The sequence below is a fragment of the Rhipicephalus sanguineus genome, chromosome 8, assembly GCF_013339695.2.
Source record: "Rhipicephalus sanguineus isolate Rsan-2018 chromosome 8, BIME_Rsan_1.4, whole genome shotgun sequence".
NCBI lineage: Eukaryota > Metazoa > Arthropoda > Arachnida > Ixodida > Ixodidae > Rhipicephalus > Rhipicephalus sanguineus.
The window spans coordinates 86773310-86836614 of NC_051183.1; the positions used below are offsets into that span (position 1 = coordinate 86773310).

At 45.0% G+C, this 63305-nt stretch overlaps 1 protein-coding gene across 1 annotated transcript; it reads left to right on the forward strand.

Annotated features, from left to right (window-relative positions):
- The first annotated feature begins 29191 nt into the window (after positions 1 to 29191).
- LOC119402192 (venom metalloproteinase antarease-like TtrivMP_A) lies at positions 29192 to 55819 on the forward strand. The gene is made up of 13 exons (XM_037669307.2): positions 29192 to 29287; positions 29933 to 30099; positions 30678 to 30770; positions 37630 to 37753; positions 40794 to 40945; positions 45402 to 45473; positions 48542 to 48669; positions 49018 to 49067; positions 51636 to 51744; positions 51820 to 51951; positions 52091 to 52241; positions 54189 to 54302; positions 55629 to 55819. Exons 1-13 carry the CDS (start codon positions 29239 to 29241, stop codon positions 55668 to 55670), a joined length of 1383 nt encoding a protein of 460 aa, XP_037525235.1. The 5' UTR covers positions 29192 to 29238; the 3' UTR covers positions 55671 to 55819.
- The last annotated feature ends 7486 nt before the right edge of the window (positions 55820 to 63305 follow it).

A 63305-nucleotide genomic window follows, 5' to 3' on the forward strand; every position in this document is an offset into this window, starting at 1 on the left:
GTTCTTTCTCTCTTTCCTTCTTCTTTCTTTTTTTCTTTCTTTCTTTCTCTCTTTCCTTCTTTCTTTATTTCTATCTGTGTTTCTTTCTTTCTTTCTTTATTTCCTTCTTTCGTTATTTCTTTCTGTCTTTCTTTCTTTCTTTCGTTCTTTCTCTCTCTCTTTCTTTCTGTCTTTCTTTCTTTCGTTCTTTCTCTCTTTCCTTCTTTATTTCTTTCTGTCTTTCTTTCGTTCTTTTATCTTTCCTTTTTTCTTTCTTTCTGTCTTTCTTTCTTTCGTTCTTTCTCTCTTTCCTTCTTTCTTTCTGTCTTCCTTTCTTTCCTTCTTTCTCTCTTTCCTTCTTTCTCTCTTTCTTTCTTTATTTCCTTCCTTCTTTCTTTTCTTCTTTCATTCGTTCTTTCTTTCTTTTCGTCTTGCTTCCGTTCTTTCTTTCTTTCTCTCTTCGTTTCTTTCTTTCTTTCTTTCGTCTTTCTCTCTTTCTTTCTCTCTTTCTTTCTTTCCTTCCTTTCTTTTCTTTCATTCGTTCTTTCTTTCTTTCTTTTCTTCTTTCATAAGTTCTTTATTTCTTTCTCTCTTTGTTTCATTCATTCTTTCTTTCTTTCTGTGTGTCCATAGCATTGAGCAATGCTCCATCGTAACTGTTTTCTTCGCCCCATACTGGGAATTTCCCCTTCATCCATGTGCTTAGCAGCACGACACTTCAGTTGGTACAGCTCACAACGACGGGCATGCGTTGATATCCAGGCAACAATGAAATGTGTGAACTTGAAATTACAAGTCGATAAGAAATCAGCATAAGAAATCATATCAGAGACGGCTCATCGCCGGCAAGCCCAAATTCGGAAGAGCATGCCTTATTGGAGAACGGGGCATATAATTACGAATGTGACCGGCGCCCATTCGAGAGCGACCCTATATCTGTACACTCGTCGGCGCTGGGTTTCTCGCGCGCGGCGTGGCCACCGAAAGTCCTGAGTCATAAGATGCCTCACTTGAAAAGGCGATTTAAGTACGTCAGCTCTTTCCGGAAATCTTACTTGAGGAGTCGCTTGGACTGTACAGCTGTGAATATGTGGCAACCTTTAAGGTGAAACTTGAGCGTTTCTTCTTCGCAGCAATTGTTGTGCGATGCATTTGATTGACGTGTTTTGCTCAATATTATGACGTCTCTTGACATAAAGATTGATTAAGGTGACCTAGAGTTTGCGTTGTGCTGTTGTCTCTTTGTGAGCGCCTGTCTGTTTCACTGCACTGCTTGTTTTATGTTTGCAACCATATGCATTCTCCATTTGTAGAAGTAAAAGTCATGAACGTAAGAATGTGCAGTATTGCTCAGTTGGTTGATTGATGTACTGGAACCTTTATTGGAGCATAAGAAAGACTAACACAAATCGGCATAAAGTCATATACACCGCGCAATACTTAACTGCACAGTTCGGTAATCTTCATATTTACCCATAGCTTAAAAGAAACAACATGAACGCCACAGGATCTGTTTTACCTGTTTGTTGGTTTTCGCAACGTGGTTGATATTAAAGGGCAAAAGTGCTGGTGTAAGCCTGCGTGAATTTCTCTATTTCGTTTCTCCGTGAATAAAACGTCAGTATTGAGTCAGCGCTCGTTTCTGTCGTCCTTCTTCGGGTGTCTGTTTTGTTTCGTTCACGCTATGGGCAAAGATGGTGGTTATGATCACTATTCTTCGTTTCCCAACGTAATATTGTCATCCTATAGTCGTCAACGGCCAGCGTTTACTGCATGACCAACATTTTTCTCCTTGACACCTTTACCTACTATTATAAAAAGAAATGTGCATTGTGCCAGACGAAACAGCCATGGATTTGGGAAAAATTAATGCTAGTATGTTTTCCAAATTATGATAGCAGATATTACGCGAGCGATATTTCTTCCATGGACATGATAAATAAAAAATGTTTTAATCTTTTGTCGCAGCGCTAATATATCGTTGATCGCTCCTCATTTTGGGAACGTTTTTATTGTTCAGTAAGAGTGACGATAGCTTAGGGGTTATTGTAATGTACAATATTTATTTCAGCTCAAGTGGGTGAGATTTTCGTCAGGGGTAAATTTGTAAACGACCGTTCTTGAGTAGTTGTGTGACTTGTGTTGTTCCGGCATTCCAAAATATTCTCTTTTACAGCGAAAGCTGTTATGAGATCACAACAAGGGCCGTTTTTGACGCTGCAGTTGTCCGCCGCCGGTGTCTGTAACCACTATAGCTCAAAATAAGAAAAAAAAACGAAATAAGAAATAATTTTCAGAATGGAACGAGGTTCGATCCTGGGCCCTCTGCGTGGGAGCCCAGTGTTCCACCTCAGAGCCATTCCAGTGCTTGAAACTGCTTTGCAATAAGACCACATACAGGCTTCATATCGGGAAGGAACCACATTAACATATGTAATGTAGAGTGGTAGACGAGTAAAATAATAACCAAGAGTCACACAACGCGAATTCTGTAACCAGGCGTCAAACAATGCGACTTGTGCAACGAGTTGGTTGTTGAATGCCTCCAAACCATTACAAAAGACTCTGCCATAATTCTCCATCGTCATCAGTCACAGCATCAACAAAGAACACATAATGCCTTACCGGTGTTTAGCAGGTACTACGGTTCTGCGCAGAACGACGAAAAATTGCATAGTGGCTGCTTCCCTACTTCAAAAAAATTATTATTTATAGCGTAGTGGGTTCCTCGCAAGTGCACTTCTATTGGTTGCCAAGGAAGCCCATAAGGTTCCCATGATCCATTTCATGGGGGTCTCTCTATCTCTCTCTATCTCTTTCTCATGTCAGCGTATGTTATAAAGCCTGGTGGCAGAGTGAAATAACGACTGGGCGTCACACAATGCGAATTACGTAACTAGTGGGTCCTTTAAAGCTTCCAACCCATTACAAAATGCTCAGTCAGAATTCTTCATCATCATCAGCCGTCGCATCAAGAAACTGCACATAATGCCTTACAAATGGTACCTCGCTTCTCCGCAGAATGGCGAGTAATGTCGTGGCGGGTGCTTCCCAACTTCACAAAAATTATGATTTGTGGCGTAGTGTGTACGTTGTTAGTGTAGTTGTATTAGTAGCCACAAGAGAGTTTATAACGGGCTCTAGAAATGCCGCTCTTCGAGCTTTCGCTCTGACTGTGCTGCGCTTTCCGCGCAGGCCTGGTATTTTTTTGCACAAAACGAGCGAGCGATGTCTTGTCTGGTTTAGAAACGCCAAAAGTGATGCCTCCAACTGTGATCACAGGCGCTTACACAGCTAACCCATGCAAAGTGCGTTCTTTTGAAATTCCAGATATCGCACTTGAGTTAGCTTGACGATATTAGCATCAATAGTCAATATTGGCAAGGGCTAGTAGTATGCATCTATATACGATAGACGACAATGCTGTCCGGATGAGGGCATATTTATTTTCGACGAGAGAATGAAGTACTGGGATTTGAGTCAAATACGTGTGGCAGCTTCGCTGTGTTTTTACAATGGTGCTGCTGCTGGAGTTATTGGTTATGCACCTTAGTCGAGACTATTCTGGGCTAGATGACTGATAGTGCATTCACATGTACACATATGGCGGATGGCGTGCCAGACGTGGATGTAAAAAAAGGGGTCGGCGGTATCCTGGCTGAAGAATGGGAACTATATACTCTAAGTCTATAAGCACAATAACTGTCTTCTTGTCAATGGCCCGCAGTCATGCCTTTCATGCGTTCTCCCTTGTACAAGTGCAAAAAGGCGGCGTCATTTTCTACTGAGTAGCGAATCAACCATTTTTTTTGCTATTTCGCTTCGCTGCACTGTTGCTTTTGTGGTATTGCGCGATCAACAGTCGAAAACTATCTGAATCCACATACAATGTCGGTGAAGTTAAGAGCAGTGCCTCCATTAGGTAAAAGTGTTCCATGGTCGCTTTAATCGGTGCTTCCACCAGAAGAAGATAGCGCGAGTGTAAAGCTCTAAATTCAGTTCTTTCGCAACCACGTAGCCATTTCATATAGCGCAGAGGCGAACAATATCTATATCTATGTGCCACGCTTGTTCATTTGCGATTCCGGAACACAGTGAAGAACATTTTAAAGACAGGTTACCTTTTATTCTTGCCGTGTCGACTGCAAGACTGTTGTTTGGAAACAAGCGCGGATTTCACTAAACACCCATAGAAAGCTTCATGCGCAAAATTCTTTAGGCGACATTGTTGCAGGAGAGATGTTCGCACGCACGCCTGTGCCCACATGTCTGGTTTCATCTACTTACTATTAAACGGCACAACGGAAACACCCTGCTCTTTCCTCAGCCCTCTGTAGCGTGTTTTCTTCCAATGTCTGCAAAATATTTATTTAGACGCTCACTATCTACGTATATCAAGAGTGTGTGACGCAGTTCTAGCGAAGTCGCCAGTAGAGATGTCATGTGTGAGTTCAACAGTGCCGTGGAAGAATACAGTAATTGTTCTCGTCAGCTTAACTGAACAGATGGACAGGCAGGGCAACGTAAACTTGAGCAGCCGCATATTGTCGCACTATTGAAGTATTGCTCGAGTAAAATGAGTTAGTACTAAAAAGTACCAATAATGCTCGTAAATAAAACATCACTCTTTTCAAATAAAACGCATCAGCACTCTGTAAATAATAAATATCCTAAAACAGAATGAACGAAATAGAAATTTACACGATAGCTATCACATGTATCACTTATGAACACCTACAGAAATATAAGGCTTTGCCATGTTTACCCTTTCGAAAATGCGTTATATGGACCTATATAAAAATTCCCATATATGGCTATATTGCTACGCTAATGCGACAGGCAGGACGAAAAGAAGAGGAGGACGAAGAGCGCTGGTCTTGCGAGTGTATCGGTGCCAGGCGGCAGCCATTCAGCCCCTTTTGCCCATCAGCCCATCTTCAAATAAACATCTTTCATCATAACAGTTTGGTGAGAGGTGCTGGGTACGATAACGGCGCTCCCTACGAACGACGACGCACCGACTGAAGAGACGCAGTACGTCGTGATTCGCCGAAGTAGACGAATTGCTGGTCTGCCGCCAGAGATGGATTCCGAAACGGACAACGAGCATCTGGCACCCGCTTCCGGTCTCCCGACACCGGCCGCCTCAGGTCACCCATGGCAACCCTACATCGAGCCACGAACCTTCGCAGGAAAAGCCGGTGAGGATGTGGACGCTTGGCTGAGCTTCTACCAACGGGCAAGTCGGTTCAATGGTTGGAATGCCACCGGTCAGCTTACCAATGTCGGCCTCTTCCTTAAGGGAACCGCGTCTGTGTGGTATGAAAACCACGAGGAGAGCTTGACAACGTGGCCGAAGTTCGTCGACGAGATTAGGAAGTGCTTCGGAGATCCAGCGGCCAAAAAGAAGCGTGCCGAGCAAACGCTGATGCAACGCGCTCAGGTTCCTGGGGAAACCTGCACAACGTACATTGAGGAAGTGTTCAAGTTGAGCAAGGTCCTAGACCCTCGGATGACCGAAGAGGACAAAGTGGGTCATCTTCTGAAAGGAATTGCAGAGGACGTCTATCACTACCTCATCGCGAAGGAGAATCTAGAGTCCGTGAGTGACGTCATCCTTCACTGCCGCACATTTGAAGCATTGAGAGCTCGGCGCATCACACCGAAGTTCGGCCGCTTGGCCAACGTAACGACTGTCGCCAGCGTTGACGTCGCTCCAGCCCCGTCTGACCTCGCGTCAATTATCCGCCAAGTGGTGCGGGAAGAGCTCGACCGACGTGAAGCGGCGTCTGTTCCATCTCCTCGGGCTCGGGAGCCTCTTCCTTCGTGCGATCCGAGTGTGACGTCCATCAACGCTGCTTCCGTTGATGCATACAACTTCGCACCGCGTCCAATGGTACCAAGCCCTGCAGTGAACGCCCATCTCGGTTACGAGGGCCACGACGGCTTCGTACGCGGCCAATCTGCAGTTTCTCAAACGTGGGACGGCCGCGCCATGTATCCTCCCGCTGGCAATTTCAGCATGTCTCGTAGCGCCCCATTTGCTTCCAATGTGGCGTCCGCGGCCACGTCGCCCGATTTTGTCCCCAGCGACGTCGCATGTCAGCCCCATCAACTGAGCGACCACGCACTTTCTATCGGCGCAACAATCACCCTGGTGACAGAGCCAACTGGCCTCCCGGCCCTGATAGCAGGACGCCCTATCGGCTGAATTACCGCAGCGACTCGCCAGCTTCCGTGCGGAGCTTGACGCCACCGCCTGGACGGCAACACAGGTCTCCATCTCCTCTACGACGTCTCACGTCCCCACCGCCGGGAAACTAGGCGGCGCGACCGATGGAGGTGAGGTCGCCGGTCATCTTCAGCCACATTCCCCTATGCCTCCGCCAGTCACCATGCATCACAACAAGATTAGTGTTTTAGTGGACAATGTTGCTACGTCAGCCTTAGTAGATACGGGAGCGAGTGTATCTGTCATCAGTCTGGATTTCAAAACCAAACTCGGTCGTAAAGTAATGTTTCACTGGGACAACGCTAACACATTTCGTGCTGTAAGTGGACAATTGCTCCGACCCCTTGGTGTGTGCACAGTGAACGTTTATTTCTCCGACAAGTTATATCAAGCCGAATTTGCAGTTCTTGCTCAGTCTACACATGATGTAATTCTTGGCCTCGACTTCTTACAGCAGTGCGGTGCCACGCTTGACTGTGGGACCGGCGAGCTTTTCCTGCCCCCTCTTGCCGACCGACCTTCTACCTGTTCGCGCACCCTCGCCGTCCTTGAAGATGTCGTCCTCCCGGCACATTCCGTATCCAGAGTTCGAGTAGCTGCTGATAGTGTTGACATTGATGCACTTGCTGCTATTGCCGAACCGGTATCTTCGATCATAACGAAGAAAAGTGCGTTGATACCTCGATGCGTCATCTCTTTGGCCCGCGGAACAACCACACTTTGGGTGTCAAATGTATCTGACGAGTCTGTTGTGCTACCCAAGGGTATGAGGCTTGCATCGTTTGAAATGGATACCAGCATCGATATAGCAGCTTTAAATAATGACACATCGCACGAAGAAGCCCGAGCAACTGATATTAGCCCTGGTGTTCCTCAAGACTCATCACTTTTCCTGAATATGGTTAACAAGTCACTGACCTCCGAGAAGCGTCAAGTGCTGGTCAGTGTCCTCAGGAAGCATGCGTCGCTGTTTGATTTCAGCCAGGAAGCTAAGGAAGTGCGCATTCCCAACACACGGGCTCGTCACAGGATCGACACCGGGTTAGCGCATCCAATAAGGCAGAAGCCTTACCGCGTGTCCGCGTCGGAGCGTAAGGTTATCGCTGACCAGGTGGATGACATGCTGGCCAAGGGCGTCATTCAAGATTCTTCTAGCCCTTGGGCTGCACCGGTCATACTTGTGAGAAAGAAAGACGGATCCTGGAGGTTTTGCGTCGACTACCGGCGCCTCAATTCCGTGACGAAAAAGGATGTGTATCCGCTTCCCCGTATCGACGACGTCACTGACTGTCTCCACTCGGCGTCCTACTTTTCATCTGTGGACCTCCGATCGGGCTATTGGCAAATACCGATGCATTCCACTGACAAAGAGAAAACAGCTTTTGTGACACCAGACGGCTTGTTTGAATTCAACGTTATGCCGTTTGGTTTGTGCAACGCGCCCGCGACGTTCGAAAGGTTCATGGACACGGTTCTGCGCGGCCTAAAATGGGAGATTTGTTTATGCTATCTAGATGACGTCGTAATTTTCGGTCGCACTTTTGCAGAACACAACCAGCGACTTGACGTTGTTTTGACGTGCCTCGAACAGGCTGCCCTTACCCTCAACTCAAAGAAATGCCAGTTTGGCCAACGAGAGGCGCTAGTACTCGGACATCTAGTGGACAAGCACGGCGTACGGCCAGACCCACAGAAGGTTGCCGCAGTGAGCAATTTTAAGCAACCGCAGTCGCAACGCGAGTTAAGAAGTTTCTTAGGTCTTTGCTCGTACTTTCGATGTTTTGTGCCCAATTTTGCCGAAACTGCGTACCCTCTGACCTCATTGCTACGCAAGGACACGCCTTTCACCTGGACAACGGATTGCGACTCTTCGTTTCGGCAGCTAAAGTTCCTGCTCTCTTCCGGACCCATACTCCACCATTTTGACCCTTCTGCCACAACGGAAGTGCACACCGACGCAAGTGGAATTGGCCTCGGTGCCGTCCTCATCCAGCGTTTTGGTGACGCCGAGCATGCCATTGCTTACGCCAGCCGTTCGTTGAGCAAGGCCGAACAGAATTACACCGTAACGGAGCAAGAGTGTCTCGCTGTAGTTTTTGCTGTCCAGAAGTTCCGCCCGTATCTCTACGGCCATCACTTCACGATTGTTACCGATCATCATTCGCTATGTTGGTTAGTTGGTCTCCGTGACCCGTCTAGTCGCCTTGCTCGGTGGGCGCTACGCTTGCAGGAATTTGACTTTACGGTCCGTTACAAGAGTGGCCGCCAGCATGCCGACGCCGACTGTCTTTCGCGGCTCCCGCTACCCACAACTGCTTGTGACGCCGACAATTTTGATGAATTTCTAGCCGCCATTGACGATACACGTTTTCCCGACCTCGCCACCTTCAGGAAAGAACAACGTGACGACCGGCACTTGGATGCCCTTTTCGACTCAGCTGCTCAGCCGACAAACAACAATGGCTTTGTTATGCAAGATGACCTGCTCTATAAAAAGAATTACGCGGCTGATGGTGCACGCTTACTATTAGTGGTCCCCACAAAGTTGCGACGAGACGTGCTCCGCGCTATGCACGATGACGGGACCGCTGGCCACATGGGTTTCGCCAAAACGTATCACCGCGTTCAAGGTAGATTCTACTGGCCTAGAATGAGAAGGACTATAGAAAAGTATGTGGCCAGTTGTGACAAATGCCAACAATTCAAGCGCCCGAACACTGCCCCGGTCGGACTCCTTCACCCTTTGACACCACCCTCAACACCTTTCGAAATGGTCGGAGTGGATCTTGTCGGCCCTTTCCCGCGCTCATCAAACAACAACCGTTGGGTAATCGTTTGTGTTGACCACCTGACGCGTTATGCGGAGACCGCAGCAATACCAACAGCCACGGCAATCGATGTTTCGAGTTTCCTCCTGTCTACAGTCATACTTCGCCATGGACCACCTCGCATTATTGTGAGTGATCGTGGACGCCAGTTCGTTGCCGACGTGGTCGAAGAACTCTTGCGTCTCTGTGATTGTCGATTTCGCCACGCGACCCCTTATCACCCGCAGACAAATGGTCTCGTCGAGCGCACGAACAGAACGCTCACCAATATGATTTCTATGTGTCAATTCAAGGCATAAGAATTGGGATGACATCCTCCCCTTTATTACGTACGCCTACAACACGGCGAGGCATGAAGCCACTGCCTACAGCCCCTTCTATCTTCTTTACGTTCGACCACCTCGACTCTTCCTTGACACCATTCTGCCATTTCATACTCATGTGGACCTTTCTATTGCCCAGACTCTCTGCCGCGCAGAGGAGGCACGGCGTGTAGCTCAGCTTCGTACGCTGGCATCCCAGGACCGTTCCAAGATCGCCTACGATTCACGGCACAAGGACGTATCTTACGACAAAGGCGACATAGTTTGGCTCTGGACGCCGCTTCGCAAGCGTGGCCTGTGTCAAAAGTTTCTGGCACGTTACACCGGCCCCTTCGTCATCGTCGATCGCCTCAGTGACCTCACGTACTCGATAGCTCGTCTCCTAAACCACGGCTACCGTTCTCGGCAGACGCAACTTGTTCACGTCGCGCGCCTAAAGCGCTGTCGCCCGCGCGACTCCGCGTTCACGTAGCCGTTACTCGCCCGGCGGGCTTCGTCTGTGGAGGGAGGAGTGCTACGCTAATGCGACAGGCAGGACGAAAAGAAGAGGAGGACGAAGAGCGCTGGTCTTGCGAGTGTATCGGTGCCAGGCGGCAGCCATTCAGCCCCTTTTGCCCATCAGCCCATCTTCAAATAAACATCTTTCATCATAACAATATCATGAATTGGGCTTATCAGGCCATATATAAATGCTCCCCATATATGTGCCATATATGACCTGATATGTCATCTATGAATGATCCCAATATATGTGTCATATATGGCCTGCTATGCCCGATTCCTGATGTACCCATATATGAATGGGGCTTATATATGGATGCAAGCCATATATGGCTTTATATGGATAGTTTCATATATAGCCAAATATAGATGATTGCTATGTATGAATTCAGCTTGTGTGGCCGGCATAAAGTATAGCTGCACCAATTATTGTACGACTATAAATTTTGCAGACTGATATTTAATGATGCCCCCAAAGGTCTGCCGTGGCTGTCGTGTTTCCAACACAAAGGTTGTGTCCTTAAGATATTATTTCTCAAAATTATTACTTCGACTGGGTAGCGCAAAAACACAGAACAAAAGATAGAGACGTACACAGCACAAGCGCTTGTGCTGTCTACGTCTCTATCTTTTGTTCCGTGTTTTTGCGCTACCCAGTCGAAGTAATGCAACTTTACCAACGTGCCCAACTTGCCGCGCTTATCACTCAAAATTATGCTGACGACTGCTCAAGTTATCCCCAAAACATTGTTAGAAATGCAATGTCGCTGTGTATTAAAAGTTAGTGGTCAGCACGTGTCCCTGTTAGTCAAATTTTCCTGAAGAGATACATTGTGCTTAAATTGAATGCTTATCGACATTTTCTGTTCAGTTTCATAAACAGATTGTCCAGCGTATTTTTATTTAAAATCTTTTTTTTTGCTTGTCAGTTGAGCGTCTTTTGTGAGTCAAATGGAATTATCGACGTGTTATTGACCATGTGGACTGCGCGTGCATTAAATAATTTAGAGGGTTGATATTCAACATTTATCGACTTGGTTCAAAAGCGATTGATATGCAAGCTAGCGATGCGCAGGTATAGTGGCTAGAAAGCAATTATGGCGTAACTGCTAAAAATGGTGGCTTATAAGTCTCTCCGCGCATATGCGAACGGAGGCTATTAGCGATATTTCTTGCACAGCATACACTAAAAATTATGTTTTTAAAACGTTACCGGCCGCTTTCTATACCGCTACTAATGCACTATTTTAGGCAATTGCAAGCCCTAATGCAGATCAGTGGAGTTTAATTTGTCGACTTTTATTAATTTTGTACAGAACTCACGGATTCAAACGCGACATCACATTTTTTTTTTGTGTGTAACGACTGGTATGCGCAATTGCTCGAGATAACTACGCCATGTCGCGAGGAATCTGGTCTCAAATATATTGGCTCTGATGTACGCGTTCGAGTTGAAATTAAGCAGAAATATGATCCGAACTGTAGAAGATAGAAACTAAATTATGTGAGTGACTTAAGCTCAGATTATCCCATTTCAAGCCGTGAGTACTGCATGCCACCTTCAAGAAGTGCCCTAGCAAAAATTTTTCGCCGCGTGCCCTTAACGTCAAGGCATGCGTAATTCTAAAAACAATGTAAAAATTGGAATAAAACACAACAATTAGGATACAGACACACAAATCACATGACACACATCGGGGGTGCAGGTTGCCAACTGTTTTTAATTTGCTAATTGCGCAAGTTCTAATTTATCTTTGGTGTTGCCTCAAGTCTCAAGGCAAAGTACATGCAAATCTATTTTTTTTAACGAAAACTACCACAGCAAGAAAGTCATACTTTAGCTGTGGCGCTTATTTCCGATTAAATAGGGTGAGTCATGTCTGGAAGAAATAGAAAAAAGAAAGTACTTTCGTAAAAATAAAATCCGTAGAACACGACGGCCTAATCACGTAGCTACAGTAATTATGAATCATTCTCTCACAAAACATGCAATGCGCTATGCTTTCTGAGTTTGCATAATTTCCGAGTACAACGTGCGACTAAGGGAATGAAAATGATAAACTTACCCTAAAATTTAGCAGAGGCTTGTGCTTCACGGAGCCAGAAGCTCTCGAGAAACTTATACACACCTTAAGGCACGGTAATCACACGTTAATTTGTACTGCTTTTCAGAAGGGAACTTGCGAGGGAAAGCTTACACGCATGCTTAAGTGTCAATTTTTTTTCCGCGTGAAAAGTCAACGATCGTCAATCCAACGGCCTCCGCACACACACAAACACTTCAATGTGCGTCAACAAGTGCGCCACGTGCAGCGAAGTAGATTCCTCGGAGCTGCGTTAATATCCTGTGTAAATCGCAGCAGTAGCTCAGTAGGAAAGAAGAGCAACAGAGACCACAAGTGACGAACACTGCACTGAGCGAAGTAGCAACAATGGCGTGGATGGATACAGACTCAGCGCAACAACATCCGTGAGATCACCAATTTACGCGCTTTTCACTGCAAGTAAGTTTTGTGGAGCTTACTAGTGAACTAAGTTTCAACTCTTCACAATTGACGCAATATTAATACCTTACGGATTAATGTTTTCGCGCACTATTTTCTTTATCGCAACTGTAAATCGGCCGACGCGCCTTCTTGTCGCCAGCGTTGAACGGGTGCTTTGTACAGAGAACGTTTCCATTATGTCTTCGCCGAATTTCTCACCTCTCAGACCTAGCCCTTCTGCCTCCTTTCTAGTCGGGAGAGTTTCGAGGCAATACGGCTCAAGTTGTCCCCGCTGGCAGCTGTGAGCGACAGGTGCATGAGCTTTGAGAGAGGCATTCGCCGAATCTGCAATCGCTACTACGCATACGCTGACTACAACGAGGCGTTCGAGCCGGATTTGTTCTCGGGCATTTATAATAATAATAATAATAATAATAATAATAATAATAATAATAATAATAATAATAATAATAATAATAATAATAATAATAATAATAATAATAATAATAATGAATGCAATGGTGCTACATGCACGAAATGAACATTGAATCTATGATATTACTCTCGCATGCAGAAATTCTTTGGCCCCATTGAAGCAAATGCGCGTGCCCGGGTGCCTATGAACCGCTGCGCGCGAATTTGTAATTATGCATGTGCGTGCATATATATGTACAGGTATCCGTGTATAGTTCACAAAGATATGCGCCACACTGTTAGTGTTGAAAGGATATCCTTCTATGTAGTTTTATTTAATACGTGGTTGCTCCACGGAGTGCTGTAAAACATAATGTGGAGTTTAGTTTATGCTTCATGCAAGTCGCTTATTCGCAAAAACGTCTCATGATAATTGCATTCGCAAGGCAATATTTAAGCCAATCCTGATGGGGCACGTATTACCGACCCCGACCAAGAAATGACGCACAAAAGGTAGAAGTAGGTATTGTGAATGCGGCCGCTTACATCGCCGTTCTTGGGTTGATACAAACTGTGAGGCTCATAACCGCATTCCATGGGCCGTGGTATACAGGTATGTGCCACACGGGACTGAAGGAAAGGGTTTCATGATATACGTGACAAGTATCTCATGCTATTCATGCAATGGCCTGTTCATTGTGCTTGTCATACGCTAATGCCCTCCCATTTCAGTGTGTGTCAATTAAAGGAGACGACCTCGAGAGCGGCCAGACGTAGGCGGCTGCATAGATAGATCGATACGTAGATAGAAACGACCAAGGTGCCTTTGGTTCACTAAGAAATAATTGGCATTTAAAAAGAGGGGGGTTCCGTACGATTTCGTGCAGATTATCGGCGGCTCATTACGATCACTCGCAATGACTTTTATCCCCTACCCCGAATGGATGACGCAGTTGACAGCCTGCAAGGAGATGAATCCTTTTTTTGTTTTTATACAAGCGTCATGTCGGACCAGGTATCGCGTTAATGTAATGTAAAGGGGTAGAAATGTGAAATAACAACCAGGCGTCACACAATGAAAATCGCGTAACCAGGAGGTGGGGGGGGCGGTTAAAGCTTCTGATCTATTACAAATAGGTCAGCTATAATTCCTTACAGTTTTCAGCCACAGCATCGAAAAAGTGACATAATGCCACACAGACGTGCAGCGGTTACGTTGCATCATTGCAGAGAGATGAATAATGCCATAGTCGCTACTTGCCTGATTGGCGAAATTACGATGGTTTATGACGTAGTTTGAAGCTTGAAACTGTATTGTAGTAGTCAACGGCCACCCAAAAGTACAACGGGCTCTAAGACGGCCGCTCCACCAGTGTTTGCTCTGACTGTGCTGTGTGTACCGCGCTGGAATGGCATTTCTTGCTCTACATTTACTCTTTGTATCAAGTTACCTGATTACTACAGTCGCTTTAATACTTTCGTGAACTATATGAATGAAACGTGGATGCCTGCGTGAGTGCTGTCTTTACATTTCTTCTCTATATTTTGTAGTTCTTGCTACAGAGCCTAACTCTAGGAAGCTTCCCCCGGGCTTCTCACCATTTTAAAAAAAGGTGGCAGAATAACTTCAAAGCGAGTTCTAGGAAGCCATCGAGACCGAGAAAGAGGGGACACGTGCATCAGTACCGCATGACTGGTTCTCACAGGAAATTAAATCTCATATCTCTCTGGTTGATATATCCGTTCGTGGAAACTAGGCGTGGCGCAAAGAAATCTTGTGAGTCTTTTTATATCTGTGCTTGTTTGGGTACATATATATGAAACCGCGCGCAACGAAATAAAATGCAGTTGTTGGTACAGCGATGTCCTTGACTGCGCTCTCTTTACCTCTTGTCATTTTTATTAAGTTCCACTGCTCGAACCAATACTTCCTATGGGCCAACTACCTTAGTTGAATACTCTTTTGACGTTTCATTGTTTTTTTTTTCAAACGCGTCTAAAATGTGCAAAAATAAAAAAAGAATTAGAAATATTCAAGGCTTCTTTTCCCCAAGCCTAAGTGATGTGGCTGCAAAATTTTGCGTTTATTCAAATGGGCCACCAAAGAGCATTTTTGTGACGATACAGTTCGCATTGCCTTAAATTCACTTTAACTAAAGCTGATAAAAAAATATGTCAAGGTTGTCAGTGTCAAACATTAATATTTTTGTCAGCATTATGTTTCAGTTCACGCTGATGATCTCGACATAATCTTTCCTTTTACGTCAGACATCGCGAAAGCAGCTTGGGAGCTGTAATTTTTCAAAATTACGTGGACATTGTTATTACTATGTAATACGTCAAAATGCGAACAAAACATGCAAGTTTAGCCTTCAGGAAAACTAATTTCTGCCCCTTTCGGCATTACAATATCACACGCTGCCAGTCTGCATATTGCTATGCTTCAGACGTGTTTCACAAATGTTTCTCTCAAAAGTGAGCCCCTTATACTGGCTCTTCCGCACAAAGCGCCCGAAGACTCTCACATTGCAATACAATTTACAGGCAAGTAAGAAAGCTTTATTTTGGTCACGCCTATTGTGGCTCTATTTTGAACTAATTGGTTGTTACCAGCAATTCCAATGTGGTGAATTATAACTAATACAGGATATCATCCTGGCCTTTGAAAGTTTCCACGGGCTGTCTCATTATTATATTTCTGGTCGTAAAACAAAAAAAAGGACAAGCCCAATGAATACATTCTGTTCGTCGTTTTGTTCATGTGATGCTAACCGACGGCAACCATGAACTATCCAATGACCTATGTGTTCGTAGCGATGCATACGCCATTTTGATCCCCTGATTCGCGCAGTTTGGGCGGTATCCGTTAAGAGGTGGTCGCTCAACTGTCGGTGTAAAGCGCAGCAGACATGTTCATTTTTTGTAAAGTACATTGGAATCCACCATGACAACGACCGTTTAGTTATATCTTCGTTGCCATATTCATCATCATTAGCAGTCTGACTACGCCCACAACATGGCAAATGCCCCTCCTATGTTCCCTAATTGATGCGGTCTTGTGCTTACTGTGGCCACGCAAGCTTCACAAAGTGATCTACCTAACTCTCCCACTCCCACTTGTGCCATGCAGTCGCTCATAAAATACATTTTACAATTTTGCTGAAATAACTGCAAATGCGAGGCATGACAGAGAGAGAGAGAAATGTTTTAATGAAAAGCTGGAGATGTTTGCCTGGCTATTCGCATGAGCATAGCAAGAGGCACGAGCACCGAACATCGATGGAGGTCTTACGGAAGATCCAGAGCGTGCCTGCCATGCATCAACAGAAATACAAATGCACGATCTCAAACTGCTACAATATGCTATTTTTAGGCGACAGCCTTTAGATGCCTCATGTAACGCAAAATTTGATCGTCGGTGTCGGTGTTGAGCGGCGTCGGGACTGTGATGCAAAATACCATCACCTGATGATGCCACAATGTAACGTCACAATGACGTCACAGATCGCAAAAATTTGGGACATCATTATATCATCATGACGGCACTGTGCCGTCGAGTGACGTAACGTCGCATGATGACGTCATCACGTGGCATCGTGTCATGTGATGATGGTGCCTCCGATCTTGGTGGTAGTGCAAAACCACGTTAGGTGCAGCAAGCTTTGGAAGAGTGGTAGGGCAAGATCAATACATCGAGTGAGAAGAAAAAGATGGCTTTCGCCTTCAAGTCGTCCTACGTGAATGCATAAGTGACCCTGTGAGTTTTTTATGTGTGTATTTGATTGCCTTCGAAACAGTGGCGTATGCAACTTTAGGCACGAACGCTTGAGAGTTCTCGATGCCAATAAACCATCTATGGTGCGATGGATTGTTGCATTTCCACGGAATGATAAACAGCAACTGTTCTTTTCTGTTCAAATATCAATCTCGTAGCAATTAGATTACACTGAATCAGTCAGAGAATACTCACACATACTCGCAAAGTGGACATGCATTCACGCTTTTCATCGGACACTACTATCTGTCATGAGTGGGTGTTTGTTATAGTGTGTATATTATGCATGATTCATCGGTAAAGTGTCATTAGAACTGTTCCAATTATATACTTAAGATGAGCGTTTTCACGGTGCTCTCTTTCTCGGAAAAAATTACGCTACCTGAGCATCTACAACAAGCAGCAAGCTGATAAGCTGTCTCATACGCCGTATAGCTATTAACAGGACATCGTTAAGCAGCACAGAGCAAGGGATGGACGTAGTCCTCGAACTTGCTATCTTGTAGGCACATCGAAGCTCCAACCCCTTTCATCATTGGCAAGGAATACAATGCAAAGGCTCGACCAGTGCACGCAAATCACTAAACTACCTTAAGATACGTGTCCTGACGCGCTGGCGTGACATCCCTGTTATCAAGCTCAACCTTGGGCACATACGCAGATATTTGTGTGGCGATGAGTGAGCGCAAGGACGCTTATGTTATCAACAAGACTTAGATCATAAACGTGCTTCTGTGGCCAATGTCTGCCGATTGTTCTGGTGTACCCCCTTCTCCCTTTGATATTAACGGCGCCCTCAAAACACTTTCCCAAGCAATCATCAAAAGATCTAACTATGCGTGTTCATTGCATTCCGAATCCACTGCCACAATCTCTTTTTGAGTCTGTCAAGCACACGCGGAGCTCCCTGGTTACGAGGCTGTTCACACAGTGGCTCGAGAACTCACAGACCGAGCCAGTGAGCAGGCTCAGCCAGAGATGAGAGAGGAGCGCGTGGTCAGTTACAATGAAATCACTGAGTGTTATAGATTGGTGGGGGCTCGCTATCCCCCTGCCCGCCCGAGACTCAATAAGACACAGACGGCGGTCTGGCGCCTTCTCGAAACTTAGACTTACCGAAATTCGGTGGCCTACAGTTGTTATTACACCGACCAATACGATGGCAAATGCCAGCTATGCTGGGAACGGGCGAATCTGCGACACATTCTGTGGGCTTGCCCTCAGGCGTCCCTACAGGGTCGCACTATAAATAATGATGAGCAGTGGGAGACCTTACTGCTAAGCGCGGATCCGGAAGAGCACCTCTGGGCCGTCCAGCTGGCCTAAAACGCCGCCAGGACCCAGGGGCTACAGGCGCTGGACCCAATAAAGTTATATCTCTCTCTCTCTCTCCCGGGATTCTTCGCATGCCTAAGGCGCATTTCTTCATTTGTCACGGCGGACGCTTTGGATGAAACATAGAGGAAGGGATGCAAAATGCTCAAGAAACCGCATTGGCCTGCGTCATGAACACGAGCACAATAATGCGATCACTGAATCAGCCAACGGCCACGTACTGTCCATCGACTACTGGCGGTCCTTTAAATCTAATTGCAAGTCTGCTACCGCGTGAATTGCTGCAGTGTTAGGTTTACAGGGCCAAAGGGGCCTGGTCTACCGATCGGTTGAGTTTCTTGACCATGTTAGAAAGTGTTTCGGGACTCCTTTAATGATTCAAATGAAAGCACTATTTCGAGCATAAAAGCACGATATTTTAAGGCTAAGTCAAGCAAGTACTTTCATTTCGATGTTCTAAAGTACATGTTATACGGGCGCAATTTTCACTATAACACTTACATCCCAGTCAGCATTACCTTTAGGTCCAAATCTCTAGCGACATGACCCGGTAGCCACAAGAACTTCCTCACAATAGTCGTTATATTCAACAAACGATGTTGCGTTTCAATCCGTGAGTGTTGTACAGAAAAGGAAATTTCGAAGTGGACCCTAGGGTCTACTTATAGCCACACGAGAACATGGAGCATAAAAGTGAAACTTAAGCCGAAGGCACGGTGACTGACTAATGACCACTCTTGTCAACTGAAGCAAAGCGGCACGCCAGCTGGCGACGTTTTTCAGAATACAGCAAAGCTTGCATGTATCAAATAACTTCTGTTAGGATCAGTCATTAAGGCTGAATGTTACGGTGTCTGGGCGAAGGATAAAGTATTTAAAGAATGCAAAATGGTAATAAGCCGACTGTAGCTTCCGTAGCGGCATCGTAGGTAGGCATCACGAATACAAAAACGAAATGATTACGAATAGTTCATTTTTGGAAGGATGGGATACCGCTTACATTGCGAGCATTTAAAAAAAAGTTATGCTGAAAATATAGAACAATCATTTAATATTTCCACCTCTCTGGCGATTCCCCATACACATTGTCTTGTCGAAATTGTTACCCGTATCATGACATAAAGAATTCAACACACACTGCAATTCCATCGTTTTTCTGTGAGCTTGAATTCTTACCAATTGTACGCTTAGTCAAGGCCATGCGTGCTCTCGACAGACTCCTCTTTTGCATGTCTGCAATATATAAAAACGGGTTTTTGCAAAGAACATGAAAGAAACAGGGAGTCGTCACACAATTATATGAATAGTTTCGCACGACCCTGAACAAGGAGCGAGCGCTAGCTAGTGTGAATATCACAAATCAAAAATGTTTGCAGGCGATTTATTGTTACTGAGCTCCTATAAGGACATTTTTTTGTTTCGTGTATGATAAGTTCAGGTTCTAGCCGGATTAGCGTATACTATATGAAATGGATGCCGCAGAATATTCCGCGGCCAACACTACAGAGTCACTTCGTATCTTAGCATGGTAGGGCAACTTACACAGCCATTCCAACCATGATCTCGGCATACCAAGGTGAAATTCGCCTCTTCGTACTTTTAGGCACTTCAGTTCCAGGTGGCCTTTATTTGGGCTTATTTCGACAATATTTAACTCCACGTGCAGGCATCCGCAGCGCGCTGCGCTAATATTCTGTACTTACAAATTTCGAAAACGATTGAGCATTTCGTCTGCCTAAGCTTGGTGGAATGCGCGTTTATTTAAGCAAGCAGCTGTCTTTTCGAAGCCTAGGGGTATCCCGGGAAGCGCTGAGATAGATGGCGCGAGTAAATGATAAACAAGCCATTAAAAAAACGCTGGATACTTGCTGGATGTACACTTTTCACCAGTTTATGCGATGGTCGTTTGGGGAGGTGGGATAGAAATACTCAGGCCATATCATTGCAATAATTATTAATTCATATGAACACGCCATATGTATCAGCTGAAGTGGCTCAACTGCGAAACGAGGATAGTGTTAATAAAGTAGTTCTAGACTTTCACGCGTTCTGTACCTCAACGCACAGAATACCCACGTCCGCTGAAGCCATCTGGGGTCTGGGGGGACGACCAGTGGATTTTCATGCTGTGAGGTTACTCCTCCAGACAATAAGTGACACAGCTTTCAGCGCTGAAACTCGCTTTATACTACGCGATTGAAACCCGGCCGCGGGGGCTCCATTTTCGATGGAGGCGAAGATGTTTGAGGCCCGTGTACTTAGGTTTAAGTGCACGTAAAAGAACCCCAGGTGGTCGAAATTTCCGGCGTTTCCCATAATCGTATCGTGATTTGGGGACGTTAAACCCAGGATATTATTATTATTATTATTATTATTATTATTATTATTATTATTATTATTATTATTATTATTATTATTATTATTATTATTATTATTATCACTTTATACTACGTCGCGATATATAAAGAAATGGAAGGGGTTGTCCTTATCGAAGGTAAGCATTCAGCGATAGGATGTATCATGGATTCAAATACGCTGACGTCGGGTTCCTACCGGGATGCTTGCATTGAGAAGGATGCGCTACGATGTAGCCCTCGTAGAACACCAACTGGCTCGAACAACCACTCTTCATGGCACGTCCATAAAAGATGGCTGGATCCTCTATGCACTGGTACTCGTTTCATTTTCCAGCTGTTAACATTATGTTTGCAAATTTCGAAGGAAACCGTGCGAAAGCGGAGGATACAAACCTTTCCTCCAGCGCACTCCATTCCGTCCAGTATGGTACACTCAAGGCAATTTTTCCTGTTAGGTGGTACAGGAAAGCAACAGTTCATTTTGCATTTCTTGCTTACGTCCTCAGGCTGAAAAAAAGAACGGAAGTTTTTTTGTCAATTGCTGTCGATCTACGTCAGCGCGCAAATGAAGCCTAAACTATATATTGTTCACCGAACTGTGAAAAATAAAACGAAAAAATTCACCGACGATTACGGTACTCCCTAATGGGAATTCTGAGCGCAGCATTATGTTGGAGCAACACCAACTGGGTTTGAAGTTTTGGCTATCCGCACTTGTAGGAATGTAACATTAGTTACATATTGCCACAGAAACTACCGGCGCTCGATTGGTACGCACACCACTCTATGCATTGCAGGCGTCTCGAACCAAGCGAAACGCCGACAGCCCCGTTGGCACAAGCGGAGCCAGCCGCAGTATACACGTGCCAGCAGTATACACGAGCTCCGATCGAGGGGTAAGTGTTCATAACTGTTTAAGGAAACGAAGTTAGAGGCCAGTGGCTTGTGATACCGACCGACTGCTCGTTCGCTCTCTTTCATCTTTTTTCACTCTATCGGTTACGCCGGCGGCGACGCCACTCAACGCAGAAACGAGTGCCTAAGAGCTGCGCTCTAAATATTAAAGCAGGTTCGCACTAGAGGTACCAAGCCATTGAAGGAAGTGCGGAGCTAGGCGGCCTTGATTCTTCTGTATTTATCTTTTTCTTTCGTGCTCTCTTTCTTTTTCTCTCTTTCCGATCTGTCCCCTATCAGAAAAAACAGCGTTTCCGGGTTCTCCCAGTGCCTTTCAGCGCACTGGGTGGCACTGGAAACGCTGTACAGTGTGTCCCAGAGTACTACAGCGCGCTGGGAGGCACTGGGACACACTGTACAGTGTGGCCAGTGTCGCCCAGTGCGCTGAAAGACGCTGGGAATGCTGTACAGTGTGGCCCAGTGTCTTACAACGCACTGGGAGGCACTGGGCACGCTGTACAGTGTCGGCCCGCGCACTGGGAACACTGGCAGCACATTGGAAACAAACTGGGCGCGCTGGGTGGAATTCGTACAAAATTTGGTATTGAGTCGTGATAAGTCGAAAGAAAAACTTATCGAATATTTTCGAAATATTATTCTATTCTCTGTCCCACGCATATCTAGCTTTAGCTCTAATTAAGCGACAGACGTACGTATACGCTAAAGCAATCTGTCGAACGCGCGCGCTTTCGCTGAAGTTTGTGAACGAGTGTCGTGAATGTAGTTCATATAACTGCATGGAAAGAACTTATCATTCGCAACACAATATATGACATTAGTATTAGTATGATAATAACATCAACCTACCTTACCAGTCAGTCTTTCCATGTAGGCTCGAACCGCTGAAAGCCGCACCATCGCCGCACGTCACCGGCAACAGTGAACCAATGTAACGCTCAATCTCGGCGTTTTTAGCTTCTCATTTGTGTAATCGAAGGTGCAAATATGGCCTCGCTTCAGTCAGGTATGATCGAAACTACATTTGAACGGTTATTAGACTCTTCGTAGTTGACAGCGATCGCGGCGCACGGAGTACAGCTCTAAGCCTAACGGTTGGTTCGGCTAGCGTGAACTACTGCGGCTGTATATTACGCGGAAAGTAAACAAAGAGGACGGAAAATATGTTCAAACGGGTGACGAAAACTAAAGTGTTCAGTGTGCAGTTCAGGTAAACGTTTTCTACATAGGTATGACTAACTGCTTAGCGATTCAGTGCGATCGCCGTAGCGTAATTCTCTTCCGAGAAAGAGAGCACCGTGAAAACGCTCATCTAAAGTATATCAGCAGAAGAGTTCTAATGGCAATTCACCGATGAAACATGCATAATATACATACTATAACAGAAATATCCACTCATGACAGATAGTAGTGTCCGACGAAAAGCGTCAATGCATTTTCAGATTTCCAGTAAGTGTGTGTATTCTGTGACTGTTTGCGTGTATTCTCATTGCTACGAGATTGAAATTTGAGCATAAAGGAACAGCTGCTGTACATCATTGCGTGGAAATGCAACAATCCGTCGCACCATAGCTTGTTTATTGGCATCGAGAATTTTCAAGCCTTTGTGTCTTAAATTACATACGCCATTGTTTCGAAGGCAATGAAATAAACATATCCCTTATGCATTCGCGTAGGACCACTCGAACGCGAAAGTCATCTTCTTTTTCTTCTAAATTGGTTTATTGATCCTGCCCTGCCACACTTCGAAAACTTTCTGCACCTTACGTGGTTCTGCACTGCCTCCAAGATCGGAAGCCCCTCACCTGTATTAGCATTGCCTCCGTGATCGGACCACCTTTGACCAAGCTTCGATGCAATGCGATGACGTCATCATGCGACGTTACGTCACGCGAGGCATAGTGACGTCTTGATGTCATCATAATGATGTCCCAAATTTTTACGATCTGTGACGTCATTGTGACATTATATGGTGGCATCATCACGTGATGGGTTTTTGCATCACTCGTCCACGACGCCGCTCAACACCGACGCCTACGATGAAATTTTGCGTTAGATTAGGCATATAAACGATTTCGCCTTAGAATAATAGCATATTGTAGCAGTTTAAGATCGTGCAATTGTATTTCTGTTGATGCATGGGAGGCACGTTCTGGATCTTCCGTAAGACCTCCATCGTAGTTTTGTGCTCGTGCCTCTAACTATGCACATACCTGGCATTTGCAGTTTCTTCAGCAAAATTGTAAAATGTATTTTATGAGCGGCTGCATGGCATAAGTGGGAGTGAGAGAGTTAGGTAGATCACTTTATGAGGCTTACGTGGCCGCAGTAAGCACAAGACCGCATGAATTAGGTAACATAGGAGGGGCATTTGCCCTGCAGTGGGCGTAGTCAGACTGGTAGTGATGATGAATATGGCAACGAAGGTATAACTAAACAGTAGTTGTAATGGTGGATTCCACTTCACTTTCTAAAAACGAACATGACTGCTGCGCTTTCCACCGACAGTTGAGCGACCACCTGTTAGCGGATACCGCCCAAACTGCACGAATCAGGGGATCAAAATGGCGTATGCATCGCTACAAACGCAGAGGTCTTTGGATAGTTCATGGTTTCCGTCGGTTAGCATCACATGAACAAAATGACGAACAGAATGTGTTCATTGGGCTTGTCCTTTTTTTGTATTACGACCAGAAATACAGTAATGAGACAGCCCGTGGAAACTTTCAATGGCCAGAATGATATCCTGTATTAGTTATAATTCACCACATTGAAATTGCTGGTAACAACCGATCGGTTTAAAATAAAGTCACAATAGGTCTGACAAAAATAAAACCGTCCTATTTATTTATTTATTTATTTATTTATTTATTTATTTATTTATTTATTTATGATTTATTAATTTATTTATTTATTTATTTATTTATTTATTTATTCATTTATTTATTTATTTATTTATTTATTTATTTATTCGTTTATTTATTTATTTATTCAGCACCCACAGCGCCAGAGGCATTACAGTGGGGGAGGGGTTTACAATTAGTCTGAACAGTTCAATATTTGTCATACATAAAGCGTGGGAAACGTTAACAACAAAACAATAGCTACAGCAGATTGACAGCATAAGTGATTCAAAGCAGTATACAATAAATGTGCAAAAAATAAATAAATAACACACAATACAAGGTTCAGTCACTTTAAGGGGAATTAAAATAAGTGACTTGATACCGGAGTATTGCCAAAAACAGTTTTTCTTCTGCATGTTGCGAAAACCAACAAACAGGTAAAGGAGACCTTGTAGAATTCATGCTGTTTCCTTTACCGTGTGGGTAATGATGAAGATTACCGAATTTCCCAGTTAAGTAGTGTGCGGTAAATATGACTGTGCCGCTTTGCATTTGTCTTTCTTAAGCTCCAATAAAGGCTCCAGTATTTATATGAACCAAGTGAGCAATACTGCACATTCTAAGATTCATGACGTTTGCTTTTACAAATAGAGATTACATTTGGCTGCAAACATAAAAGGAGCAGTGAAGTGAAACAGACAGGTACCCACGAGGAGACAGCTACACGAACCAAACTCAAGGCGAACTCAATCAATGTTAATGTTAAGAGACGCCATATTATTTTGGAAAACACGTCAGTCATATGGATAACAGGACAATTGCTGCGCAGAAGAAACGGCCAAGTTTCACCTTAAAAGTTGCCATATATACACCAACTCTACAGGCCAAGTGACGCCTCAAGTAGAATTTCCGGGAAAGAGCTGATATGCTTAAATCGCTTTTTTTAAAGTGAAGCTTCTTATGACTCGGGAGTTTCGGTGGCCGCGCCGTGCGCGAAAAACCCTGCGCCGACGAGTGTACAGAAATACGGTCCCCCTCGAAAGTGAGCCGGTCACATTCGTTGGTTGTGAGAGAAAATTGCTATAGATGCAAATGAATAAATATATATATTCGGTTCGAGCGGGAATTGATTTCAGGTCTTTTTCATGGTAAGTAGGTGTTCTAACACAGACCCACCCCTCTGCTTCAAACTGTTTAAAAAACCAATGCGAATGTCATGGAGTGTCTATAAAGCGTGTATCGTTGCGTGTCAAAAGGGCGTAAAATTACACCACGTGTCCGGACATGTTAATTGTGCAATCAACCCCCGATACCGGAATTTCTGCGAAACGGGCTCTCTAGAGCTCTCTAGTTAAAACAAGGCGGCAGCATCAGAACAGTTCGAGGAAACTCTCTTTATGGAGGACAAAATACACGCTCGCTGGGGCCACTGTTTTCCACAGTTTCAGCTACATAGGATGGCTGCAGAATTCTACTCTGACCTATTCGATTCCCAGAGATTTCATCCATCCTAGAGTGAAAATACAGTTGAGCAAGGCTCTGAAGTTTCATATGTAACTGCTGCCGAGGACAGAAAGGCCAACGAAATGCCTCGCGGAAAAGCGGCCGCAGATGATGCCATAACGACCTATTTCGTAAAAGGTAGATGGGTTTTATGTGGACGATAGTTGCTACGCTTTACGCGCAGTGTACGAAAACATCAAAAGTGTCACTCAGCTGGAAATTACCAACATAATATTAATACACATGAAAGACGACATAACAGAGTTGAAGCATTATAGACCCTTCAACTTACACTCCTTTATATACAAAATATTTAATGAGGTATTTTCACTTTAGCACTTCAATTTAACCAACGTAGAAAATAGCGTGGTTTCCGTAAGGATGCTCTGCGATGGAGCACATTGATATGTTCGACCAGGTAATTGAGAAATGGGCCTGAACTGAAAAACACCTTTATTAGGCCTCACAGACTACGAAAAGGAATTTCGTTATTTTTATTTATTTATTTATTTATTTATTTATTTATTTATTTATTTATTTATTTATTTATTTATTTATTTATTTATTTATTTATTTATTTATTTATTATACCCTCAGGGCCTGTGATATGAATGGATGAATAGTCTTGAAAGCACTGTTTTACCTCTGACTGCCTGAAACGCATATTGGCCTCGAGGAGTTACGGAGTCGCCCTCTATCGGACGCGCCTCGATTGCGTGCTAGGCAGGATACCGCCGGCGCGCTCCCCATAGGTTTTGCTGTCGGCGCTCTACAAAAACACCTCGCGGAAGCCCTCCAGGGCATTTCTGTAAGTACTTTCGAAATGAACTATGTTCTTTACTGTCAAAATAATCATTTTCGACGAACTGAAAGTACAAGATAGTCTACAGTCGCTGTCTCTTTGCAGAAAAGCGAGCACTCGCTTCACGCTGTCACCGCGTTGGAGACCCCTGAACCGGCTTCTTGCGTGAAAGGTAGTCACTCGCTGAGTGCAAACTATGTGAAATATCTCGTTAGAGTAGACTGCCTGTGTAACCTAACGGAGCATAACAGAAAGAAGCCTCAAGCCAGCGATCGCACGGGTTCGCGACGACTGACGGTGCCTCTGCATGTATGAGCGTCTGCATGTATGTTCGTACTGATGGTTTCGCTTTTGCTACGAGCGCGTTTTGGCACCGCGCTGTGAACTTTAGGCCGCAAAATATGAAAATTTGTGAGTAAACAAACAACTACTGTTGCGCGGACGCTATCAGAGCAGTTCAAAAACAATTTCCTTACAACTGCGGCTTCGGTGCGCATGGCAACTTTGTGATCTGCCGTCCCGACGATTCAGTGTTTTTTTTTTTCTTTTTCGGTCTAAATTCGGGTACGTTTCAATGTCATTTGACAAGTTGTCTCTCACTGCGTATTGATCGGTCTTCTCAGCGGGCAAATGTCGCTGCTTCTTTTTTTTTTATTCAGCGCATTCGTTTCGTTTGGTGCTCACACAAAACGTGAGCAAATGCGACGCCTTTTTTTTAATGCTCCTTAATTATCGTTCCGTTTGCACTCCAGTGAACTTGCCGCTCTCTGTCATCAACAAATTCATAGACCAAGCCTTCATCACTTAGATATTGCTGGTGGAAGGAGAACCAGTCTACGAGACCGAGCATGTAGTAGGATGCGACGCCTAGGAAAAGAAAGAAAATACAGTAACGTTTGCCGTACTTGTTCTGCAAACGTCGGCAGTGAACTAGGAGCCACATGAACTTGAAATAGCGGTGAATAAAACAGAAGGTATTGCAGCAACCAGCAGCCGCAAAACAGGATAGTAATTATTTGGCCAGTACCCCAGCAATTTTGGCAGCAGTGTCGTGTCTAACGCCAACAGGGTGGCATCTTTCGCACGTAAATAAATGAGGCTCCAAGAAAATACATGGGGTTGGCCGGTGGGCCGATCACGGAAGCAATGCAAAATTTATGTAGCTTATGAAGCAATGCATGCCTCATCAAATGGGAAGGTTGCCCGTCGGCGTCCCGCGTCGGCGGCGTCAACACGAGTGATGCAAAAGATAATCTTCACGTGATGGTGTCACCATATGACGTCATCATGACGTCACAGATCGCCAAAATATGTAGCGTCATTATGACGTCACATAATGTGACGTAAAATGATGACGTATTCACACGTCATGGTCGCTTTGCATTGCCTCCGTGATCGGTCACGGAGGCCGTGCAAAACCGCATTAGGTGCAGAACGCTTTTGGAGGGGGGCGCGGGAGAATCAGTACATCGACTGACAAGAAGAAGATGGCTTTCGCCTTCTAGTCATCTTTAACGAATGCATAAGGGACCCTGTGCGTTTTTTAATTCAACGTATCTAAACAATGACTTGCGCATCTGCAGCCGATTTTGTGGACGCTGAGCACGGGGCCGACGATCAAGAGGTCGCATTGGAGGCTTCTGAGATGGCATCGCACGTGGTAAAAGGTAGCGCTTTTACCATCCTGTGGCAGATAAGCATCATTTGCCGGCGGGAAGCGCGCGCGAGCCATCGCCTCAGTGCGCGCTGTCTGCTACTCACCGAACATCGCGGGCCCGACGCAGTAACAAAAGTCTTCGTCGCGGAAGTGCTTGTTGCACACAAGACTCGTAGCAGATGGCTACTTGACGGTTCTTAGCTTTACAACCCATGCTTCACGCTGTTTCTTGTCCCACGGTTACCAGTGCAGGCTGACACTGGGCTCCTTTGCGTGAGCGCGGCAGTGCGGCACCGAGCGGTAGAGCCCCATGTTCGTCGCCTTCGGAGGCAGCCACTCTATTACAATGGTTTCAATTGAGTAGAATATGAGAGAAAACTTCCGAATTTGAACAGACCGCAGCGCGTGTGGGACTTGAAACTCGTTTTCAAAGCACGCGGCAGTGCGCCACAAGCAGCCGACGCGGCCGCTGAGACCACGTGATCCTGCCAAGCACGTCACGCCGACGGTGGCGCCGGCGTTTCCAGTGGTAGGCCTCGAGGCCAATACTCTAGTTGGCATCCACGAAGACTCCACAAAAAACATTAAAATGTCGGTAAGGAAAGGTTCCCGACAATGATATGTGTTCTCCCCACTGTTGTTCACTGGATGCATAGAAGGCCAGTTATGCCCCCTATTCGACATCACATCATCTTTAAGAAACAAGGCGATGTTCTCGCTCACCTCCATGCACGCGAATCGCCATGCCAGTGTTCTAAGAACGAGCGTTCACTGTAACTTAGTGATGTTCCTTGATGTTTGCCTTCGTGTGCCCGGAATTCTTTTTATCACCAAATAAGCGACCGTATCCTGGAACATGGGTAACACATACCGTTTCTTCATCAATCTACGAACCTTCTTTCCTGTATTTCGTTCATATATTTCAGATTATGATTGCCTGATGATAAAAATGTACACTTTTTTTGGTCTGATGTATATTTGCCCTGATCATGAATCACACTCAGAGAAAAGGTCCTGCGTGAAATAAACTTAGCCAGAAACCATAGCCGAACACTGTTTTTAACTGCAGTCTGTCATACCCCCTAAATACCAAGTTAACCTTTATTCGATACAGAAGGTTTCCACCCTTGTTTGGGCAACAATTACTGACCTACTCAGCAAGATGTTCGAGATGTTAGAGGTAGTTCTTTGTGCTAAGCACCAATATATATGGTAGTGACCGATATTTGAGCTTTACAACAGGTTTTAAATCGTAGGAGTTTGCTTTTCTGATTAAGTCAGGCTGAAAATGCTGGTTTTCGTTGTGTTCGCAAAACTTGTCGTCTTCACTTATGCAGGTAACTTTTCCTAAGTGTTCTTAAAACTGAAGGGTAAGGGCTATAAATATACAGCTATCGCAGTAACTTGACCCGAGTTTGCCATAAATATATTAGATTATTAAACATCGTCATCGTTAGTGCATGCCTATGCATAAAACATATATTTCCACGGCCAATCATGGGCCGTGCGAACTGTTCTGTCTATGTTCGACCAGCTACTAGCTACTTAGGCTATTGGCGCAAATATTTGTACGCGTTCTCTGTAATTATGTCTCACTAAAACACAATTTTGTTTTATTTCAAGTTGCAAGAGGTTATTCTTCAGTTGAGATTCTTTTGTTTAGGCTTCTTGTACCAGATTGTGAAATATGACAAGACTATAATCGCTCGCATATCACTCAGCTAGGAACGTCGCTGTAAGCTCGTATGTTTGCTAACAAGTTCACACATATATTTCTCAGATATGCTACGTTAACCATTAGATAATATTCACTGCATACTTTTGATTATCGGTTTCTTTCACGTTATGAATTCCGAACATAGGTACATAGCTACTTGAGTAGGAACTGTTAAAGCACTGTAGGTGTAGACATTGCCTTTATTATATTATTTTTTTTTGTCAACAACATGCTTTCTTTCCCTGGCGTTGTCAACAATCAACAGCAAGTGAATTGTTGGTATACCCGACTATTCTGGATGAGCGGACGACAGCTTCGAATCTCGTGCTACGGCTCAATCAGGATATTACGCTCAACCTAAAAAGAAGTTCTGTATTGGCCGACGAATTACTGGTGGCCACAAGCACTGCAGAAGGAAACCAGATGGAGCTCGTACGTAGATATTCTATATGTGGTATATGTTACGTTAATGTTTCTCTAAAGTTTGTGTATTTGCAACTGCCAGCATTCAGGTTTTCAGGACAGAGTTGTCGTTACACGCCTTACCTTTCTCCCTTTGATTTGTTTTGTAATGTCATGATCCCACAAAAGATGTGCAAAAAGTCCACCTCAAGAATCTTACCCGAGCGCGTAGCTGCATAACTTTATTAAATTCATGGTCTCGAATTCATTGGCTTTCCTAAAAATAAAGTGGCATCTATTACGCATGTATCTTTATTATCGAAATTTATGTCAGTATTAGTAGGAAAATTTGTATCTTTATTATCGGCGGATTACATTCGTAAAGTAATGTGATGCCATGTTTCCTCATCTTGAGCTGAGGACAAAGAAAATAGTTCAGCTCACCTGAAAACAGAGTAACAGAGCTCGCTCTATTCGATACAACGTTTATATTGCAAACATGCTTCTGTAATTTGTATTTATTACTTTCAGTTAAACTTGTATATGATTTTATTCCTCGTCATTTGTTGTGCCTAACTTTCTCACAACAGAATGTTTCCCCTTTGCAGGTCAATACATCGGATATTCAAGCAAGTCTGTACCATGACTCACACCACCAATCTTCTGTGATTGTACGCGCGAGAGATGGTGCACGCCAAGTAGTAAGCTATTCTGGTTCCGTGAATGGAGTATTTCCTACACTTTGCGTTTCTGTATTTAATAGGTCAATTTAGTTAAGCTGCTATCACAAAATAAGCCCTAAGGCATAAGGGGCTGAATTTTTTATCGTATGCTGTTTACTTTATTACTCGTGAACAGCCACATTAAAGGACAATTGATCTATGTAAATATTCAGATTTTGTTCTGATCACATCATCTAATAAATCTTGCTTATTTTCCTCTGGATTCCCTAGTGCAGAGGTGTCATATTTCAGCACATAAATCTTGGTGTATAAAAGAGCATAATATAATATGAATCAGCACTCAAGGATCATTAAAAGAAGTAACACGCACTTCACTAAACAAGGAACGATCAATAAGCTTTGTGCGGGCATTGGATTTTATACGCAATCGCACTGCCATTATATTAAGGCGACGCTAAGATATTGCGCAAGGCTATCCGAAAGAGATTTAGTGCTAAACCCTTCACTACGCCACCTACGCGCGAGTATTCAAAGCTGCAAAAGCTGATCGGCTTGTCAAATTGCAGCGAGTAGTAGAAGCAGCGAAGTTCGACAAAAATGTAGTCGTTCTTGTTACTACACCTGATGCTGGCCACCATACTTGATGCTTTAAATGGGTTAAAAACAATTCAAACACGTAAACATATTTTAAGAAAAGAGTAATAGTACAACAAAATATTCAACCCGATGTGCTACACCAGGTTTAATATAAAAGTTGGAGAAGCGTTTACGGAAATGCAGGGACGGATTCGGTCGATGGGAGTGTGCTAAACCGATGATCAGCGTCGAAAACAACGCTGTCTTACCGTCCGTAGGCTATCATCGAAACGACAATGCCGGAAGCGTAAACCAGCAATATTATATAATGTGAACCAGGGAGTTCAAGACAGCAGGTCGAGACGATAGGCGCGAAGCAGGCAGCGCTTACTTGGAGAAATGCTTTAACGCGCACAAGAAGTTTTATTTCCATGCATCCCTGTTTACTTCACGGTGCATGTTTACGCAGTTTGTTTCATTGCGATAGCAATTATATGGACACTGTCGGCTGGTTTTTGCCGTCGCCGTCGTCGTCATACCCCGGATATATATATGCATGTATATGTACATAAAAGCCGCAAATAAAAATAATTCAGAAGAAAAAACGCCAGGCCTGCGCTGAAACCGCAGCACAGTCACAGCGAAAGCTGGAAGAGCGGCGTTTCTAGAGCCCGTTAAGCTCTCTAGGGGCTACAATACAAGTACACAAGAAAGGTACCCACCACGCCAAAAATCACAATTTTTGTGAAGTTGGGAAGCCCCTACTCAGCCATTATTCGTTCATTCTGCGAAGAAGCGAGGCACCAGCTACACGTCTGTAAGGCATTATGTGAACTTTGTTGACGCGGCGACTGATGACGATGAAGAATTATGGCTCAGCCCTTTGTAATGGGTTGGAATCTTTAAACGGCCCACCAGTTATGTAATTTGCATTGGGTGACACCCGGTCGCTATTTCCCTCTCCCGCCATGATGTATAACATACGTTGACGTGGGAGAGAGACGGGGGGGGGGGCGAAGAACTTTACTGAGACCCCGAGGAAATGGATCATGCGCTTATGGGCTTCCTTGGCAACCAATACAAGTGCACTTGCGAGGAACCCACTACGCTATAAATCATTGTAATTTTACTGAGACCCCGAGGAAGTCGATCATGCGCTTATGGGCTTCCTTGGCAACCAATACAAGTGCATTTGCGAGGAACCCACTACGCGATAAATCATTGTAATTTTTGATATGTAGGGCAGCAGGCACTGTGCCATTTTTCGTCATTCTACGGAGAGCGTTGGTACCTGCTAAACGCATGTAAGGCATTATGCGCACTTTGTTGATGCTGTGCCTGATGACGATGAAGAATTATGGCAGAGTCCATTGTAATGGGTTGGAAGCATTCAACAACGTACTCGTTGCGCAATTCGCATTGTATGACGCCTGGTTACAGAATTCGCGTTGTGCGACGCTTGGTGCTTATTTTACTCTTCTACCACGCTATATTGCATATGTTAATGTGGTTCCTTCTCGACATGAAGCCTGTATAGGACCTTTTTGCGAAGCAGTTAAAAGCACCGGCATGGCTCAGAGGTTGAATACTGGGCTCCCACGCAGAGGGCCCGGGTTCGAACCTCGCTCCATCCTGGAATTTTTTTCTTATTTCGTTTTTTTCTTATTTCGAGCGATACTGGTTACGGACACCGGCGGCGGCGGCGGCGGCGGACAACCACGGCGCCAAAAACGGCCGGTGAAATGATCTCATAACAGCTTTCGCTGTAAAAAGTTCGAAGCGCTCGACCGGGGCTTCGAACCTGCAACCCCTCACTCCGCAGCTTGCTGCTTTAGACAGTTACGCCATGCCTCTTTTCTTGCTTTATAGCCTGTTCCCAGACACGAATTACATCACAAGCATATTGAATAAATAACAAATGGTGTTCGTCCTACTGGACCGACATCAATTTTAAAATTCCTTAAGCACTGTCAAGGGTTCCACCCTCGATAACCACTCAGGTACGAATTCCTGCGTTTTCTGCAATTCCACAAATTTCGACATGCACTCTCGAAAGTACATTCTTGCGGGCCTTGCATCTGGATCGCGGTGAAATCCCGCCATACGGGTCCGCCATAGACAGTGGAGGCCGGTTAACATTATTAAGTCCATATGATACATACCATATGTATCTAAGGGGAATTCCTTTTTGATTGTCCTCTGTAGTACATCCCAAAAGTACCCGCCTTCCCAGGAATATAGGAAAGCGTGCCTTTGTATTCTGCCATTAGTATCCTCGAGAACGAATTAGGCATGGCGTAATTTCTGGTAATTATCTGTAATAAGCCAGAAATTACGCCATGCCTCATTCGTTCTCCAGAATACTAACGGCAGAATACAAAAGCACGTGGCGTTGGATGAAACGCACGGGGCGCCACAGGTGGAGAAATTTAAGTTATGCGAAACGCGGGCCATGCTGCATTGTCGCCCGCGCTGCGTTTGCGTCGTATTGCTGGCGACCCAAGATAGTTTTTCATTTTGGTGCTGCAGCGCCACGCCACTCGTGGCTAGTCGGCCAGGGAAAAAGAAGAACATTCCGTGGCTCATGGTGGCGCGAGCTAGTGGCAACGCTTTGCCTCTTGTAGACTTATGCCGCAGGAGGGAAGAAACGAGACGGCTGAACGATAATCACAGTATATATGTTACACCGCGACCAGAATCATGAGGCTAAAATTACAGCGCAAACGAACAAGATGCCCACGAAGAAAAGAAGCGTACTACGCAAGCGCTGAGTAACAACTGCTTTATTCTTTAATAACCAACGCATACATAAGCCCACGGAAAACTTACCGCACATACGCACACAACAATAGTTCGAAACCAAAACGTGTAACAAGGATAATGGTGTATTAGATACACGGAGACATGAACTTATATTCAGGTGGGTGTAGGAACAATGAAGTATATAAGTAAGAAGAACAAAGAAGTGCCTTTGAGCTGTAATTTTCGCCTCAGAAATATGTACGACGTAGAGCCAAATGAAGATTTATCTTAGTGACCAGAATCTGCGCCCGCAGGGAACGCGAGCCGTGGCTTCACGTGCCACTGCCAAGCGCCGTCTTTATATTTTTTTTCTCTTGAGGTCGCGTGTTCTGTGGTTTTATTTGCCGCCCAAATGAAGGCGCTGCAGGGTCTTGGAACAACGCGAGCGCAAGCGCCCGAGAGTGGATTGCGTTGTCCGCATGTGTAAGAGGCAGTTCCTGCATGCCTCCCTTACTTTTTTGTTCTAATGATTGTTTTGACGACCACCTCCTAGGCGGCTCGCAAATTTCTTGGGTTCCCAACTCTAAAGCTCTCTAGTGTTTCGCCGGTGTTGGGATGTGCGCCTTCGACTTGTACTTTGACATACAGGGTGTGGTCGACCGTGCTCGCGCGAATATTCCTTGAGGGGGATTTGTGTGTATTGGGATTTCACCGCAAAGTTCGCGCTGATGCTATTGACCACACGAAGGTCACATTGCTCGCTGCAGCGAACGCGTTTGCGAAAGGAGTGACCGATAGCTTGAAGAGCCAAAGTGGGGGTTTGTTGAAGTAAGAACTGTGACAGCTGGCGCTCGTCCTATGTATACCTGTGCGTTCTTTTTGTGCGTCCTTTTTTGTGTTTGAGCAGCACGCTGCAAGTGTCGCGCTGTGACATTTGTGTGTTCGCACTCGCCTTGTGTATTTTCTTTTCTTGCGTTCTTTGTGCTTGACCAGCACGCAGGAAGTTTCTAGCTCTTTGCCGCTCTACCTGTGACATTCCAATTTCTTGCTATCGCATTCATTGGTTCGCCCTTGAGGCGAAACTGAATTTTTTTTTGTTAATATCTAACAATAGAAGTCGGGGGCGCCGCCGGGAAGTGCATGGTTTGAAGCGTAGAGCAGACGATAAGATTGCACCGGTCGGTCTACCAGGCTGGGATTAGCGTCACTTCCGGCAAGCTGTATTGGCGTCGTTTATGCAAGTTTCGGCATCAAAAAAATGCGCTGCTTGCACTAGTGGGGCAAGATTGGAACTATCAGCGGAGCTAGTGTTCCACCTACCTAAGTCTTGCTATCATGTCCAAGCTTTTGCTAGTAGTATAAAGTATACCTGCACTTGGCTAGACTGGAATAGAGATGTCACGTGACTACTTGTTACATGGTGCTATGATTTTAGTCACGTGACTACTGTTACGTGGTTTTTGATGCGAACATGTCACGTAGCTAGCTGTTACGTGATTTGTGGCGGGGACATGCCACGTGACTCAGCCTCTATTATGCGATGTTGCGTGATTTTAGTCGCCTGACAAATGGTCACGTGATTTTAATCATGTCACTAGATGTTGCCTGATGTTACGTGATTTTTAGTCACTACAGTAGCTACGTCGTGCTACGTGATTCTAGTCCCGTGGCAAGTTACGTCATGTTAAGTGATTTTAGTGAGGTGACTAGATGTTACGTGATTTTGCTCATGTGGCTCATTATTACCTGATGCTTCGCACCGCTGGTGCTAAGCCTGAAGTGAGTGAGGAGGTGGGCGGCCTTATTTGTTTGTCTTTATTTTTATCTCCCTCTCTTTCTTTTTCTTTGATATTTCTCTTTACTGTGTGTCTTTTTTATCGATGTTTATGTGTATTTTTTTCTTTCTCTCTATGTATTTATTCATTTATCTTTCTCGCTCTTTCTATCTTTCTCCTTCTTGCCCTTCTTTCTTTCTCGCTCTCAATTTAACGATTTTTTCTTTAAACATATTTTTCTCTCTTTATGTCTGTCTCTATCTTACTTTCTCTTTCTATCTTTTTCCTTTTCCTTCTCTCTGTTTCTCACTTTTTTTTCTACTTCCCTTTCCCTCCACGTTGCTATACTATACTATAAAAGCCTATGTTATGCTCTGCTATCGTGCCTGGATAGCCGAGTGGTTAGGACGCTCGCCTTGGGATCGTGTGCACGCGGATTCGAATCCTGCCTCCGCATGAGAAATTTCTTTCGCCTTGTTTTCTCTATCTTCATATCGTTCTGTCTCGCTGTTTCTTTCTATCATTCTTTCTCTGTCTCTGTGTACTCGTTCACTCCTTTCATCCATCAAGGGTTATTACAGGCCACGCTCGAGAAATCGGCGGAAGTGTTTTAGGAGTCAAGCAGAAGAATGGACAAATGGACGCTTGTTATGGGGTCGAAGCAGAAAGTGAAGAAAAGGACGAAGCGTGCGCGTACCGCCTGATGATGATAATAATTGCTGTTCGCACTACCTGGGCAACGAATAGCTTACAGAGCTCCGCTCACAAAATAGTGTTTGCTGACAAGTTTTTCTTAGGTAACCGCTTGCATTTCGAATGTTACATTTGGCAGGTAGCGTTTTCTCCAGTTAGAGTTCCTATAAATCGGCTATTGGAGGTGGGCAAAATTTCGTTACAGTTGGGCTTTAAGGATACCGTGGAAATTGTATGAAAGAGCTACTCCATCTCAAGCTCCTTTAACAGCGAAGTTCTTTAAAGCAGCCTTAATATGTGCGGCCTATCCTGTGCGGATTATGAGGTATATGTCGAAAACTAGGTGAAGCCCACTGCTCACCATTGGTCCAATAAAAAAGATGGCAACAGTTATCCCAAAGTGTGCGACCGCCTTGGCTCTCAGTAGCAACCATGGAACGACCCGTGGGTCCAACCATGGGACCGAGGATAGTTCGTACTCCCGAAGAAGACGCTGCGCTTCGCGAAGCAAGGCTCGCTGCTATGCGGGAGATGCAGCGGCAACCCAACGACAACGCTGCTAGCGGCTTTGACAACGACGACTACGATGATGATTACTAATAAAAACTTCTCGACACTTCTCTCTCTGGTTTAATAAAATCAGATAGAGAAGCCTAATGAAAGCCTAATATAGTCCAATAAAAGCACGCACTTTGCACTCGGCTGCGGAAAGCTAAAGGCGCAGTGAAGCTGATCGATTATCTGCTCATAACAACCAGAATAACGCTTAGGCGTAACCCCGGCAAACCTACGTAATACGAAGTTCAATCTACCCGCACAAAGTTTATTCTCAATATAGCCAAGTTCAACTTAGCTAGTGTCAAGATCAATCTAGAGAGAGCAAAGTTTAAGCTCGATATAGCCAAGTACTACCGAGCTCAACCTATCTGCAACCAAGTTCTGTCTAGCTACAACTACAATAAGCAGACCATCGATCAGCCTCGCTGTGTTTTAAGCTTTGAGCAGCCAAGTGCAAACTGCACGCTTATTTTCATCAACAATGGCTGAAGTCATGCAGCATGAACTTTGGAGGTAATTATCACTTTTTACAGGAAGGTATCATAAACCACAAGCTGCGGATAAAGCCTGTTCCAGAAGGCAAACGTTCATCTCAAGGTGAAATGCTCCATAAGATATACGAAGTCGATGTACCGACAAAGATTCCTATAAATATGGGTAAAAATTTTTGAAATTTTCTCAGTGTTAACGACGTAGTTGTTCCTCCGGCATTTCTACCAGTTCATTGGTATCGTGCCATAGTATACAGGTGCCTGAGCTTGCGTGGATTACATACACCTAGCCATGGCTTTCTCTAGCACAGCATTCAGCTCACATAAGCGTGCTTCGCGAAACAGTTTCGGAGCGTGCCTGAATAGTCGAGTGGTTAAGAACATGTTTCGGCAACTTTGATGGAGTGCGGGATTATGGGATCAAGCATACTAACCATGTAACGGAATTGCTACCCCATGGCTTCATAATGTTCATCCTGTGTAATTTCTTCCACATGGCCAGCAAAATCCGCGAAGTCGGGAAGACTACCGAAGTAGTCGGCCATTTTTTTACGAGGAAAGCCGCCCTTAAGGTAGCCAGTAGCTGTACTTTACGTGCGGGTAGTCTAGTACCGCTTTAAGTTTACCTTAATTACAAGATTGCTCCGTGAAACGCGTTAAGCGCCGATTGGTTACTTAACTCATAAGTTAAGGATAAGTTTCGTTTGTGAATGTGGGCCTTAAGCTTTTTGTTATGCTGTTTCGCGCCGACACATAATCGTCGCCATCGTAAACCAACGCACGCAATCTTCGTCCTGTCCTTTCTCTTCTTCATCTTCTGATTGGCTCGCCAATTTTTCCGGCGTCGGATGCAGTAACTTTGATGGGCACCAGAACGAGTACAGAAAGAGAAGGATAGATTGAAAAAAGTGAAAGGGAGAAATTCTTGACGAAAAAAATGTCTTCGTGAGGTTGGTTTTGAACCGGCGTATCCACGAACGCTAGCAGAGCATAACATAGTCTTGCTTAGGATAGTAAAGCAAGGGGGTGGAAAAGGCAAGTGGGTGTGAGAAGGAGAGATGTGAGAATGAGAAGCACGGAATGGAGGAGGGGACACGACAGGATTTGTACGTTATCCATGTGATGACCACACAGTCATTTTCGTCATACCCTTATTGCCTCCTATGACCATTTTCGGTTACACGAAGTTGAGGAGGTGACCACGAGAGCACCCACACGTAGGCGGTTAGATAGATAGATAGATAGATAGATAGATAGATAGATAGATAGATAGATAGATAGATAGATAGATAGATAGATAGATAGATAGATAGATAGATAGATAGATAGATAGATAGATAGATAGATAGATAGATAGATAGATAGATAGATAGATAGATAGATAGATAGATAGATAGAAAGGAACGCCCACAATGACTTTAGCTCGCTAAAACAGACAGACAGGCAAACAAAGAACTTTAGAGAAGTCCTGAGGGCTGGGAAATGTTTCACATTTATTAAAAAGAAACAAAGAAAACCGCCACCTCCGCACGTCCTTCAGGCTTGGCAAAACGTGTGTTAAGTTGCCTTAATTTTTTTACGTGCTTAGCATATTTTCGATGCCCACCTTGTCATCCATCCACAGATCTCATGTGGCATGATCACGCTCAAAATCAAGTGGTCAATGCTGGCCTGAACAAGGCTAGCTATGCTCAAAACCGGGGTAAAATTGACGAACGAGGCCTAGAATACTACAATTCACAATAATAACCAAGAAGTAATGAATATAATAACTCCATAACGCTAAAATGCTTCGGAAACACGCGGCTGACACCCGGGTCGCGTAACCTCCCCCTCTCCAGGTGCATGATTGCTCCTCCCAACGATGCTTCTCCGGCGCCGGTGTTGCGAACTCCTGCGACAAATCATTCATAGAGATAGACTAACAATAGCGCGACCGGAATCGCTGGGTATTCGTGCTACACACTCCCTCAGATTTCACAGTGGTGAAGCTGCATTTACCGCAGGATTTTGAACTACACCAATGGGTACACAAGAAGGACATCAGAGCTAGGTTTGAACTACATCTAGCATTTTATGGGATTTGTGGCGTTTTTCATTGATGCTAGCGACTGGAGGCAGAACTCCTTCTGGACGGGCTAGTTTTCTTCATAGACACAACGAAAAGAATCCAACAGACAGTTGCACCGAGGAAAGCATAGGTGGCAATAATTGTTATCGTTAGCTGGAGTGTAATAGTAGTGATGTAAATTGCAATGCAGTAAATTGGGCGAAAAATCACCCTTTCTGCGGGTGTAAACCTTCGAATTACGCATCTGATGTCCTGCCAGTTGACGTACGCCAGAGGTGCTTCCCCGCCTACTTCGTTGGGTCTTTCTCTACCTGTAATCCTAGGAGTGTTAGCCAGCGCCACTCATAGACAATGCGACGTTTCCCGGGGATGACATGGAGATGGGAACGTTCATCGAGATGTTTTGAAATAGAATAACCTGTTTCAATTTATAGAAGCGGCAAGAAGAAGAAGAAGAACGGAAACTTTATTGTCAAATCAATGAGATTTGAGTCCAGCGTCTTTTTAGTGGGCCTGGGCACCCACCGCGGACGCGGTTCCGAGACCTTGTCTCGAAGCGGCTTCCTCGGCACGCTGGACGGCCCAGAGTTGTGCTGTCAGGTTCGAGCTGAGCAGTGCGGTCTTCCAGCGCGAGCGGAGGCTGGACTTCTCTAAAGTTCTTTGTTTGCCTGTCTGTCTGTTTTAGCGAGCGTCTCTTCCACCGCTAGAAGCGGCAAAGAATTCGCAATATTCTGCAAGCAAGATAAGGATCAAGATATTCACTTCAGAAAAAGGCAGGAAATGGAAGATGGCTCGAGCACCCATCCCCTGGCTCGAACACCCCACCACCCGGCTCGAGCACCCACCCCCTGTTTACGGATTTTTTTCATCACTTCATAAAAGGCACGCGATATTTTTATCAAATTGCTGCAGAGAACTAATGACAGAACAACAAGCGATGGGTAACCTCATGTTGCGGGACATCTGTTTTACCAAATTCAGTGAAATGGCACGCAACGAAGTGAATGCAGTTTACGTGAGGTAATCATCAGTTTTATTAACTTTGAAGTCCTAGCGAAAACATGGCAGTTATAACACAAAACGAAGGTAACTGCACTGAAAGGAAAATAACTGTCATCTTCCCGCCATTTTCTAGGAAACGGCATTACTCGCCGAAACATTTCAAAAAGGGAATTGAGCTATGACCGCTTTGCTGTAGAGGTTCACGTGATATCCGACAGCGTGCACCAAAAAGATTTTCGAAAAAGTGAAGATCTGATTGCATATTTCGCTGTCCTCATAAATGGAGTGAGTATACAGATGTTATTTTCTCTCATGAGAATGAAACGCCAATTGATAGCTTCAGAGAAGAAGGTGAACGTGCACATGGCTGTTTGGGGGCTCCTCATAAAAATGCTTGTGCAACACTGAGTTGAGCTGCCTAACGTTAAAGCGAAAATGTCATGCGTAAACGTGTATGTATCGCTTATCGCCGCACTAATGTGTCTTTGCTTGACGACAGTTTGTGCAGATAAGATTATTATATCTATATTTTAACCACTGCTGCAGCATTCCTTTGATAGTCATCGTTGCGGCAGTTTTCCTCCGCGAGTGTTTGCGTATGCATGCCTAATATGTCATGCGATCAATCCATACCTCCCAGGTAAGTGTTGTGCCGTTTTGGATTACATACCTGAGGAATATGAGAGAGAGTACTTTAGATAGATTCTTATTACAGTAAACTTACGCATAATTGACATAGTAAGATTCATTTCATTCAGCAACAATCTCATTCCGTACATCACCTACCGCAGAAATCACGAAACTTAATTTCTGTACATGAGGGTCGAGCCTAATATTAGCCAGACGAAGTCGCACTGATCGACCGCAAGAATGAAATTTTTCAGGTAATTGTTAGAATGAAGTAGGGCACTTAGTGCATGAAGTCCAATATTATACTGTCGTCTTAAAAGGATAAAATGTAAAGATATCGTGAAACTCTAGTTCTTGATGACTGTGGTGAGTTTCCTGTGAGAATAACACGAATTGGTCTAAAGCTTGCTCTGCTCTGATTGGGCAGAAATATGGTTGGGTCTTAATACAGTAGGAAAAATGATCATGGAAATAAATTCATATCAAGAGGCGAACAAGACTGGATTCATTAGGCAAACTCCTGTCTATTGGATAGGATTTCGATAACGTAGGTCGAGCATTCACTGCCCTTGTGTCGCGAATGTATAAAATAATAATCATTACACCAACCCCGACTACATCAAGCCAAGGAGCAGCTTGCTTGGGTGGCACCTCAATTTGACCCTTTTGGGCGTAATTGTCCGTTGTAAATTACAAGGAACTACATGTCAATAACTTGTCACGGGGTCGTGACGTTGCCGAAGGCAACCGACGGCGTGTCCAAGATGGAACTCTTTATTTGGCCAAACTTGTGGCCAGAGAATGAAAAGTCAAACTGCAAGAATTACTCACTGTGCACTGATAGCGGCGAACAGAGCGTCGGGCGTGGATTATCTGACAAGCGGTAAAGCATGTCGGCTTTTATACGTGTGCTATCGAACATTCCAACGTTATCGGTGATGGCAGCGTAATCTGTCGAAGAAACTAGACTATTCGCGTCCTGGGGTGCTATGTAGGATGGCCCAAGCTCCTCGGGCACAACAATTTGCTCCGAGCCCGCCCTACGGCAGCCATGACGGGAAGACAGTGCGGAGCGCGCGATAGCAGCGTTGATAAAAACGGCTACAAGAACAAGCACGGCGTCACAAACGCATGTGTGGCATTTGCGGCGCTTATCAAAGGAACACCGCATGCGAACGCCTTTGCGCCACCACTCAGGCAAAATTTCAACAGTGCAGCGACGTGAGCGTGGTTGTCGCGCTATCTTTTTGCCAACTGAACATCGCGCCTCCCATAGACGTGTTCGTGGGCGTGTGTCCTCTTTCGGGCAAGTTCTTTCGTTCTACCTGCAGCATAGAAATTTCCACTCTCGAAGGCAACAAGGGCGCACACGCAGCACTCTCGTGCAGCTCGTTTCGTTTCAGTCGAATATTACAGATAAATAAATATACATGACTGCAACTTACATGACATGACTGAAAATTTTTCTGCAGTAACGTATCGGTAAAAGCAATGTCTCCACAAACAAGTAAACAGTAACGTTTATCGCCGCAAGTGCCACCAGGGGTGCTTGCTTCATGGCTGTAAGTGGCACGTCGCGAGCGCGGTGAAATTGAATGCAAGACATCGTAGCCACGTGATGATATAACCTTTAGTTTTTCGTGCATGTGTACATAGTCTGAGAAAATGTGCTCATTGATAAATCATGCCGCTCGCTGACGTTGTCGCGTGAGCACTGCTCCTCTACAAGAGCAAACGCGGTGGGCGGACGCGATCTTCGCCGCGGGCGTCTGTCAATCAAACTGATTGACGCGCGAACTCGGGCACAAACTCGATGATTGTGAAAAGGCCCCAGTTCAACTCGTGACTGTCATCGTGCCGGTGTGCCCGTCAAACGGTTCATGCGGTGGACGCTAAGCAGAGCTTCTTTGCATATGAAAGAATTTGGTCAACTTGCACTACTCGTGCAAGGCTGGAGCCATCGTAGGAGCCTGTGATCAGCCAGCTTCTTTCAGCTTTTTACGTGGCTCGTTCGGTCTCAATTTTGATCGTAATAATTGCCTAGGTCTTAATTAAAATGATACGGTTCTGTCCTAATTGGTAATGTTCTAATCAACAGGGCAATAATTACTCAGGTTTAATTGACACTGCCTTAATTAGTATGATCCTAATTAGCATAATCCTGATTAGTTCAATCCAGTTAGCGTGGTTTCAGTAAGGTCCTAATTAGATCGGTTACAGTTATCCCGCCACTAATTAGCGTCGCATTAATTACTACGGTCCTAACTAACTCGGTCATGGCCCTACACGGCTTCATTTTCGTGGCCTTAGTAAGATGTGGCTTAATTACCTTGGTCTTAGCATAACGTGGTTTAATAGGCAAATATAGCATGTCCGGACTTAATTAGCTAGGTATACCGCACATCTAACTGGCTGATGAGCCGGGCGCACGTGCTCGGGGAGCGAGCAGATGATGGGTAAGAAGGCGAAGAGGGCGCGCGCCGTACCGAGCAGCGCGCTAGAACGTACAGGCCGACCATGATGATTATACACGTGCCGTCGGCGGTTCCGTCCGCGGTGTTGTAAGACACTCGGCCGGAGCTAATCTCAGAAGTCACGGTGCTGATTATTCTAGATGATGGATAGTGCAAACGTTAAACGCCTGAACAGGAGTTTAAACAGAACGTACCTCTGAAAAACATCATTAGTAAAAGTTTCTGAGATTTTTTTACACTTTTCTGACACTTTTTGCACTCAGTGGAACGACCAACTAATGAAAGAAGATGCCTCTGGTTTCAGGCCACCACCCAAGTTTGTCGACCGCCCTTGATATCATGCCGCGTTTCATCGTAACCAATGAAACGCAGCGCGCGCTCAGGGATGAATTTGACCTTTGCGTACTCTTAGCTTGTTCAAAAGGGGGTGTCGCCAGAGCTCGGAAAGATTCCTAGTTTCGGCAAGCTCGGGCCATCCTGCATGCTCGGGACACCCCTGCGCGCAATCTGAGCTAATACATTGTGAATACATAATAATACATAATAATGAGCTAATACATTCGTGAAGCCTCTGCAACATCGCGGCGCGGTCTCCGCGAAGTGTTGCATACAGTCTTTGCAGGTGAAGCCCGAATACATCAAAATAACAGGCATGGCAGTATAAATCGCCTAGCATAAATTTTATTAAACTGCTTCAAATAAGGAACAAGAATGTGTTCTAGGCGCAGGAACATGCTGTATGTAACTTAAATATGCAGACGTTTTGTGTGCAGTTTGCACCTTGCAAGCGATACAAGATGCCATGCTGTAGTGCGAATATATAAAGTGATGATACCTCGAACCTGAAAGGGAGTTTGGGATGACATGCCGTGATGATTTTTCGTTCCCTTGTTACGCATGAACATTTTTAATCCAAAAGTACTATAAGGCGTTGTGCTTCAGCATTCGATAAAAAAATATTCGAGCATTGGCGGGGTGACTAAACGATTTCATATAAACGGCAATTTGGGCAGCGGCGAGCACGTCAGTCAGTTGGAAGGCGTTGGCGTGACAGAATGACGCTCAGTCACTCGGACATCTGTAGATACGTGCTGCAGAGATGCGGAGATCCTGTCAGAAGAAAATACAAAGGAATGGAAAAATGGATCAGAAAGGAAAGCGCGGATAAGCGACGGCAACATTTATAAAATCATTGTTCAGCGGCAATATTTATTCCAAGTGGTTAGCTATTAAACACCCAGTAGCTCCGCGTTAGCTAAAATTTATCGAGATATCTGGAATTACCAGACAAAGTTTATATGTATACAAAGTTCGTAAAAGAAATAGCGATTGCAGTAGACGTTTGGTGTCAGCGTATGAAATAATACAGTGTCCAGAACCCTGGCGACTAACGTAGCGTAGTCTTGAACTGCAATTGCAAACACCCTTACAATCCTAACGTCAATGCTACTCTGTCAAAAAACAAATTTTTGCGTAAAATAAAAGAAAACAATTTTGCGTAGGATTTACGAGAGGAGCTCAAGCTCACAAACATGAAGAGTGTTATTGTGCTGCTTTAAGAATTTTTAAGCGGGGCAAAAAATATATTATTTTGTGATTTTCTTGCAACGTTAACAAACTGACGACTCATGCTGTAGGTGAACTTACGGTATGTGGACATGAAGAAGCCAAGAATAAAGTTCATGCTGGTGGGAGTCACGAGAAGTTTAGTAAGTAGCATTTCAATGATTGAATTTGGTCTTAGGCTTCCTTTGAACTTTTCTTCGTTTTCTTGACAACACTATAATCTCTTTTGAATCTGATTCTACAATTATTCTTTGGAAAATGCGATTGCTTAGCACTGCAGCAGTGAATTTACTACAAGCCAATTGCAACGCACGCTATGATTGTACGCTGTACAAGGGTCTTGCGCTCATGATTTGCAATTACCGCCGTAATTCAATATAACGCTAAACCGAAATGTCACTTTCTTTCCGGCATCATGGCTGCCCGATGCTGTGAGCTTTACAACTTTTCCAAAGAAGGAGTCGTTGTGTTCAACCGACGTTAATCGACATCGTCAGCCTGAATGCGCCCTCACTGTGGCAAATGCCCATTTTGCGCTTCTCCATTCGATGCGGTCCTGTGCTTGCTGCGGCCGAGATTACTGGCTGACAAAATATTGACATGATGCTATATCCTCGACAGTCGTTTTCTAACATGGGACGCAGTAGTAGGTTAGCAGTTAAGTCATCGTTATTCAAAGCTTCAAGACACAGGTTCGATTTCCGGCCGCAGCATCCACATTTAGACGAGCGCAAATCGAAGAACACCTGTGTGCGCACTGAAAATTATTGAGGTGCGCACCAATAACCGGTGCCCCATTAGCATATCGTAGTGCTGGCGCCTAAGGCCCTATAATGTCGTATTCAAGCAAAGTTCATATTGTGTGACATTTCCAAAACAAAAAAAAAAATCTTCTCTTCAACTACAATTGGCGCAAAGAAACGGTAAATAACACAAAATAAATTTCCCTTCCGGAGTTGGGGTTTAAAACCGCCTCCCCGCGGTCCGAATGGGTGTGCCTTGAACACTAGGCCACGTACCCCCGCTTGCCCAGTCTGATCTGACCTGAAGCATATTAATGCGTTCTACTGAATATGCAATGAAAAAACAATTCGGAAACAGTTGCCTCGATGTGGGCGCTTCATTGCATTAATTCGCGTTGGTTGACTAAAAGCTATCTGCTGGTCAGCACGTAAGGTAGATATCAGGAAGTGGAAATTTCGGGATAATTCTGACTTCGAGAAAATTCAATTCCCAAACCACGTTTCCATGATTACGTGAAGGTTCTTTCGGTGGGCCTTTCTAGGTGCTAACGAACGCGAAACAAAAAACATGAAAGACTACACGCCGAAAGCATCGTGCAGGGCACAGCCGCGAGCTATAAAGAGAGGGAGAAAGAGATAGAGAATGAAATAAAGAAAGAAATAGAGAAAAAAAAGAAAAGCAGTAGGTCAGGCACGCGCACACCAAGCTTCGCTTGCCGCAATTCCCCGGTTGAGGAAGGGCTCCTTCTTTTTTTACTCCTGGCATATTTTGATGATAAAATTACAGTACACTGCTTCTGTTTCGTTTTTGTGAAGCTGGGATGGATAGCAAAAAACAATCATGCCATATCCAAGAAGTGCAAGATGATTGAGGAGCTGCCTAGGAGGTAATAGGGTAAACCGTAAATGCTGCATACAATTCCTCTACTGTCATATAAAGATGTCACACGTTGTTATAGTAGCGATTACGGTCATGTTGTTGTCGAACCAAAAACGGTCGCAGACCTTGCAGCTGTGGCAGAACGTGTGGTCGAGGAAATCGCTTTTGAAGCGCGCGTCGGCGCTACCAACTTCAGGTAGCGACCGCTTTCGGCGCTTGGCAGCTGTTTCCGCGCCCGTACCTGTTCGAGGTTCTCTTGCCGCCGCTTCCGCTTCTTCTGCTTCGCCGGCTTGTATCTCGGGGTCTGCACGACGCTGACGTCTCTCTGTGGCATCACGAGCTCTCTCCGCAGGGTCTTAGCGGCGAGCCGGCGCTGCAGCCTTGTGAGCCCTCAGCATCGCCGCCTTGTCCTCTTCGTTCATGTTATCAGTATCGAAGGGCACTGCCGAGGTGGAGCGAGAGCCGCATTCTACAGTTGGCTATGCTATATGTGGTTTTGCTGGCGTTAATGTCATCGTCAAGGTGCTCGAAGCACAAGAGGAAGAAGGCTTATCTTTCGCGCGAGCGTGCGCATACTACAATGGGCTATGATATATGTGGTTTTGGCTGCGTTAATATCATCATCAAGGCACTCGAAGAACAAAAGGAAGAAGACTTCATTTTCAGTCGCGCTGCGCTTGTAGCGGCCGCCTCTAGAACTAATCTTACACTTAAGGCGCTGGACTTTGCCCAGCTTAAGAACCTGGCGAGCCAGCTCCTGAAAACATTTGGGATGCTATGACGCTCAGCCCTTAAGGCCTTGTTTGAGGTGAAAGGTGCTCTTTACCTACGTGGTTATCAGTGCCGGTTTGCACCGGTTGTCGAGTTAGCACGTACCACATATCATCACACTGAAATGTCAAGGAGTGGGAACTTGACAATCACGATCAATTTCGCAGCATAAAGTTTTAGTACTCAGGCACAGTCTCTTTAGTTGCTTTTTATGATGCTTTGACGTTGGAATTTGAATCAATTGATTTGTTATAATGCCCGCCATTCACTGATTCAATTACTGATCATTGGTGAAGATGACGTCCAACTCTCATGTTTGTCGACTTTAGTGTGGCAAACACGCATCATGTTTTAAACTTTCCATTGTCTCTACAAGTTTGCATCGCTTATCCAGCTTATCAAAGGAGCAGTTCATGACGCCTACAGATGCACAGGTGCTCACTAGACATTGACACAAGTTTAACGAAATAATGAGCAAGCAGATCTCCAAGTCAGCACCTAACATTGAAGTCTCATTTACAGTCTCATTTCTTTAATGCAACGTACAGTTGATTACTGTAACATCGAATACTGAGAATTAATTCCATACCATACCAGTACCTCGGTCCTACTGAGCACTGAAGCCGCTCGAAACTATGATTCTAGTGCGAATGCATTGCGCTTGGAGCAGATGGTTAACACTACGAAATATTTAGTCTTTAAGACATCACTTTGGTCCAGTTTCTGTGTGACAGCGTTGCTGTAGCAAGAAGTCTTTTCTCAAAGCAGGAAAATGCTATGAATTTCCATGCCATTTACTTATGAGATCTATTCGCAGGACGACGCCTATGCCAGTCATCTTAAGCCTGGTATTCTCGACATGGACAAATCATTAGATGGCTTGTTTAAATTTTGCGCAAGAGGAAAAGTTCCTGGGAAACCCGACGTAGTGCATCTGGTAACAGGGTAAGATAGTGCATGAATGCTTCGCTATTTCCTTATGTTGCTCTGGTACTCTTGAGGACGCGGGCTCGAGTTCGGGTTGCGGCGGCTTGGTTAATGTATATGTCTATATCGTAAGAACCCAGGTGGCGACAATTAATCCTTCGTCCCTCACTACTGCGTGTCTAAAATATTTAATCGTATGCGAAACCGCAGCAATTATTATATTGAAATGGTTTTCCAGAGGCCATTTTTTGCACATGAAAATATATTGCGCGAGACTTGAGCGTCATTATTATACACCCCGATGTGAAAGAATTCTGACTATTTCAATTGATCACGTGCAGATTTTTTCTTTTTTAACATATGTAGCCAAGACATGGCCCGTTTCGAAAATGGCGCTCTGGATAAAGATTACACAGGTGAGATGGCGTGAGTATTGACGAAGTGAAATATTAAGCTAACTTTTTGTATGACCCAATATAAATGTAAATTTCGTAGAGTGAAGGAAGCTGAATGGTAATTAATTAGACAAATGCAACAAACTCATTAAATTTAGTCAAAATAAATTACGTTTTGGTGAAATGATAAGAATCAACTCAAACACGGCATTAAAATTGCGGCCACAGGCCTCGGTTCTGCTATTATTGTTAGTACGACGTAAAGTAAGCATACCTTGATTCCCAAAGCTTCATGAAGGCATCTGCAAACATGCCTAAATATAGTTATAATTTGCAACTGAGGATGAAAGAGAGTTTATAGAACAAGGGTACTAAGCAACAAATACCGCAAGACACGCCCCGCCAACTGCAATGTTCTTTCACATCATCTGAAGCAGTTCTTCATAACTGAAAAGCTTCTTCAATATTCAGGTTTCTCATTGTGTACCGCGGTGTAAATACGTTTTAATGCATATATGCCCACACCTTTCGTTATTAAAGGCGCGTTCTCTAAAGAACGCATATGATTCGCTGTAGAAATTTAGAATATTTAAACATTTGTTTTATATTGGAGACTTTTTACTTCCTTAGTGCAGATTGTTTCGACAATTTCGACAAGGCAATGTGTAAGCGGAATCGCCTGAGTGAGGGAAATAAATAATGATCGTTCTATATTTTCAGTATTATTTTTGAACGCTAGCAATGGATGTGGTATCCCATCATTCCAAATGGGACTGTTCGTGATCATTTCGTTGTTCTAATCGTGATGTCTGCCTACAATGTCGCTACCGAAGCGACTAGTGGCTTATTACCCTTTTGCCTTCTTTAGGTACTTTATCCTTCGCCCAGTTACGATACCATTGCAGATTGGTTACTCCTCGCGCAACATAATTTTATATATCTTGGTGAGATTTATCCGCCCACCCTATCGGAAAAAACAGCGTTCCCAGTGCCTCCCAGTGTCTTTCAGCGCACTGGGTGGCACTGGAAACGCTATACAGTGTGTCCCAGTGTACTACAGCGCGCTGGGAGGCACTGGGACAAACTGTACAGCGTGGCCAGTGCCATCCAGTGCGTTGGAAGACGCTGGGGATACTGTACAGTGTGGCCCAGTGTCTTACAGCGCACTGGGAGGCACTGGCCACGCTGTACAGTGTCTGCCCGCGCACTGCAGGGCAGCACATTGGAAAAAACTGGGCGCGCTGGGTGCAATACACATAAGATGTGGTATTGGGTCGCGAGAAGCCGAAAGAAAAATTTATCGAATATCTTGAAAATATTATTCTATTCTGTGTCCTACACATCTCCAGCTTTACTTTTAGTTAAGCGACGGACGTACGTATACGCTAAAGCAATCATCTGTCGAGCGCGCGCGCGCTTTCTCAGAAGTGTGTGATCGAGTGTCGTAAATGTAGTTCATATAACTGCATCGAAATAACTTATCATTCGCAACACAATATGACATTAGTATCAGTCTGATAATTCCATAAACCTACTCTAGCAGCTAGTCCTTCCATATGGGCGCGTACCGTTGAAAGACGCACGTCACCGGCAACAGTGAGCCAATGTAACGCCGAATCTAGGCGTTTTTAGCTTCTGATTCATATATTAGAAGGTGTAAATATGGCCTCGCATGAGTCAGGTATGATCAAAATTACATTTGAACGGTTATTAGATTCTTCGTAATTGAATATCCACGTTGTTCACAGCGATCGTGGCGCACGGAGTGCAGCTCTAAGCCTAACGGTCGGATCGGCTAGGATAAAGCGCTGCGGATGTATAGTACGCGGAACGTAAACAAAAAGGACAGAAAATATGTTCAAACTGGTGACGAAAACTAAAGTGTTCAGTGTGCAGGTCTGTTGCACATTGTTTTTTACATAGGTATGGCTAACTGCTTAGCGAGTCAGTGCGATTGCCGCAACACATCTGCGGTTACGCTAATATTTTTTGCGGCAAAACGTGCCAGATAGACGTTCTAAATCTACGCAGCACATAAAAAACAAGTTAAGTACCTTCGCTTAGGTTCTCGCGAGCACGAAGAGACTGAAATCTACGTTTCTAAACGGGAAAAATGAAAATACTGGCTACCGGACGTAGTTAAAACCTGAGCTAAAAAGACGCCGGTGTGGTGCAGCGGTAACGTGTCAGATTCAGGATACATGGTGCGTCAAGGTGGTGGGTTCGACTCCCGCTCGCTATTTTTTTTTTGAGGTTTTTTTTTTTGCCGCAGTGCGCGCGTATCAGCCCTAATTACGGTCTGGGTATGACCACAGTTTTTAAAAACAACTTAAAAGCCCTATTTCGGCCCGTAACGGGTGGCCCAGTGTGCAGCGTGCAGTGCGCCAGCGTCCAGCTTGCCTCGAGCAGCGTGCCAGCGTCCCAGTACCCAGCGCCACACTGGTCCAATAATCAGGTATGGCACTGGGACAGTGCCACTGGGTTTTCCGATAGGGCACATACGCCACATACTTTCGTCATCAAAGCTTTTGTATTTATTATCAATTGAACAAAGTGATATGGAAATATGCTCCTCTACGTTTCATCCAGGACTTGCCTATCAGGGACCTCCATGTACAAAAACAGCCGTTTCCTTGAGCGAAGATATTGCCACTTCATACAAAGGCGTCTTTATCATGGCTCACGAACTGGGACATGTGTAAGTAAGCGTGTCTGAGATGGGTAATAAATAAGAGCTGCTTAACAAAATAATACTACTGCTTGTACTCTAAAGGATGGGATCGCCTCATGACGAAACAAAACAATGCCCCTGGTCCGAAGGATATCTCATGAGCTACGTAGATGGAGGAGTGAAAAAGTACCGACTTTCTCGGTGCAGTGAAGAGAGGATACGAGACAATCTAAAGTAAGAAATTTTTCTTGTCTTCATTTTCCCTTAACTAGTACTTCAAACAGTGCCACGATGAACCTTGTCAACACAAGCTATTTAATTTTCACCCCTGTAAGTTACTCGCATCCTTGGACGAGTGATTCCGCTCTTGCAGGTACATGCCTCGGAGATGCGTAGGAATACTGTCGCAAACTACCTACATGCACCGTTATAAGAAGTTTCCGGGTCAGAAAGTGAGCAAGAAGCATTACTGTAAGAGGCTTTTGAAGAAATATACAACGGCAGATGGTATCTTCCACGAAAAGGTAAGCACATATGGCTGTTTTCGCGAACTAGTGTTTGCATACATTTTACGCAAAACATCATCGTCATGAGAGCTTGAAGCTAAGGTGCTGACAACTTCGCACTCAAAGCTCGTCGTCATTAAATTCACGTCCAGTTGCAAGATAGTTTCGAGCGGCACAGATTGGCACCAAGGAGGCTCGTTGGCATCCATGCACGCGTGACGACGACGAATAGGAGCGACTAGTGACACGGGTTGCGGCCCTGTGTGTGATATAACAATATAAGCGAGACAGCAGCTGCTGGAAACTGGCTGAAAAGGCCACGTCCGCACGTTTTGCACGTGGCGGACATTCGGAAATAATTTTTGGTAGAATAAATCTCCCTTGACGCTAAAAAACAGCTCTCTAGTGAATAGGTGGCATAACTTTCGCCCAGTTATTACCGCTTAACACTGTCAGATTGCGAAGCTGACAACATCACTTGATATTTGACTTGCAAAAGTTGTTTTGATTAGAGAACTTTGATGTTACTGAAGCATAACCGCGAGCGCCACGCATTCCTCTCAAGTTCTTCAGCCAAGCGCACTTTCACAACAACACACGCACGCTGGTTCACCCAATGGTCTGTCAAAAATCACTGTGTTGCCAAAACGGGCAAATTGCCGCACGACTAGGTATAGACGTAGCCACTACGTGCATAATTTTTGAACCGAATTGTTCGGTGACACATACAAGGCTTCAATTACCACCTCACTTTCGTCAAGCTGAACGGCACAGGCTTCACCCTCGGCTCTTCTGCGCCGTTGAGCAGCATTTGCGCTCTCCTTCTGCATGGCGTTACCCGCCTGCAAATATCAGTCAGAGGCGCTATCAAGCGGCTCCAGCGCAGTGTCAGACGGCGACTGCACAGCGAAGGCAAATAGCTGCGCGCGCGCCGGCGCCAATGTGTCTGCCATGGCCACGATGTCACTCCTCCCGAAAGCGCTGACCAGCAGCGGCGAGTCGCGCGCGGCGGTGGCGGAGAGCGCGTGAGATGCCGGCTCCGCTGGGCCAGCTGTGTGACAACACTGATCCTCGCACATGCGCAGCACGGCTCATGAGGATCTACGCGAAATTGGCTCCGGCTAGGCAAGTGTAGCTAACGCTACAAAAGCAAGCAGCTCGAAGCGTCCCGCGGCACATGCAGACGCCGCGAAAAGCCGAAAGCAGACTACGCGGCGCGCCGTTGTCATGATAACCGCTCCTACGTCGCTGATTGTCCACCTCGCTCTCCGCCAGCCGGAGAACGGCGCGAAATTGGTCTAGGACCTATTCTTTGAACGGCAAAGAACGGCTGACGTGCGCGAACGAAACCATTTGCGCACACAGGCTGAGAATGGCAAACGGCGAGATACCGCGCCACTAGCGTGAGCGGGCCATTAGGCACCCGTTACTGCGTTGTCTGGTGTCGCCGTTAGCAGTGTCGTCGTTGAAATAACCGATAGAGTGAAAGAAGACGAAAGAGAGCGAACGCGCACTTGGCCTACATCACGAGCCACTGGCCTGTAATTTCTCTTCATTAAACCGTCACGCACACTGTCCCCTCTATCAGAGCTCGTGCCTATGCAGGGCTGGCACGCACACTGTAGCTGGCTTCGCTTGTTCCAACGGGGTTGTCCGCGTTTCGCTTGATTCGCGACACCTGCTATGCACAGAGTGGTGTGCGCAGCACTCGAGCGCCGGTATTTTCTGTGGCAATATGTAACGAATGTTACATTGCTACAACTCTGGATGACGAAAACTTCAAACACATTTGTTGTTGCTCCAACACAAAGCTGCGCTGAGAATTCGCATTAGAGAATATCGCAATTTTCGGTGAATTTTTGGTTTTCTTTTTTCCAGTTCGGTAAAAAATATATAGTTTCAGTGTATTTACACGCTGACGTAGATCGACAGGAATTGACAAAAGACTTCGGTTGTCTTTTTCAGCCTAATGACATTAGCAAGAAATGCAAAATGAACTGTTGCTTTCCAATACCCCCTAACATGAAAAATTGCCTTGAGGCTACCATACTGGACGGAATGGAGTGCGCTGGAGGAATGGTTTGTATGCTGCGCATTCGCATGATTTCCTTTGAAATTTGCAGACATAATCAAAACAGCTGGAAAATGAAACGAATATCATTGCATAGAGTGTCAAGCCATCTTTTATTAGCCTTCCATGAAATGTGGTTGTTTGAGCTAGTTGCTGTTGGAAAAGGCTACATCTTAGTGCATCGTTCTCAATCCAAGCGCGCCAGCAGGAACCTGACGTTAGCATACTTGAATCTCCGATACACCCTATCGCTGAATGCTTACATTCGATAAAGATAACCCTTTGCCATTTCTTTAAATAGTTTGGCGCTGTATAGAGAGAGCTTTAGCGGTGAAAGCTGTGTCACCTATAGTCCAGAACAGTAACTTCACAGCATTGAAATTCACTGGTCTTCCTCTCAGATAGCTTGAGCGGACGTGGGCATTCTGTGCCGGTGAGGTAGAAACCGCCAGAAAGCCTAGAACTACTTTACTAACCATCCCCTCGTTTCGCAGCGGAGCCACATCAGGTGAGACTTATGGCGCGTTCAAATGAATTGGAAATTACTGCGATGGTATGGCCTGGGCGTTTCTATGTCACCTCCACAAACGACCATCCTATAAAGTGGTGAAAAGTGTACTTCCAGCCAGTATCCAGCATATATTTTTCTTCTATGGCTTCTTTCTCGTTTACTGGCGGCATCTATCTCAGCACTTGCAAGGATACCCGTAGGTTGCGAAAATACAGCTTCTCGCTTAAATAAAAGCGCATTCTACCAAACTTAGCAGCACGAAATACTCAATCGTTTTCGAAATTGGTAAGCACAGGACATTAGCGCAGTACACTGGGGATGCCTGCACGCGGAGTTAAATATTGTCGAAATAGGCGAAAATAAAGGCCAACAGCAACTAAAGTGCTCAAACAAATAAAAGGGCAAGTTTACCTTGATATGCCGAGATCATTGTTTTGTAGGGCCGTTCGAAGAACGGATACCTGTTTACGCTCCACTAGCCGGAAGGTGTAGCATGCTAAGCATGCTAAGAGCATGCTAAGATACGAAGTGGCTAAGCGGTGATGGCTGCGGAATAAGCAAGGAGATCATTTTGCAAATAATATATGCTAATCTGGCTAAGAATGGAACTTATCCAACACGAAACAAAAAATGCCCTTACTGGAGCTCAGTAACAATGAATTGCCTGCAAACATTTTTGATATGTTACGCACAAATATTTGAGATATTCAGACTAGCTAGCTCTCGCTCCGTGTTTATGACCGTGCGAAACTAATCATATAATTGTTCAACGACTACCTATTTGTTTCCTGTTGTTTGCCAAAACCGTTTTTCCATATTGCAGACATGCAAAAGAGGAGTCTGTGGAGAGCACGCATGGCGTTGACGAATCGTACAACTGGTCATAATTCAAGTTCACCGATAAACGATGGAATTGCATTTTGTGTTGCATTCTTGATGTCATGATAGCGGTAACAATTTCTACAAGTCAATGTGTAAGGGGTATCGCCTGAGTGAGGGAAATAAATAATGATCGTTCTATATTTATGGTATTAATTTTTGAACGCTAGCAATGGATGTGGTATCCCATCATTCCAAATGGGACTGTTCGTGATCATTTCGTTGTTCTAATCGTGATGTCTGCCTACAATGTCGCTACCGAAGCGACTAGTGGCTTACTACCCTTTTGCCTTCTTTAGGTACTTTATCCTTCGCCCAGTTACCATACCATTCAGCCCTAATGACTGCACCTATGGAAATGTATTTGATACTTGCAAGCTTTCATGTAATCTGAAGAACGTCGCCGGCTGGCGTGCCGCTTTGCTGCAGTTGACAGGAGTCGTCATTAGGCAATGACCGCTGAGCCTTCCGCTTAATTTTCACTTTTATACTAAAGTTTCTCGTGTGGCTATAAGTGGAGTACAGCATCCTAGGGCCTACTTCAAAATTTGCTTTTTTGTACACCACTCACGGATTGGAAAGCAACATCACTTGTTGATTATAACGACTGTTATGATAACCTGGTCTTGTTGATAGAAATTTGGACCTAAAGGTAATGCTGACTCTGATGTAAGTATTCGAGCAAATCTTTTGACCGTATGGCATGAACTTTAGACCCTCGAAACGGAAGTACTTGCTAAACCTAAAGTATCATGTCTCAGTCCTTGAAATAGTGCTTTCAATTGGAATTAAATGGGCCCCGCAACACTTTTCTAACATGGTCAAGAACTGCGCCGATCGGCATAACAGGCTCCTATGAACCCGTAAACCTAATACTGCAGCACTTCACGCGGCAGGAAGCTTGCAATTCCATTTAAAAGACGGCTAGTAGTCGGTGGACAGTACATCGCCATTGGCTGATTCAGTGATCTTGATATCGTGCTCGTTTTCATGACGCAGGCATATGCGGTTTCTTCAGCATTTTGCATCCCTCCCCCTATGTTTCATCTAAAGCACTCGCCGCGACAAAAGAAGAAAGATGTTTTAGGCGTGCGACGAATGCCGGGAGCACAGCGTGTGCTTGACGGATTCAAAAAAAAAAAAATTGTGGCAGTGGATTCGGAATGCAATGAACACCCATAGTTAGGCCATCCAATGATTGCTTGAAAAAGTGTTTTGAGGGCGCCGTTAGTATCAAAGGGAGGAGGGGGTAACATCAGAACAATCGGCAGACATTGGCTGCAGAAGCAGTTTTATGACCTAAGCCTCGTTGGTCACATTAGCATGACCAACAAGGTGCTAAAACGACAACTATGGTGCCAAAAACGGGCGTTGTTACAATCTCATAACAGATTTCGCTGTAAAAACACCCTGTAGTTGTAAGTCTCCATGCCAGCAGCTGCTGCCAGTGCAACGTGCACGTTTCTAGAATACATTTTAAAATCTTGGATCAGTTCAAAAATACCATTTTCTTAACCTTAGCAGAATGAAGGCTGACCACAATGCCTTCCGCTTTCTCCTGTTAACCTGACCGAAACTGATAAAATACTTGATTCCTGGCAGCCTGTCCTGTTTTATAGATTTCTAACAACGCTGCTCTTTAAGACGAGCGTAAGTCCGTCCATTTTAGAAAAAAAGTGCTCGGTTGGTTATGCGCCACAGGAGCTGGGCAAGCCCCACTACCGTGTACAGCAGATTCGTGCGTTAAACGAAAACTCTGCTCGGAGAAGTGGAGAGAAGGAGGAGAAGCAATGTAGAGAACGAAACCAAATTTCCTCGCCAGGAGAAACTGCGTCGGGCTTGTACAAAAACTAGCATAAGACAGCTTTAGTCGGGCGTCGGCAGCAGCCCCGCGGACGCAGGTTGCCATTGAGAATTGCTCGCAGCCCAGAGTAGCTGCGGACGCCTAATTGAAATTGCCTGTTTTCATGAGCTCAGCAACTCGGACGGCACGCGCTCTCTTTTTGATCTTCTTCATCTTCTGTTTCGTTAACAAAACACGTGCATCGATGTCTCCGGCGTGTGATGCAATAACTTGGATGGGCGAGAGAAATAGTACAGAGAGAGAGAGAAACATAACATCGTGGTTTAGCGCTAAAAAAGACAGACACATGTGAGAGACAGGACAGGCGTTACTAACAACTGGTTTATTGCAAGGGTTGCAATTGAATAAATAGCACACCGGTGCGCAGACATGACGAGCGCGTAACAGTACGTCACCACTTATCAGGCTACGGGCATGTGGCATCAAAAAGCCTAATCTCGTTTTTATACAAGCAGATAGACTTGTCGCTAACACAGTTAGTACCTTTTTTCTTTATATAAAGTGCCTGTCTTGTCTCTCACATGTGTCTGTCTTTTTTAGCGCTAAACCACGATGTTAAGTACTCACCAACTCACCCAACAACAAGTTCTTATTAAGAGAGAAACAGAAACTGAAAAATAAAGACAAAAAGAGAGCGAAAAATGAAAGAAAAATACAGAGAAATACAGGGAATAAAGTCATTGAGACTGAAACTATTTGGACATCAGATTGATTAGAAATACACATAAAAATAGATAGAAAGAAACACAGAGAGAGATAGAATAAAAGAGGAAGTGATAAATGGAGAGATAGAGAAAGGAAAAGAATAAAGAGAAAGAAATGGCAAGAGACAGATACAAAAATCACAGCATATCGACGGAGTGAATGATGATGAGTGGGCGAAGCTGCGGAGGTTCATCGGTAAACCGTGAATCTTCCGTGAATTCTGCCCAGTACATCATCACCGACGTGAGATCGGGCGCGTTTATACTAAAGGTTCGATGAGAGTTATGACGACTTGCAGCTCACTTTAATTTTACAAGTACGCTGTGAATTTTCATTGTTTCATCACGCACAGGAGAAATTGCACACACGCACTACCTTGGAGGTCAAAATCCAGTGCCTATATATACGGGGTGGTCAGTGAACGGTTGTGCAGCGCCAGCGGTCGGTTTTTTCAGTCAAGACGCTGCCGCGACGCTGCCGCGACGCTGCCTGCGTCGGCGCCGCTGCGCCGCGAGGCAAGATAGGGTGGGGGGAACCGTAGGAGAGGAGAAACAGGGGGAAGCGCAGGAGAGGAGAGGGCGATACATATCACGTACTGTCGCAGCGCATTGTCTTTAGGGAGCCTTCATGTGTGCACGCCCCCTCCGTTTTTAAGACTGGTTATGGAAGAGGGGAAAGGGGAGGGGAAGTGGAGAGGGGTATGAGAGGGGGGAAGGGGAGAGGGTGGAAGTGGATAGGGGAATGGGAGAGGGTGAGTGGAGAGGGAAAGGGGAGAGGGGTAGATGATATAGGGATTGGTGAGGGGGAGTGGAGAGGAGGTGTGTGGAGAAGGTATGCGCATGCGCAGTAAGGGTGGTCACGCCGCACACCCCCACCAGCGGACAGATACTGCCGTTTACTGCCGGCTGCCGGGAGATACGCCGGACAACGGAGACGTCACATGGTTAGACTAAGAGGAGCTACGCCCCTAAAAAATAAGTATGAAAAAGAGAGAGATAAAGAGAAAGTGAAGACGTAAAGAGAGAACTAAAGATAGTCAGGAAGGCCGACCGCCACCGTTCTTCCTTCAGGCTTGGCAGCACTAGTGCGCAGCTTTCTAACTTTTTTTCTTTCCTCTTCGCACTTCCATCGCTATACACACCGAACCCCCATTTGGTACGCCAACATCTCCATCTAAATACTACAATTTTCCCTCATTTCATTCCTTTCACTCCATTGTGCACACCATTTCTGTTGTCCCTGTCCAGTTATGAGGTTGACGGATAGTGAGCAAAGCGTACATGAACACTCTTACCAAGGAAGGTGGGAGACGTGCTCCACAAACGTTAGAACAAAGATACAACATTTTCTCAAGAATCACTTCCCTCTGTTTGCTCTGCTTCCTAAGGCAAGGCCACTTCACAAAGCATTGACTTCAACCACATTACCCGTTCCACAATTTTTAATAACTTGAAGCCTCCATCTTGCCCTGAGCTTATTGTTAGATAGGCTTGTTTTACAAGGGCGCAAGATGTGCTTTCTTGCCGCGAACGTTAATTAAGTTTTTCCCTGAACGAAATAGCGTTTCGCAGGAAGAGTGAGAAAGAGGCATAAGGAGGGCTGCCCCGACGTACATCATTAAAGTATAGCAGGTGCGACAGGAAGGACTAACTAAAAAAAGCATAATGCTGCAATGATATTCCTGAAACAACAGAAAATGTTCAAAAATCATTGTAAAGGAAACGTAGAAAAGCAAAACTTACAGGGTCCCTTATGCTTTCACTGAACACGACTCGAACGCAAAATCCATCTTCTTTTTCTTCTCAATTGAAGCATTGATTCGGCCCCACCACCCGCCGAACACTCTGTGCATTTAGCGTTGTTTTGCACTGCCTCCAAGATCAGAGGTACCTCAATTGGTATCACATTGCCTCCGTGATAGGATCACCTTTGACCAAAGCGGCGTCATGTGACGTTACGTCACGTGACCGCGCGGCAGAACTTCTGACATCACGACGTCGCAATATTTTGCGATCTGTGACGTCATGAGATCCTATGGTGATGTCATCACATGATGATGATTTTTTGCATCGCTCGTGCTATGCCCGATGCCGCGGGACGCCGACGGTCCATTTTTGCGCTCGATGAGGAATGTATGGCTTTCGCCTTAATATAGGAATAAAGTGAAGGAAAGGTAGGTGGATGTGTGTGTTACAGGCTTAGTTAGAGAAGAAAGGAATGGCGGAGCTTGGGTCACCATCACCTGAAGAATTCACCAATTTTCGAATACTTTCCCACTTTCAGTGCAGGATTATATAATTATTCCTCCGGGACGGAAAAGGAAATCCTCAGCCAGCAGATGGAGAAGTCCCAAAAGATTTGTATTGGGCGAAGGAAATTGCGCCGAGCAAAATCAGGCTTATTCTCTGTGCAAGCTCATCCTCTGTTGGTGTATGGTGCAATAGCTTGGACACAAAAGGATAAAAGTTGCCGTAATGCTACTCTTCTCTATTCGCTCCCTCCACTCTAATTTCTTTTGAGGCTCTCCGCGGCTTCGCCATCTCAACTTCTTCTCTTTTAACGTGTTTTCTTACCGCCCAAGTGATGAGGCGTTCTAATGACGTTTGCTTTAGGTGAAGAAAAAATATCTTCCCTGCGTCTTTTCAGGGCCTAAATAAAGTTTGCTCATCATCATCCTCATCATGGCAGTTTCGCACTGGGTGCCAATCCAGAAGGAACAGCGCAGCTGGGTGGCCTTCCTTGTTTCTCTGTATTTTTGGTAGTGTTTCTTCTCTTTCTCTTTTTGTATTGTACCTCTTTTTGTAACTGCTTCTTTTTCGTTCATTCAAATTCTTTCTTTCTCTCTCTATCTATTTCTTTCTCCTTCTCGCTTTTTTTCTCTGTTTGTGTATATTTTTCTACCTTTTCATGTTTTTGTCTTTGTTTTCTTTATTTCTCTGTATTTTTCTCTTCCCCTTTCGTTCTATCTCTTTTTCTCTCTCTTTTTCATGTGGTCATTTTCGTTGTACATTCGTACCTGCTGTACACATTAGCGGGGCTTGTTCAATTCCTGTGGCGCATGCCCACCTGAGGAGTTTTGCACGACGGAGCACAATTTACCCATAGCTTAAATAGATTTACTGTAAAGAAAATGGAGACAGCGCGTGCAGGTTCATGGTGGTGATAGTGTTTTCACAACAGAGCGCAATTTACCCACAGCTTAAACAGCTTCGCTGCTAAAAATCAAAATGCGCTAGAACTGCCGCGTGAATTTGACACACTCCAATGTGGCAGATTCTGCTTTATTTTTAACATGACCAGAGGTGCGAAAGTGCGGCGTACCAGACACTCCAACGCACCTAAATCTGCAGTGCCCATATAGTTTCTCATCTATCCATCCATTGGAATTCTACACCGACGCATCGCCCTCGCCGAAGGACTAAGAAGATGCTTTTAATGAGAAGAAGGAGGAGAGGTCGGCCTGGAAAGCGGGTTCTAGCCTGCTACTCCTCACGGGGGTAAGGGGAAAGGGGAAAGAAAGAGAAAGAGGGAGGTGTGATGATAGGCGACGATGGTATGGCAAATGAGTCACTGTACACACTGTTATGCACGGGGACAGGGCAGGCGCAAAAGTCTTTATGCCGCACATGCTCTAAAGACGAGCATCTAAACCTGTATCACTTAGAAATCTCAATAGGCACTTTAAACTTCGTTGGGCCTGGTCTGCATGCTCCCAAGGACCCAAAAGCTTCTCCTCCGAAAAAGGTCGGGAGTCCAGACGGTCTACGACGCACTGAAGTGATTGTCTTTCGGTCGCGTACTGAGGGCACACGCACAGGATGTGGTGAATAGTCTCAGACGTGTGACACACACTGCAGTTAGGGTTTCGCTCTTGCCCAATCTTGAAAAGGTATCTTCGTGTATACGCAACACCCAGCCGCAATCTATGTAGTAATGTTTCCTGGTCTCTTCTTAACCGGAATGGAATCAGAAAAGCACGACCAGAGTCAAGTCTGTAAAGACGTTCTTGGCGATAATTAGGGTCATTCCATAAGCGTGTCATAGATGTTTTCATAGATTCAGACAGAAAGCCATTGATGTCATATCGGGAAAACTGAATTGATATGACTTCGCCGTTAGTGTGCGCCATTTTTAGTGTGCGCCGGAGAAGAAAGCGAATGCCTCACCGAAACGTAGAAGACCAAGCGACCGAAATACCGTCAATACGCGACCGAAAGACCGTCACTTAAGTGCGTCATAGATCGTCTCGACTCTCGACCATTTCCGGAGGAGACGCTTTTCGGTGTGTGGGAACACGCAGACCACGCCCAACGGCATTTCAAGTGCCTATTAAAAATTTTAAGCGAGGCAGGTTAGAGATGCTCGCCTTTAGAGTAGTATAACACAGTTACCGCTAAGGCAGATCCGTGGGTTGTGTTACGCTTTCTTCGCGAGCGCATTCATGATTGTCAAGATGACAGTACCTAACCGCTGCTCTAATGCGCGAATGTGGATAGACGTCGGAAGTGTGGAAATATAATGAAAAGAAGAAAAAGCTCAGGTGTAAGAAATGTCTGGCTGCGGGCTCATGGCACCGTGGGCAAGGAAGAAGAAGATAGTCATCTGCTGAGCGTTGGAACAAGCGGAGGAAGTCGGCCGGCTGCCTTTCGCATGTCAGCATGTCATCCGAGCAAGGTTCGCAAGATGCATTCGTCGACGAGGCCACCTACCTCGACATCTCTTGCCTCGGCGCGACGGACACATGCAGCGTGACCGTCGAAACGAGTGAGTAGATATTCATTTTACCGCGAACACTTCGACGAGCCGGTCCTTTAATTGCGCGTGTACATCACCTTCACTCATCACTCTGTGCATGATACGATGATAATGATCCTGTCTAAAGATGTTTCTTCGCTTGTCTGTTAGTATTCTGGTAAGCCCGAGACGCGAAAGCTTGTGTGCACTTAGCCGCTTGCTTGTCTGTGCCCGTTCAGATTTTCTTTACTAATGCTCAAGTAGAGACCTTACTCACAGCGGCCGCGTACACGATGTTTCCTTGTCCCGCATTAAGCA

Coding starts and splice junctions, on each gene's coding strand:
- LOC119402192 (XM_037669307.2), top strand. CDS start 29,239: ATGCTGGTTTTCGTTGTGTTCGCAAAACTTGTCGTCTTCACTTATGCA. Junction 49,068..51,635: donor TCTGGATAAAGATTACACAG/GTGAGATGGCGT, acceptor CGTTTCATCCAG/GACTTGCCTATCAGGGACCT. Junction 51,745..51,819: donor GCTCACGAACTGGGACATGT/GTAAGTAAGCGT, acceptor TGTACTCTAAAG/GATGGGATCGCCTCATGACG.